This window comes from Pinus tabuliformis, chromosome Q (genome assembly GCF_031772625.1).
Source record: "Pinus tabuliformis cultivar Carrire ecotype Pingquan chromosome Q, CPIR1, whole genome shotgun sequence".
Classification (NCBI taxonomy): Eukaryota; Viridiplantae; Streptophyta; class Pinopsida; order Pinales; family Pinaceae; genus Pinus; species Pinus tabuliformis.
Window position 1 is genome coordinate 524962030 of NC_142296.1, and position 63731 is coordinate 525025760.

At 38.0% G+C, this 63731-nt stretch overlaps 1 protein-coding gene across 1 annotated transcript; it reads right to left on the reverse strand.

Annotated features, from left to right (window-relative positions):
- Positions 1-49069: 49069 nt before the first annotated feature.
- LOC149220518 (uncharacterized) lies at positions 49070-49909 on the reverse strand. The gene has a single exon (XM_089387128.1). It carries the CDS (start codon positions 49907-49909, stop codon positions 49070-49072), a length of 840 nt encoding a protein of 279 aa, XP_089243254.1.
- Between the last annotated feature and the right edge of the window lie 13822 nt (positions 49910-63731).

Genomic DNA, 63731 nt, shown 5'->3' on the forward strand with positions numbered 1-63731 from the left:
TGACATTTTTAAAAAGAGAATTTTTTCAATGATAAAGATCAAAATGTGATTTTGACATCTCTGAATATTATTGAACCAATTTATAACATTCATGAAACCACCAAATATTTAAACTGTCAAAATGTGATTTTGACATCTCTGAATATTATTGAACCAATTTATAACATTCATGAAACCACCAAATATTTGAACTGAATCAATCCCCAAATAAATGAATTTTTATAATCATTTATTTATTATTTATTATAAACTTAAATATAGTTTCAATTTATTCTAAAAATTTATTAAACCATTAAAAAATATATAAACTGAAATAAACTTACACCAATTCATTGTATTAATTTTATTTTTATAATTTAAGTTACTTATCTAAATTTTCATTTATACATATATAAATTCTTGCTATTAACTATACAGAGTTTACACATCTACTTACTAAAATGCAATACCTGCTATAGGTACAATGAATAACTCAAGCTTATACAGCTTAACGATCTGCATATAAGAATTGAACTATCTGGCAATCTTGTGGAATTGTTATTCCTGAACACTTAACTGCCTCCGGATTCCTATGGTATTGTATATCTCATCTTCTCCGGATGGATGAATCATTGAATTAGGAGATCTGAGATATCACGGCCTGTAAATACTAAGGAAATGCTTGTTCCGGATGAATGAATTCGCAGATATGACATACCACAGCCTCTAAATACTAAGGAAATGCCTGGTCCGGATGGATGAATTACCAGATATGAGATACTACAACCTGTAAATACTCAGGAAATGCCTGCTCCGGAGGGATGCATTATCATATCTGAGATACCAAGCCTGTAAATACTAAGGAAATTATTTTAGGAAAATAGAAATTTCAACCAAAATCCCAAACAAGAGTATATTTCTGGATGGTTAGAAAAGCCTTGTTAGGACGTGTAAATGACCCTGGCTAGTCAATGTATTTTTCAAATTCCAAATGAGGGTATTTTTCTGATGGGTAGAATAGCTTTATCTTTTATAAATGGATTTTGTGTTTTTCAAAATTTTAAATTTTATTGGTGTGTTTTCAAAATTATAAACTTTATTGGGTATTAAGGGTTAGCATAAAATCCGAGAGAAAATAAATTATTTTATATTGTGTTCTCATTGAGATTTTAGTGATGGATAATTTTTTTTTTAAATATTTAAAATAATTAAAATTAAAATTTTATCAAAATAGCAAAAAAAATATGTTTTTTTTTATATGATTAATAAATTAAACTCATCCTTATCAAATTTAACATATTTTTCTTTAACATATAACACATTTGGCTCAAGGTGTATTGTTGCATTTTTCTTTTTCGATGGCTTCCCATCCCCCCTGTTTCACCTTATGTTCCCCTTATCCCTCTTTTAGGACTTACTTCAGCGATTCCCCAGCCCCCTTTCGGCCCCCCCGCTCCCTTCTTTTCTCTCATCCGCCCCCTTCTTTTCTCTCATCCCTCCCTGGTGCCTTCCATCCCTTCTACCTCTCTATATCTTTGTCCCATTCCCCTAGTTTTTGGTCCCCCCTTCATCCTTTCCTCTCTCCCCTCCTCGATACAATGTCCATTCCTCGAGCTACCGCTCCTCGCTCACCCCTGTTGATTCTTTTCTTCCCCCTTTGGATCCAAGTGGAGGGCTTGGTCTCTATGCAAATCTAACTATCCACACCTCTGTCAGGGACTGAAAATCTTTCCTCTCCAAAGCTTAGCAAAACGCACATCTCGAAATTCAAACCAGAAAATTGCCATTCATCAAAAGGGCACTTATAGCATTTGGCCCTCCAACCGTTCCCTCATGAAAATTCTTTCTTTAAACTATAAGGGCTTGATCAGCCCCCCCAAAAATATGGCCTTGAAGAACTTTTCTATCACTACTCTCCTCAAGTCATTTTCCTTTAGGAAATGATGCTAGAAGGTGGAAAATCATCAAATGTTCTGCATTTTATTCTTCCAAGTTGGGATGTTTTGACTATTGATGCTATGGGGAGATTTGGTGGTCTCATCACATGATAGAATCCAGAATTATTGTATCCAAACTCAGCCTGATCCTCAAGGTATTTACTAGCAGTAGACCTTCTTTCTACAATCCTAAATTCCTCATTTCATTTCATAAATGTCTACGGTCAATATATTGACTGATAAGAATTTTGGACAGTTGTTGCTCGTCTTTGTGTTTTCAACTTTCATCAAGTTATTCTAGGCGGGGATCTAAATTTTACACTAGGCAATTCTAAATTCTGAGGGTCTTCTTCCAAACCTGATCCCCTATATGATTTCATGGTCTTCCTCTTTGAAGACCTTAATCATTGTGGCATACTCCCGTCTAATCTCTCACCCTCCTGGTCAAACAATTGGTCAAGATCGAATGGAATAGTGAAAATACTAGATATATTTCTTATATTAAAGAAATTGTTGGATTCAGGACTAAAAATCAAACAATGGTTGGTTACTACGGGAAGTTCGAATTGCATACCTATCTTCTTGTATTTGGACTCTCTTCCTGAAAAACCTCCCAAACCATTCAAACTAAACGCTTGCTCGTTGGAGGATCTTTCTTTGTTAACCCTACTAAAATCTGCTTGGTCCCCTCTCTGCCCCAATTCTCTTGAATCCCCTTCCCTCTAATTCCATAGGAATCTCAAAAAAGCCAAGGAGATCATTGGGGATTGGGCTAGAAAAATAAGTGAGGAATCCTCAAAATCCCTTTCTGATATCGAATCAAACATTCAATCCCTACGGAATCTACTTCCCTCCCATGATGCCCCAGATGACCTTCATGGTCAAATCTCAGCTCTAGAGAAATCTAAGAGCGTGATCCTTCTTGAAAGGGAGAAGGAATGTAGTTTAAAGAATCGAGCTCTCTAGCTCTCAGCAAGGGACGATAATACCAAGTTCTTCCACAGAGTAGCAAACCACATGAAAATTATAAATACTATATGGGATATCACGGGACCTTCCGGTGGTTTTTCCACCTCTTTCTTTGATATTGCCTTTGAACAAATTTCCTACTTTAAAATTATTTTCCATTAGGAAAATCAAGTCACTATTGGGAAAGTCATCTAAGTAGCCAAACACTTTCCCCGTTTTGTGGAGTAGGAGGATGATATGCTTATGGAGGAGATCTCTAATAAGGAGATGGAAGATGCCCTACACAGTTTCCAAAAGGACACGAGTCTAGGACCAAATGGTCCTCCAATTGAATTTTATATCAACTGTTGGGACTTCATAGGTGATGATATACTCTTTATAGTTGAATTCTCTTTCTTCTGGTTAAATGCTAGGACCTTTCAACGCTACTTTTTGTCCCTTATTCCTAAATCAGACAACCCTCCTTCATTTGATCACATTCGACCTATCTCTCTTTGTAATTCCATTTATAATATTATCACAAAAATCTTTGCTAAGCATCTGAAGCATATTCTCTCTTGCAATATCTCTTCTAAAAAAATTGGTTTTCTCGCAAAGAGGTAGATTTACGAGGCCATTGGATTGGCCCAGGAAGCTCTCCATTCCATTCACCTCTCTAAACAAAAATCCCTTGTTTTGAAAGTTGATCTCTCAAAAGCATTTGATCCAACAAATTGGCTCTCTATTTGTCTCCTCTTAATTCACCTAGGGTTTTCGTTTTCCTTTTTCTCTTGAGCCCTTAACTGTATCACTGCACCCTCTTTTGCAATTCTAATCAATGGGGCTACCCGCCCTTTCTTTAATGTTAAATGGGATCTGTGCTAGGGATGTCCTCTCTTTCTCCTGCATTTTCTCCTTGTTTTGGAAGATCTTAGCAAGATGATCCCACAGTGGTTTGCTTTGGACACTTCAAAGGTATCTTCATTTCTCTGAATTGTTTTCTGAACCAACTTTTCTTTTTGGATGATATCCTTATTTTCTTAAATGCGGACTTGCATCATGTTATCCACGTCCAATCTCTCCTAGAGTTGTTCAGTCAAGCCATCAATATCCAAATCAACAAACAAATGTCCTCCCTCTACAGTTGGGTTATCTCAGAATATGCCTTGTCCTCTTTTGAAAACATCCTCTAAGTTTAAAAAAAAAAAACATTGAACAAGGGATTAAATACCTAGGGTTCATTCTCAAACCCTGCAATTTTCAGGTTCAAGATTGGGCATGGCTATTGGAAAATTTTGAAAGAGAAAAAGAATTTGGAGAAATTGTTGGTTTTCCCGAGATGGCTGCCATGTGCTTTGTAAATCAGTGATTGGCAATTCTTGTTTTCTGGGCTTCCTTGGTTTGGATTCCTAGGGGAATTTTAGGAAAAAACCAACAACTTTTTGTTAAATTCCTATGGTTTCAATAGGCTCTTCTTGGTTTCACCCTAAATTAGGTTTCAACAGGCTCTTTCTAGTTGTCAGTGTTTGATCTTAGTTTAGAGGGAGAGGATGCAATAGGCTGTGAAAATTATACCAAGGCCCTAAAATTCTCAAACATTCGCTTGATTAAAAAATGAGGACCAATTTATCTGGACAAAGAGCCTACAGAAGAGATATGTGTTGAAATATGAATATTTATCTCAAATCCCATGAATGGAAAATCCCCCATGCCGGGGGGAATTTATTTGGAAACTAAGTTGTTCCCCAAAATATATTCTATTTATGCAGTTTATGTTAAAAGAAAAAGTTCCAACTTCGGACACTCTTTAAAAACGCTCATTTCAACGCCCAAACATTTGAATGCTCTGTAAATCTGAAGCGTAATCGATCTCCCACTTGTTTATCACTTGTCCCTTCTTAAAACAAGTTCATAATGAAGTAAAATGATCATGCCCTCAAGAAAGGGAATGGAAGAAAGACAACATATCAAGTTGTTTAAAACGTTGGATCTTTAGTTCTCTCTCTGATAACTTAAAGCACTTGTCATTGTGTGTTAGCTGGGGAATTTGGCTCAAGCACACTTCTGCAATCTTTGAAGACTCCTGCCCAAATCCTCTCAAAGTCTTGCCATCTCCTCTTCTTTCCCCTCCTCCTCTTCTCTTGATTCTTCATCCCCCCTAGCGACGTTGAAATCCTCATTGATTTCCCTTGGGATTTTTTCGACAATGCTGCCCAAGGCTCCCAATCTCTTGGTGGTGTTAGGGGGATTTTACATCTATATCACTCTTATACTCTCTCTTTCTCCTCCAATATTGGCCCTGCTACAAATAATATAACAAAGCTTTTCTCCCTTTACATCATTATCCTTTTAGCCATCTCAAAAAAATCCATTCCCTTTACATATATGGAGACTTATAGGTGGTCATCCACTAGATGAAGAAAAAAACAATGCTACAATCATATACTCCACAACCTCTTATGGATAATATACAAAGTAAAATAACTTATTTCTCTCTTATATATTTTGATCACATTTACAAGCACAGGAACAAGGAAGCAAACATGTTATCTAGAAATGGCCTGGCATTGGTCTGAGGCACATGCAAAATCTATGAAGATAAAAAAAGGCAACAAAATAGAATATGGTTTTGACCCTTAGGCCTGATGAGGCCGTAGGCACATCTATTTGGTTTATGCCACTATAGATCATAATTTTTTTTAATTTCTTTCTAGTTGATTGGGAAGTGACTGTTTATGTTTGATATATCACCTAATTTTGGGGCATACATCTGAAAGATCCTAAAATATGCCTTTTATTGTATTATCAATACATGTAAACGTTGGATCGTAGCTCCATAGGGGGTTGGAAATTTTTGGGACTCACTATATAGACAATGTTCTTTTACTATTACGTTAGCATTGTCTATAGGCTAAATTGTAGCTCCATGGGGGGCTCACTATGTGGGAAGTTATCTGTTTCAAATGATTTTTATGTGACTTGGATGCTGGTTATACAACATTGATAATTTTTTATCATGCAACTAGTAGGTTTGATATAATTTTTGGGCTCCAGCCATAGGAATGCTCGACATATACAAATGTAATCTTTATCCTTAATAGAAGTTACATACGTTTTTCCCAAGGAAAAAAACATATAACACCTTTCTCTTTAGTATTTTAATCACTAGTAAACTTGAAAAAATATATTTTACATGGAGACCCTTCTTCCTCTTGGTGTTTTCCACTTTGAATAATGAAGAAAAAAGGTAAGGACCTTTTTATAATTATGAGGAAGGTATTTTTAAGAGATGTGTGACAACTCTTTTGACTTGTTAGTGAATCTTGTTATCTGGAGCAACTTTTTAAGAGATATTTCATAGTTTTAGCTATTTATATTTTTTCTTTTCCCAAGAAAAGAAATCAATTTTCCTACGAGCAAGAGGGCTAGAGTGAGGTTGCTGGTACCAAGCTAACCCATAAGTATACTCAAGAGTTCACAAGGCATGAAATCAATACAACAATATTCATATGCACATAACCATTACAACAATGCTCATCATGTCACCAATGGGGATTTAAACCTCCATAAGTATACTCACTTAAGAGTTCACAAGGCATGGAGCCAATACAACAATATTCATAGGCACATAGCCATTACAACAATGCTCATCATGTCACCAATGGGGATTTAAACCTAGGTGGGAACTCTGCTGAAGGAAAGAGAGAGGTTGGTGGTACTAGGCCAACCCTCAGTATAGACTTACTTAAGATCACAACGAAGTTAGTCTATTCCAAGTATACTCACTTAAGAGTTCAGAAGGCATGGAGCCAATACAACAATATTCATAGGCACATAGCCATTACAACAATGCTCATCATGTCACCAATGGGGATTTAAACCTAGGTGGGAACTCTGCTTGAAGGAAAGAGAGAGGTTGGTGGTACTAGGCCAACCCTCAGTATAGACTTACTTAAGATCACAACAAAGTTAGTCTACTCCAGAGTGTTAACATGTCAACTTACGAGGCTTGAACCTGGATGGGGAGGATACCAACTATTCCCTCCAAACACTCAAGCTAAACTCAATTGACTTTTAGCTATCTACCTTATATTACTCTTTAAGATATTTTTAGGTGAATTATCATGGGAATGGGATTTTAAATTCTATTTTTAATTTCTCCATATCATAATGATATTTTATTATTATTTTAAATTTATAGATTAAAGTTTGTCAATATTTTTTAATTATATTTACACATATAATTAATATTTACACATATAATTATTCATATTCATAGATAAAAGATATGGATGTTTCTAAAAAATAATGTTTGTTGTGAGGTTAGTGAAGTTGGATGTAAGTAATTACATAGTTTTGTCATACTTTGACCAATGCAAGGTATGGGAAAGCTTTTGATAAAGAGTATAAAGAAGATTAAGTAGGATGTCAAGAAAATTTAATGGCATTAAGCTTTATATGTAAACTTTGCAAATCTTACTTGAGATACTAAGAGAAATTTCAACAAAAATCTTTAGGTGTTTGAGTGAAAATAAAATTTTTGAGAAACCTCTATAAAAATAAGAGGAGGAAATAAAAGAGAAAGATTAGAATCATTTAGGTAATGGAAATATGTGTCTTACTATTGGTTATAAAACTTGACTCCAAGCAAAATAGCAAATTTATTGGTAAATGGATTGATAAAAGAAAATCAAATTATGGTTATGCTTTATAATACATAAATCGAAAATATTAAAAATGTATAAAGATTAAAAAAGTTTGGAAAAAATATTTTCAAGTAAAATATTGAAAAAAATATTTAAACCTTAAAATTTTTATAATACAAAATATTTAAATTAAAAAAAATAAAATAATTTAACTAAAATACTTAAATTTTAAAAAATTAAAAATCAATTTAACTAAAATGCTTAAATTTTAAAGAATTAAAAATCAATTTAACTAAAATGCTTAAATTTTAAGGAATTAAAAATCAATTTAACTAAATAATTCCAAATCATAAAATATTTAAATAAAAATGATTTAAACCTAAAAAGCTCCGTGATACAAATTGTTTAAACAGATTATTCGTACTTTTACTCCATTATTATCTGTCACTGCTTTAATCCAAAAATATGCAAATTCCGTACGGCCTTAATAAAGGATTTTGAAGTAGGCGTTCACAGATTTTAAGATGTTTGTATGCATTTCGTTGTGTTATGTAAACTGAAGTGTAATGAAGGTACCCGCTTTCTTTGGTCATTTGCCCATGTGGAAACGGAGAAGTTGCAGGCTTAGCCGGGCGGGGCTGAGTGGGACCTTGTAATTTATTATGTTTCGAACATTAGACCTACTGTGTTTCGTCTCACTTCCGATCCGCACCTAGACCACGTAATTCATATTTCACATGATTAATATGTCGTGTTGCCAACAACGTGTTTGAAGTCAAGTATAATGACGTTTCCTATCTGATTTCCCGACAGCTTGAGCCCACTCGGTCAGGAATTGGAGGGATGTTTGGGAGTCGGGCCCGGCCAACAGGGTTGGAATTTCAAAAGCAGTTGTCTATAAAGCGATTTTTTGAAAGGTTTTTCGGCGGGTTTTTCTGGTCGGAATCCTGCAAAATTCGGCAGGAATTTATTGGAATCGCAAGTTTGATAGCTAGTTTCTGCAAAATGAAAGCGTCCCAGGGGTTTTCCAGGGTGCTAAATCCAAATATGCAGTTAAAAAACCATTTTAACTGCAACAAATCAAGATTTAACCTCAATTTCTTCAATTTCTTCCACCGGATTCCGTCACCGGAATCTCCAAAAAGTCCCATTAGACAACTCCATTTCAAAATAGACTCTCTCAGTTTCTACAATATCAACAAATTTTTTTTGACGATCTTGTAAAATTTCAAGCTAAGCAAATAACCCCATGACAGGTAATCTGCCCGTCAAATTCCATCCCTGCTGAATCACCCATCACCCATGACAGGCAATTTGCCTGTCAAATTCCATCCCTGCTGGCCAAGACGGTATTTTACACGCCTCGCTTCTGGACTCGACGAACTATCCGCGGTTTCCCTGGTCAATTTTGGTTTGTGGTTTGAACTAGGGACCTCACGGCCAGTGAACCTTGCTATAAGTGTCTCCATCTTCGCTTCTACCTAAAAAAGAATAAGTCTGATTCTCGGCGGGACCCTGCCAGGAATGTTTGTGCATATACCGAGGTCGGGGTCTAAAATCTCCATAAGCTAATGTGCATGGATTTTGTCATGGACGTTGTTCGGCCATTTAAAGAGTTCACCGTTCGCCGTAAGAAAAATGCGAGAGGAAAGGACTTCAGTACAGATTTCAATTGCTTCGGCCCATCGATTTCTTTTTTCGAGGGAATGAGTTATGAAAAAAATATCCCACGGCAATCAGTGAAGCATTGCTCGCAAGCAAGCGTTTTAATTGCAGTTTCAGTCATGTGATATGGTTGTCATTTCTTTAAAGGATTCCTGCGAGACCGATCCTTATGTTTGGAAAACAAATTTAAATCGCTCACAATTGTTTAAGATAGTTCAGTTCGAGAGGTAGAGAACAAATGCTCGAGTTGATTTCTTTGAAAATTGTGTAATACCTTTGGCTGGAGCAGAAGTTTACCATGAGGAGTATCAATTAGCATTTGTTTTGAACTAGGCGCAGTAGAATTTTAATGGTCTAAAGGAAACGTCTGGTGGAGAACTGATCCTTGTATCTCCTTTATATTTTTTCAGTTCTTTATCCAGAAGCTAACCGTGTCTCTGCAACTGTGCCTTCTGTTAAAAAAAGGTGAGCATGGAAACTGAATTCGATTCTATTTCTGTTGAATCTGACGAGCAATCTGCTGATGCTCTGATTCGAAGGAGTTCTAAGGCTACTTCCGGGAGAGATCTAAAAGACATAAATCAGAGCAAAACATTGAAGATGGAAGCAGAAGCAGACGGAATTTCAAGCTTGACTAGCAATGTTGAAGTTGCAGAAAATACTGTGGAAAATAGTGAAGAGAATTGCCGCCACGGAGAAGTGACTGAAAGGACGCGTTTCGAAGAAACCGTATGTCGTGAAAAGGAAGAGCTTCCGGGACCTGAAGTATCCAATAACCATTTTCTCTTCACGATTTCTTCTAATAGCGCCGCAGTGACGACCACGTTAACAGACAGCACCGACGCGGATAAGACGCAGCCAAAGGCTATGTCACAATGCAGCGAGTCTTTTGTGAAAGAGGAAGGTAACATCCTCAATCCAAGTCCCAAAGTTTAATTTTACATCAGTTTTCCTCCCTAAGCAGATATTACAATCAATAGAAGATCAAGATGTTGAACCTGTCACCGTCACAATTGCCAGCCTGCAAATAAGGTGAAGGGTTTGCTTAGCCATAGCAGCACACATAGTACGAGCCTATCAAATCTTTCACGAAACTCCCTTTTACTGAATAACTTCCAGTTCTAGTAGACGTGAGGCTCATGCCCGCACTGCTTAACATTCTGCTTATAAGAGTCGAAGTATCTGCGAGCCTTGAGGAGTTGCTATCCCTGACATTCACAGTTAAGTAGATCCCTAGGTGTTGCATATCTCAGCTGTTCTAGAAGCGTGCATTAGCAGGCCTGATATATCGGTGGCTGTAGATTTAGAGAAAATTCCAAGATTTTTGCTATAAAGAATTTCAATATAGAGAATTTCAATCTATGAGACAGACTCAGAGCATTTTTCTAATTGTCAAAAGAGCCTAAAAAGTCTTTGTTGCCCCTTCGAGGGCAATAATTTCAGGACTGCCCTTTCTGGGGTACGATGCTAAATGGATGAGCTCTCATGCTCATATCTACCAATTAAGACTCGATCTTCCAGTTTTTCCAGCCTTACATCATTCATGAGATCTTCAGATTTGCTCTACCTAGTACCATGATATATCGGCTCCTGTGCCCTTCAGATGTTACACAGATGAAACTTCATGATTATTTTAGTGGATACGGCGATCTTCCAGTTTTTCCAGCCTTACATCATTCATGAGATCTTCAGATTTGCTCTACCTAGTACCATGATATATCGGCTCCTGTGCCCTTCAGATGTTACACAGATGAAACTTCATGATTATTTTAGTGGATACGCCTTGGTTCTATGTGATTGGTTTTTATTTACAAGCAGTGTGATAGTTTCTAACCTGGTCATGTGAGTGATAAATGTTGATAAGATTTTATAACACTTCTTAATTGTAATAGTTTTATTATTTTGCCTGGTGTACCATGGGGGCATAATTGTTCTTATAAAAGGGTGTCATAACTTAGGACTAATTGTATCAGTGGTGTTCTGGTTCAATAGTGCATATATATATATCTTAACCATATCTAGACAATTTCTACCTATTCCCTTTCACTACCATCTCATCCATACAAAAAATAGAATCCCTGCTTATGTTGGACTTACCAAAAGTCATCCAACAAGGTCTAAACGAAGAAATTAAAGAAAAATGTAATCCAAAATAAACATAAAGCCAAAAAAACTAAAGGTGAAGGGCATGTAATGTTAAAAATTGAGAAAAACAATGAAGCCACCTCATTAAATAGGCTCAGACCCGAGGTCCTATGCTCAAATTGCATATGTAAAGAAAATGACTAAGAAAAATCAAAGTAATTCTAGGGTGATAAAACTGAGTAAAAGCTCCCTCTTAAAGGCTTACAAGTACAAAAAATGAAGATTACTAGTTCAAAATGTTAGTTGGACCAGCAAAAGCTATGTTAAATTCTTGTTAGAGAATATTACTTGATGTTTGTTGCCTAATGACTCGTTTTGAAGCTTGATGCATCATTATAGGTGGGTGCCTTCACATTGGGATTTGTGCATCATGTCCCGAGGTTTGTGTCATTGCCTTAGGATATATTTACTTGCATTGGGATCACTGAACCTTGATTCAACCATATTTACCTACTTTGAGATCCATGCCACTTTCTTTGGGATGCATGTCACTTCATTGGGATAGATGTTGGTACAATGGATGGTGACAAGGATGCTGCATCATCACTATGGTGTCCACATTAGCACATTGTATACTTATTAGCACATTGAGCATTGTCTTAGCCACATAAGCATGGATTACTTGGCACATGTGAAAATTATTCTAGAAGGGGCAAATTTTCGCTCTCCTCCCTCATACATGTGGCCTCTAGAAGCTTCTAGAAGGGGAGGGTAACACCTCATGTTGATTTATTCTCAAACATGTGAATATGTTTGTTGTATAAAAAATGAGTTAGTGGATATGGTGCTTATGTTTTGACCCTCATTTGACCTCGTATGTGCAACAAGAATGTTGGTAGCTCAATTAAAGGAAGGGAAAACTTATTCTCTTTCCTCTTTGGACCACATATGTACTTCTAAGAAAGTTAGTTGCACAACTTAATGAGGATGCACTTGTCTCTTTCCTCTTTGACCTCACTTGTGTGGAGTTACTTAGTCACTTGCCCATTGTAAGGAGGATGCACCACTTGTCCCTCATGCTTGTCCACATGTATGAGAGTGAGTTATTTTCTTTCACCTAGAGGAGGGTCTCTTATCTTTTGGACTTGGTCATTATAGCACATGGTATGAGCCCACCGTTTTCATCTAGCATATCGTTTGGGAGCCTCTCTTTTTATAAAAGGTGGGTGTTCCTCTCATTTTTACTCGTTGGGAAAAAAGTGGAGTATTCTCTTGTCATTTGAGCATAAGGTTCTCTCTATTCTCGATAAGCATTCTAGGGTTTTAAAAACGAGATTATGTAGTTGCATTCTTGATGTGGTAAACTGTAAGAGCCATAACAAGTGGGTGATAATGCAAGGAGGTATAATTTATATGTTTATTTCCTTTCTTTATTAAATCTGAATTAGATTTCTATTTGTATTAGATGCAAATATCCTAAGGATTTCCTCTTTACATTAGATCTAGTGGATATTTACTTTGTGATGCTTAGATTGATTTCAAATTTTAATTGACCTCCCTTTAAGTGAGTACTTTTATAATCTCTAGCTTAATATTCTTCTAGCAACTTAAGTGTTGAAAGACCTTAACAAGCTAGGTGAAAGGAACATTACCAAAGATTTTCGAGACTCCAAAACACAATGGTAAGAGCATATTTCATGTCAAATTTCTAACAACCCTTTTAAATTTTATTCCTTTATTTTTGTTATGTAAACAACTTAGGGTTTGTAAAGCATGTTTTTTAAATTGAGTTGTTCATTCCAAGTTTCCATGTAAACTTTGTTCCATTCTATTAAGTGAAATTGGGTTTTGTTGCAAGTTGACTTCATATAACATCTATATTCTAAATTGACCCACTCAATGGGGGCTATTATTTCTTTTTTTGTAGGTTGTACTCTTCCGTTGGCTATATTTTCGCACTCTATTTGCAAAAAATTGGATCTAACCCTTGTTGATAAGTGGATTTACATAGCTCTAAATCTTGATTTTGTTTTCATTCAAATCTATGTAGAATACACTAATGATCAAGTATAGCAGTGAGGGTATGTTATTTACTTGCCTTCTTCCATGTCCTAGATTGGATCATTATATTGTTTGTCATCCATCTCAATGCATTCGGAGTAGAAAAACTGGAAGAATCAGCTCATGAGTCCGTTTTTACTGGAGGGGCCCAGCTTGGCAAAACAGGGTCTGAAACCTTCCGGGAGCATTTTGAGGCATCAAACAACGTTTTTGGGGTAAAACTTGGCACTTTAGCGCTACACCATTTCATGTTGTTCTACACACATAGATCTTTTCAAAAGCGTAAGAATCACATCAATTAGAGTCCGTATGCAAAAGTTATGCCACTCAAAAGTTGACCTTCTTGTTTTCACACCTACAGGGCGGGAGGATGCTGCATCATCCCCCATTATTCATGGAAAAGGGACTAGCCACGTGTTTGTGATGTAAAAGACTCTAGAAGAGTCTATATTGCAACTCTAATTAAGAGTTAATGTAGTCAAACTTAAACCACTAGTAGGCTATCGAGCTATGTTATAACTACGCCACTAGGAGGAAGAGGCATTCCATTCTTTCGAGAACATTTTGTTCCATAGTTGAGCAAATATAGCCAAGAGAGATAGGAGTTAGAGCACACAGAGAGGATCTGTGCACTGTAGCGGCCCACAAGCCACATGCATTACTTCTTTGTACCTAGAGCCTTATTTTCCAGACAGAGAAAGAGAGCGAAACGACCTCACCTTCTAGTTGGGTTTTCTCCCGAAAGGGTTTCCTAGAGCATATCTTGTGTCTTATGTGTGTGTGCGCTTATTTTGTCATTCTCTATTTTTCTACATAATTTTCATTCACGTGCATGCACTAATTACAGTTAAATCTATAGATCTTAAAGTTTAATAAAATTGTAATAGTGCAAATCTTAGATTTTTTATATAATATTATCAGATTTGTTGTGACGAACTGTCCAGTGGAATATCCACGACAATTTACGGATCATATTGGTATTAGAGTGGGTTTCTTTGGGTATTTTGTGGAGTTTGTAGGGGATCTAGGTCGATGGGGTCGAAAATCTTAAAACCCTAATCATGGTCGATGATTCTATAAATGACCCTCGTGATCCTACATAGGTGAGGTTTTCACGGCTGGAACAACAAGTCACGGATATAAACTGCAATGTAAACCTCCTCACAACGTCCCTAAGCAATAAGCTGGGGATATTTGGAGAAGATGCGGGTTTGAATGTAGAGGACAAATCAGAACGAGATCAGAAGATTGGGGAGAAACGAAGAACCAATCGAAGAAAGAACTCAAAAAAGATTAACCCAGTTCGAGTGTCGTGAATCAATCCCTGTTTAAAATGGAAGGAAAAGTCGATATCAAGTTGTACCACGACGAGATTGACGCTCTGAAGCCGAACCACTAGTTGTAGCAACTAGAAGTTTATTTCAACGTTCATTAGATTGGGGAAGGACAGAGAATCTCATTTGCGCGGTTGAAATTAGAGGGCCATGCATTGACGTGGTGGGAATCCACACGAAAACCCTAAGGTTGGAGAGAGAACCTCCAATGACTAAGTGGGAAGATTTCAAAACCCTCATTAAGTCACAGTTTTATCCCAATGGGTACGTGGAGGACCAGTGGATCTGGTGGCATTACTTCAGGCAAAAGCCTAGCCAAAGCATGCAGGCGTACACCACAAAATTAAGAAAGATGGCTTTAATGCTAAGCATCTCTCCAAAGAACCCAAATGTACTCCTCAAGTATCTGGGGGGTCTACACCGCCATCTGCGTGAGGAAGTGATGTTATTCAAGCTCAAATTGGTGGACGAGGATTGTGTACAGGCACAATACCTGGAGAACATAGGCCTGAAGAGAGCACAGTCAAGTGGATCGAAGCAGAAGGATCAACAAGACGCTTCTAAGGAGGGGAAGAAGAAGTAAAAAGGGAGAAAAGATAAGAAGATGGCAGCCATAGTACACTAGTGCAAAGATCCTAGCAACCACTGCAACATCGATGGCCATATAGAGGAGAAATGTTGGAAGTTGCATCCAAAGATAAACCCAAAGAACAAGAAGAAAGATAACAAGAAGAAGAATCTCATGGCCACAGATTCTAGCAACCAAGTTGAAAGTAGCTCGAACGTGGATGAGAAGATCATCTATACATCAGTGCAGAAGGAGGTGAATCTGAGTATCCTTTAGCAATAGGAAGAGAAAGAAATGACCAAACTCTTTCATATAAATATACAAGTCAAGAAGACGAAGATTGATGCTCTATTTGACTTAGCATCGTAGGCGAATCTCATTGCAGCAAAGCTAGTCAAGAAGTTGGGGCTAGAAGTTTGTGATCATCCAAACCCATATCCACTGGGATGGGTAAATAAGGATGCAAAGCTGAAGGTAACAAAACATTGCAGTATTAGATTTGCTCTCAGTGTTGATTTTATTGATGAAGTAGATCTAGATGTGGTTACCCATGATGTATGTGGAGTCGTGTTTGAGAGTCCATACATGCAAATGCGTGATGCAATATTCGTGAGGAGAGCCAACCATTATCGTGTCGTCAAGGATGGAAAATTGTTCATCATTAACACGCACAAAGGCAAGTCCAAAATTTCATTGGTAAGTGCCAACCAAGCCAAGAAATTGATTAGTTCCAGCAAGAACTATGTTTTATTATTTTAACGAGAAAGACAGTCTGAAGAGGAGTCAATAAGAGGCAAGGCATCCTTGGAGGGGTGTACTAAGAAACATAAACAACAATTGGAGGAGTTGTTACAGGCATACAAGGATGTGTTCTGAGAGCCTAAAGGACTACCACCTAAGAGGGAAGTGGAGCACGAGATACAACTATTACCGGACTCCGCTTGCCAAATATTGGGCTGTACAGGAAGTTTGTTATAGAAGCAAGTGAGGTGAAGAAACAGTTGCAACAACTGTTGGAAGATGGTGTGATTCGACCGAGTACATCACCATGTGGGTCACCCATCATCATTGTGCCGAAGAAGGATGGGACTTGGCGGATGTGTATAGATTACAGGGCGTTGAAAAAAATCACGCTCAAGAACAAATACCCCTTGCCTAGGATAGATGATTTGTTGGATCAGTTGCAACAAGAAAAATACTTCACCAAGTTGGACTTGAAGTCTGAATATCACCAGGTTCGAGTCAAAGAAGAAGATACATGGAAGATCACCTTCAAAACCAAGCAAGGTTTGTATGAGTGGTTAGTTATGCCATTTGGCCTATGTAATGCACCAACTATGTTTATGAGATTAATGAATGATGTATTGCGCCCTTTTATAGATTCATTTGTTATTGTCTATTTGGATGATATACTCGTATGTAGTGCTACCTGGGAGGAGTGTATTTCACTTCTAAAGAAGGTGCTGGAAACATTGAAGAAGCACCAGCTGCTAGCAAATCTCAAGAAGTGTGAGTTTGCATAGCAGTCTTTGGTGTATTTGGGGTATGTGATCGATGGAGAAGAACTGAAGATAGATCCTTCCAAGATGGAGACCATCATGAAATGGTTGATGCCTACTAATGTTTCTGAGGCCAAGAGTTTCATCGGGGCATCATAGTATCTGCAGAAATTCATAGCCTCATTTTCAGCGGTAGCAACACCGCTCCACACCATAACAAGTGGCAAGAATATCCAGTGAGGAAAAGGTCAACAGAGGGCTTTCGAGGAGTTAAAGAAGAAGATCAGTTAAGCACCAGTTTTGGTATTACCAAACTTGCAACAACCCTTTGGGAGCTGTCTTGATGCAGAGAGGAAGGCTTGCATGCTACCATTCTGAAGTATTTCATGGGGCAATTCTCAACTACCCTACCTACGACAAGGAGATCTATGCCATGGTGCAAGCTGTGAAGAAGTGGAAATATTATTTGATGGGAAAGGAGACAGTGATCCACACAGATCACAATTCGTTACAGTACTTGCAGGCCCAAAGTAAGCTAAACAACCAGACATTACAAGTGGATGTGGTTTTTACAATAGTTTCATTTGGTGATCAACTATAGGGGCAACACAAACAAGCTGGCCGACATGCTTTCAAGGTCATCCACATCGAATATTACAACTTTGGGGACTCTTATGCGCATGGAGCCATTCACCCATGATGCATACAAAGAGGCATATTCATTGGATGAGGACTTCAAGGAGGTGTGTCGACAATTGCAGAGTCAGAGACGTGCACGATGGCAATAGCACCATTGACTACCATCTCCAGGATGGGTTACTCTACAAGCTGGATAAGCTATGTGTTCCTAAAGGTGAGCGATTGCAGCTAATTAGAGAGTCTCACACCTCCAAGGTTGCAGGGCACTTTGGTGTAGGGAAGATTGTGGCTAACTTGCAAAAGTATGTGTATTGGCCCAAGATGCAAGAGCGGGTAGCTAGGTTCATAAGAGGATGCATGCTTTGTTGTACCAACAAGTCTAGCAACAAGAAATAGGGCTTATATCATCCCTTACCTGTACCTATTCGTCCTTGGGAAAGAATTTCCATGGACTTTGTGGGAGGTTTATCGACAACCAGGAAGGGACATGACTACCTGTTTGTGGTAGTTGACAAGTTCAGCAAGATGTGTGTTTTGATGCCCTGTAAAAAGACCATTAGCGGACAAGAAGCAACAAAATTGTTCTTTGGACAGATCTGGGTGCACTTTGGGATACCAAGGAGCATCATTTCAGACAGGGATACAAGATTTCTCAGTGCATTCTGGACTACATTGTGAGAAACTATGGACACAAAGTTGAAGAAATCTACAACATTTCATCCATTGACAGATGGGAAAACATAAGTAGTCAACAGGACTTTGGTGCAACTTTTGAGGGGATACAACCAAAAGCATATGAAGACTTGGGATGAAAATCTGGTATATATACAACATTCTTACAACAGAGTAGTCCACACTTCTACAGGAAAGTCCCCATTTGAGACTTTTGGATATTTTCCACCTTCACCTTTGGATATTTCATATGGGCAACAAGGAGTGAGGGAAGATCTTACAGGAGATGGTTTGAGGGTTGAAAAATTTATAGAGAAGATCAAGTAGATCCATCTATAGGTACAAGAAACACTGCAGAAGTCGTAGGTCAAGTATAAGGCCAGGCATGATCAACATAGAACAGAGAAATCAGTCAAGGTGGGATACATAACATGGTTATATTTGAACAAGGAGAGGTTGTAGGGGCTTGGTAAGAAAATCAAGGCTTTGAGGTATGGTCCCTTTGAGATACTGGAAAAGGTGGATGATAATGCCTATCGACTCAGTTTACCACCATATATGTGCATTTACTCAGTTCGTGAATGTAGAAAATTTGAAACTCTACGAGCCTTACAGGCTAGATCAGGAAGAGGAACAATTCCTACCTTCTGTGGAGGATTTCGCACTAGATGCTCATGCAAAGTTGACAAAAGATACAACTTGGAGAAGAGGTCCATAAATACAAGATAGGGGTAGTACGACCTTTGGCAGATTGGGTTGAAGGGACAACTTCCAGACAAAGCTAAATGGTACACCAGAGAGAAGGCAGAGGTATACTTCTACTAGAACTGTGATATCTCTTGCAGCGCAGATGGGGTGGGAGATTCATTAGATGGATGTCAAGATGGAATTCTTGAATGGGGTAATAGAAGAGGAAGTATACATTGAACAACGAGAGGGTTTTGAGACACATGAGAATAAATCTCATGTATGCAGATTAAAGAAAGCCTTGTATGGGCTTAAACAGTCACCTAGAGCATGGTAGGGTCAAATTGATGGCTACTTGCAGAAGATGGGGTTCGTCAAGAGTGACGCAGACCCTAATCTCTACTATCTTGTCGTAGAGAATGAGCCTCTAATCCTAGTGTTATATGTGGATGATCTTTTCCTGACAGGATCATCTAGGCTCATCATAGACTATAAGAAGAACCTAGCCACAAAATTCGACATGAAGGATTTGGGACAGATGCATTATTTCCTGGGGTTGTAAGTTTGGCAGTAGAAGGGTAAGATCTTCCTTGGACAAGGGAGATATGCTACAGAGATCTTGAAGGGATTCAAGATGCATAACTGTAGACATATGGCTACTCCAATGATCACCAACTGGAAGGAGATTGATGCATCAGAAGATAAAGACGTTGATCCCACCTTGTATAGGCAGTTTATAGGGTCCCCGATATATCTGGTCAATACCAGGCCATACATTTGTTACGCTGTCAACACCCTCAGTCAATTCATGGTGGAACCAAAGAGGGCGCACTGGGCAGCAACCAAACATGTTCTCAGGTATATACAAGGAACAGTCGAGCATGGACTATTGTACACCTAAGGCAATGGCATTAGGTTGAGTGGATTCATTGATGCAGATTGGGCTGGAAGTTCAGTAGATTGGAAAAGTACAACTGGGTACTGTTTCAACATTGGATCAGGAATGACCTCCTGGTGTAGTAGGAAACATAAATTCATGGCTCTGATCTTAGCTGAAGCAGAATATATGGCAGCTAGCGCAGCTTCGTGTGAAGCCATATGGCTTAGGAAACAACTTGTGAATCTATTGAGGAGAAGGATGGAAGCGACCAAGGTCTTGTGTGATAATTAGAGTTCCATCAAGCTCTCTGAGAATCTAGTATTTCATGATCAGTTGAAGCACATTGATATTAGGTGTCACTTTGTCAGAGTCTGTGTTCAACAAGGAACAATACAGTTGAGGTACACTCCTACAAGAGAACAGGTGGTAGACATCCTCACCAAGGCTTTAGGAAGAATAAAGTTTGTTTATTTCAGAGAGAAGACAGGAATGGCGAGGAATCCATTTCAATAGCAGAAATGGATAATTGTTGGGAGTTGTGGTGCAGCAGTTAGCAATGGCAGAGCTCTGGGCAGCATGATGCAGCATGTTGAGAGGGAGCTGCAGTACAAATGTGGCAGTGGCAGTGGAAGTGTCATGGACAGTAGTACAGGATGCAACATTGCAAGGGATGTGAGGCAGCAAGCCAAGCATTAGCATAGGTACCGATGCGGAAGATCAGTGTGATGTTTCTATGGTGAAGCATTACTAGAGCACATTCCTCGCTAAGAGGGAGTGTTGATTTTTGGTAGCATCGGATGTGCTCTAGCCATGAAAATTGGTAGAGAGGCTAAAGCACATGAGATCTCCAAGGCCTAGAAATCGTTTTGATAAATTCCACTCGGATGAAGAGTTATTAAAATAATTAATATTTTTAATGGGTTCTTAAGTCTAAACTTAGGAAAATAAAAATATTAATGGGCATTAATAAAGATAAGGGTGAGAAGCTTCTACGAGATGAGGATTAAGTCTGTTTTAATCTTAGCTGTTGATTAGAGACTTAATATCGGTCGTTGATTCATCAACTGGAAAAGTATAAGAGAAGACTTGAGGATCATTTGGAGACACATCGACAGATACTCAGTATCTCAAGGAAAATCGATTCTCAAGAGAGGAGATCGATTTCAGAGGGAGAGTTGCAGGGTGGAGGAAGAGGAGGGCATCAGTAGCAGGCTGTGTTTGAGGAGGAGGTGACGCAGGGACAGTGAGAGACGCAGTCCAAAGGAGAGACGTAGCCCTCACGCAGGTTGACGCAGAGGAACGCAGAGCTACTCAGAGCCACGCAGAGTGACGCAGAGGTGATGCAGGAGTGGGAGAAGGGTCTCCAAAGTGTCAGAAAGTTGCAGAGGGAAAGTCTCAGGTGTTTTCTTTCAGTTTCTCTGTAAAATCATTCCTTGTAAAAGCAATTGTTGCTGAAGATTAATAAAACCCTCATCTATTGCACCGGTTTCCCCCATTGGGTTTTTCCGGGGACAATTGTCCAAAAACAACTGCATTGATGTGATTGGTTCTTGTTCATGTATTTTCTCTGTGTATTTATGTGATAACTACAGTAGAATTTATTTTAATATTTGCTGAAGTGATTTCATAAATAACTGATTGTGCAGAATAAGTAGGTAAAATAAATCAGTTGCTGAAGTAGAATTTCAGTTTAGAAAGTTTCACATGTTGCAACAAAGGGGCAGGGATAGTTGAGGATGGAGGATCTTCTTTGGGACCTCGAATACACAGCAGAGAGAGGCATAGAGACACCAGAGGAGGCAATGCAGACCCAGGGAGGCTGATGTTAGGCCAGGAGTGCCCACACATTGCTTGACGCAGTGCCAGCGCAGGGGTAGAACCACCCTCCAGCAGAAGTCTGAATTCAGCCGGAGAGCAGCAAAATCAGCCGAGAAGGCTGACGTTAGAGTTCCAGGAGGTAGAGGAGGCAACACAGTGCTAATGTAGTGTCCCAATGTGCTCCACGCAAGCCCACGCAACTACTGCGAAGGGGCAGTGCAATTGTAGCCGGGGACAGTTAGTCCAGTTGCCGGAAGGAAAGATTTTTCTAGGTGAAGTTAGGTAATCTCACTTAAGTTTCTGCCAGTATATTTTTACCTCTATAACTGGATAACCGAGAGGGCATCCAAATTTTTATTCAGAACTACTGCTTAATAATAGAAAACCCTCAGAGTTGTTGCATCGATTTTCCCGCAATGGGCTTTTCTGGGGACATTTATCCAAAAATAACGACGTCCCTTGTGTATTTGTCTCGTTCTATTTTTAGTTCATGATCTGTATGTATGTGTAGTCTGAAATAGTGTTTTCATTGTTGTTTAAATAGTTAAATAACTTGTTGAATTTAAAAACAAGTAGGAGATGATAAACTAGTGATTGCAGTAGGATTTTTGATGTGTAGATTCATAAATTTTCACACTGTCCTTGTAAGACTTTTGCACCATAAAATATAGGGGCAATCCTAGGGAACATGAACATGAATCACAAAACTATGATCTTTTGAAAAAGGAAAAAAATAATTGTACCCATTTTTTATGGGACATCTAGTTGTACGACCTGGGCATGGGTTCAGAAGTTGGATACATACTTCCAACTCAACCCTATGACCAAGATAAAGGCCATCTAGTATGTTACTCTCATCTGGAAGGAGAAGCACATGAGTGGTGGTACCAGGGGCTCACTACCTTGGGCCATTCCAGCATCACATCCTACCTAGAGTTCACACAAAGGCTGATTGATTGGTTCAAAAAGAAGAACCTGGAGCTTCATTCTGAGAACTTGCTCAGCTCAAGCAGACAAACACTGCAGATGCATATATGTCCGAGTTCCAGCAGATAACAGTCATGATAAATGACATGTCAGAATGCAGGTTGTTCATGCTCCTCATAGAGGGATTATCTGAACCTTTATGGGGGTGGGTTAAGGCCTTCAAGCCAGGGCCATTATAGGATGCCATTATTAGGACGAAAGATATGGAGGATGCAATGCCTAAAAATAAAGCACCTTCAAAACCATCACTTCCTCAACGGATTAAAGATAAGAAACCCTTTCATAAAGAGGAAGCTAGGAGAAGTATATTAGATGGAGAAATTTGAGATGCATTAAGGAGGAAGAAGCTTTGTTTTAGTTACAGGGAACCTTGGGAGCCAGGACGCAAATGCAAGGGAAAGGGTAAGGTGCACTAAATTGAGGTTCTTTCCAGGAATGATGATGACTAAGAGGCAAGGCCGGTACAAGGTGACAAGCTTAGCAATTCTGAATACGAGCAACCACAGTTGGAAACTGGAGGTGGCAACATAGCCACAATTTCAAGAGTTCTAAGCTACAACATTTTCAGAGTAAGGGGGATCATATGGGGCCAACTGATTGTTGTCCTAATTGATAGTGGATCAACCCAAAATTTCATCGGCTCATCATTTGTAGCCAAGAGAGGCATCCCTATAAGGGACTATGGACGTTTTAATGTGGAGATGGCTTAGATTCAATAGGAGATGCAACCGGAAGGTCCTAAGATCAAATCTGAAGATAGGAAACTACATCATTAATGATGATTTCTATGTGGTGAAGTTGTGAGACACTGACGTGATTTTGGGTGTCCAATGGCTTATCCCTATAGGGAGGCACTAGTACAATTATCAGACCATTGAGATGGGGTTCACTGTGAAGAATGGTCGAAGGGTACTATTGAGAGGCATGAACGAGGGTGCCCCAGAAATTGCTACAACCAAATAAATGAAGTGCCTGAGCAGAGATGAACACATATATGGGCTAGCAAGAAACATGGTGATATCCCAAGATAACCAACATAACAACATTTAACTTTGCCAGGAAATGGGAGCAACTCACAACCTAGCCTGAGAACAATGGCTCAACTTGGTTTCAACCTTGCTGAGAAACCATGAGTAGAGGATATATGCTCAAAGAAGTTGTGTGAAATAGAGAAAGGTAGCTACCTATAGTTTGGAGGACTTATTCAACAACATGTGTTGGGTGAGAAAAGATGGATATTGAGGATTGAGCTAATAAAACCCAAGATTATGGAACAACTGATTCCATGGAGAGAACTTTGGGTGGCAGGAAAAGCATGTAGTTATCTTGTCTTTGTCTACATCATGAGCGGGCTTTTCAGGTGGATGATGTCTTATCCTATGATTTTACCCCCTAATCACCACCTCAGTTCAGTTACGCAACAACAAAGAAGTTAGCAGGATTGCATCACTAGTGGCAAAAGGGAGGAATTTATGGGCCATGTTAACACTATAAGAGGGTCAAAGGACACTATAGAAGTCCTCTTCAGATTGGGATCAATGGAGCATGCGATAGCATGCAACAACAAGTTCCTTGGATGGTAATCTGGCTAGTACCTTGTGCTCCCAAGACTTCACACTTGCTAATAGTTCATTATGGAGTAGCATGATATGGTTCCTCACAGGAGGTCTTCCAGTTGCAGCTGAGGTCATGAAGCATCCATGTCTAATTCTTCTTGAAGGATGCATGAAGTACACCAGAGGAGGTAATCATGAGGAGCTATGCTCTTTAATTTTATTAGGGATTTTTTATGGAATATGGCCTACAACTTTGTGATATGGCAGAGGATGGCAGTGATGTGGAGTTTAGCAGCACGGAGATCATATAGTAGATTTTCATTAAATCCTTCCACATACTTGTTTGGGATCTTGGTATTGGTATGTGAATTGCTCGAGGATAAGCAATTTTGGGAAGGAAGGACTGTAATGTCCCTTTTCCTGGACATGGACAACAAAGACCATCTCAGTAGCCTAACTATTCCCATAGGCCATAGATTAAGATAAAGTGGGGAATCTCAAGGGAGGAATTAATTAATTAAGGTGACTAAGGAAAATAATATTAAAAAGTCACTCTATTTAATAAAGGAAAAGGTGACACATGGTATTTGGATGACCCATGATATTCCGATAAGCCATCGTAATATAGGAGAAGCAGGAGCTCATTCGTGGACATGATTGGATCATTTGGTTAATTAATTTGTGGGCAAGTTGAGCTTTGTGTGAGGGTTTGTAACCTTGAGTGTGGATCTTCTTTGGGGGTGAAACTATCCTCATTGGGGATCAAAACTAGTTTTGGTGTTGCAACATACACCCTAGCTAGTCATTTGGAGGGATCAACCAGATTCCTCATAGGCACTTAGCGAGAAAGGATGAGATTTTGGAGTGTTTGTTAGAGGGTTGAAGCAATGCACATTTGCAGACATGGGAGTCCAGCTAGAGAAGGTTTCTGAAGAGGACAAGATTACTCCAACTTGTCTATTTGTTAAGTTTCCTTTCAAAATAAATTTGATGTAATTTTCCTCTTAGTAATTTAAATAAAGTAGTTGGGGTTTTGCAATTAAATTGCCCACAAGCTCTGTGTTAATTGACTTAATAAATTTATTTTTAAATTTCTTGGCAAAAATTATGGAGTGTATTTTATGAAGAAATATCATCAAAAATTTCTAGAAAGTTTATTAAATAAATAAAGAGAATATTACAACGTTGCTAAGAAGCTAGCTTAGTAAATACATACCATGGAAAAAATCAACACTAACATTTTCTTTGACTACAAGGTAACCATTACTAACCTTCATTTACTCAGTTCCACTAATTATTTTTCATACTTGCTTAATGAGCTCTTTTATATGCATTGCTAAGAAGCTAACTCAGTGAATATAATCGATGAGTTGAAGAAAATTGTAGTAATAAGGTGCTAAGCGTTTTCCCTACTAATGATCCACTTAAGGTTTCTTATTTTTCTAGATTAGAGAGTAATTATTTTTTTCTAGACCATGTCAATTTTAGCTCAATTGAGGTGCTTAAGCCATAATTCCTTACTTTCGACTTTTTGTTGGTGTCTTGCTAAGCTAGATTTTTGTTGACTATGTTGTTGATTTTGTACTCGAATTTTGCTAACAAATTTCTAATAGCTTGTGTTTCATTGATTTTCAGTTATAGTTGATGGCTTGTTGATTTTCACACTGTCTTCCATCGTCACTATTTATTCCTAAGTTGATTTTATTGTGAAATTCACATCTAGCCAGTTGGCTTCTTTGATTGTGTATAAGCGATCGCACTTGAAATTGATCTAAATCCACAAAGGGTTTGTTATGATCCTTTTAGTCTTGAAGATGAATTACAAACAATATATACAAGAGTATGATAGAAATGGCCTTTACTTCACCAAATCCAATTTCATTAAATTCATTACCTTTAAGGTAGGGTAACACCATACAATAACAATCCTTGACATATCCCATAAGGAGGTTTTTGTCCTTATTTATAGTTACCTAGGAACCCTCCTGTGCTTATTCTGTCCATGATCTTTCTATATACGTTGTCATCACAGGGATCCTTACGCATCATTTTAAGGATCAGATACCTATATTAATTGATTTTCTATTGCAGCACTATTTAACCAAGTTGATTACCAATTTGACTTCCTTGGGTTCAACTAACCAAGTTCACTATGAAGTCTATTTAATAGTGTTAGTGGGTTACTATTTGGTGTTAGATTTTGGAGATGGAGTTTGGAGTAGCATTGAAAAGGAGTTCTAGTCTCTGAAGTGTTTAAGAGGCTAAGGAACACGAAATTTATAATACCCATAAATGGTTTCGTGAGATATGACTCTGACACACCTTAATTAAAATAATTGACATGATAATTAAATATTTCCTAAGTCTAACTTAGGAAAATTGTTTAATTAAAGTGTATTAAATTAAGGAAATCAACTTTTGCTCTAGAGATTTATCAAAAGTGATTTGACAGAGTCTAAGATGATGTGAGCCATCAATCATGATTAGATCTTGGTCGTTGGTGCTCCAGTGAGACAACTGTAAGAACAAGTCAATGGGGCTTGGAGAAGACACATCGAATGAGCAAGGGATCGAGATAGTGTGAAATTCCTAGTGTGAAATATTTAGCGAGGGAAGCGTTCAAACCAACAGAGCATTAGTAAGAGGGTTCAATAGAAATTGGAGAGAGATTTCCAGGGGAGATTTCCAAATATTTCCAAAGTTAGAGTGAAGTCTGATTTCTTCTTAAGGAAGGCCATACTAGTGGGTGCGAGTTATCCAGTGCACAGATTTGGGTGAGAGATCATATTTCCAGTTGCCAAAAATCAATTCCGAAGGATAGAGCGAGTTGCCTAGTGTGAGTGTAGGATCACCAAAGGAGTGCAGGATTAGTAGAATCCCAGTTTCCATCTTGTGCATATTTCCTGCAACAACATTTTTTCTATGCATTTATTGGAGGAGGTCGAGTTTGATTTTGCAAGGGAAACATAGTGTTTCCATGTCAATCTGCCATTTGGAGTGGTGGAGAAAATTTTCCAGAGCTTTGGCAGTGTTTGGCAAGATCATTGTACTCTCTAATTTGTTGAAGATAATAAAATATAAACCCTCACCTATTGCACCGATTTTCCCTTCAAGGTTTTTTTGGGGACGTTAGTCCAAAAACATTGGTGTCATTTTGTGTGTGCATCCATTTCTTAGTTCCTGATTTATTTCCACAACGTTTATCTTTAATTTTGAAGATTGCAGTAGTGAGCTATTTGTTATTTGTTGTTAATTAAATAACATAAGACAAATAAACTGCATCAGTTAGAAGAATAGTTTCCAGTTTATTGCAATCGTGGATTTTTCACATGGTATCAGAGAATAGTCGATCAAATATGAAGCTTAGAGGCAAAGGAAGTGAGATCGTGTAGTTTCAAAGGGAGATTTGAAGCATACACTCCATATCTGTGCAGGCCATGCCAGGGTTCGATTTGCAGAGTACAAAATCAATTTCCAAATCCAGGTGGAGGAGAAATCCGATTTTGCTTCAGATTTGCGGTAGCAGGCAATATTATTGTCGGGAAGCAATTATGGTGATCATATTAGACAAGTCACAGAATAGATCTGGGTGTAGAAGATTAGTAGTAGGGGTTTGCAGACGCATATCTATGCAGGGAAGGAAGAGAAAGCACACAGAGGGAATTTCCAACAATTTTTAAGAGGGTTTCAAGTTTTTCTAGCTAGGGAAAGGAGATTGACATTCTAGCAGCAAAAGGCTTCATAGACTTGCTAGTCTAGAAGGAAATTGCAGGTAGTGCGAGTTCCTGGAAGGACACCGGAGGCTAGTGCAGAAACAGTTCTGCCAGCGAAGGATTAGATCTGCGCATTCCAGGAGGAGTTGTGAAAATTTCTACAAGATTTCTATTGCGGCAACTGGAATTAATTCTTATAGCTGTAAATTAATTATGTTATTTATTGCTACGACAACAACAAATTAATCACATTGCAGCCTTCACAAATAAAATATTGCTGAAATGAAAAGCGCTGGAAACTGAGAAATGCTAGCACACACACATAAAAGTGACACCGTTATTTTTGGACAAAAGTCCCTGGAAAAACCCAATGTGGGAAAATCGGTTGCAGCAGTTGAGGGTTTATAGTATTATTATACAGCAGAAATTTTGGGTAATAAAATGTCACCAAACTGGCGATTCTACCCAAGAGAAATACAGGCAAAAATATACTAAGGGTTTTTACCCTCTCCGAACAATCCCGACACTTGATTGCCTCTGAAAAGCTATCCGTCCACCTGCTCTACGCAAGCCCTGCGTCACCCTAGCACAAACCTCACATGCTTGCCCTGGAACTGCTGCCAATCTAGCCGTTCTGCTTGCTGCTGACTGGGAAAATGCTTCTCCAACCTTATGGAAAATATTCCCGATCTCTGGAACTAAAAATGTCCACCCCTTCAGCCAAATCGAACTGCTCACTTGAGGCTCTGTGCTGCCTCTGTGCAGCCTCCTAGAGAATAATTTCGGCCTCCTCTTTCTGACTCTCCGGAACTGGAAAATTTCCTCTGGATCACTGCTAACCTCTCCTGCCACTTGCTAATCGCCTCTTGGCTCGATCTTTGTTGCAGAATCACTCCTACACTTAGGAATTCGAAATCCCTGGGCAACTGAGTATCTACATTGGTGTGTTCTCCATCTCCCCATCGACCTCTTCTTATAATCTCCAATTGGGACTCCAATGACCACGATTGAAACTTAATCAATGGTTGAGATAATTTCCAAGTTGATTCGTGTGAGTTTCTAGATGATTCACACCTTTCTCAATTAATTCTTATTAATTAACCATTTTTCCTAAGTTAGACTTAGGAAATTTTTAATTATGTTCAATTAATTTAATTGAGCCATCTCTTTGTGGAATTTCAAAAATGATTTCTGGGTTTTGGAGAACTCCTGTGTTTTAGCCTCTCCACAAAGTTTCGAGACTAGAACACCATCGGATGCTACAAAAACTAACACTTCCTCTTAGCAAAGAAGGTGTTCTCTCCAACTAGTGCTGCACAACTGCCACAATACTTTGTCTCTGCAACATCCTCCAACCACGTTGTTGATGTCTAACAACTATAGCTACCTTCCACTGTCCACCAACCACTACACTAACTCTTATTCATTTGCCACTGCCTATAGCTAAACCAAACTGTTGCATTTGTGGTGTTGTTGACAATGCACTGTACATCTTGTACTACTTCCAACTCTGCATCTACACTGCAACTCCTTCTCAACTATTGTTGTTGCTACTTGCATCTACTGCAACTGAAAACCATCCAAAATACTGAACCAACTGTGTCTCTGTGTTGCAACTATCTCCTAAGCATCTGACTGCTACTAGCCTCTGCACTGTCCACTGAGAAGTTTGCGCTGCTACTGACTCTGCTATCAACACTGCTCTGTGCTCCTCAACATATGACTGCAACTAGTTTGTAGCTGTCACGCTGGAACTGATTGCATCATCTGACATTGATCCTCGTGCTACTGAATATTGTGGGCCCCCTTAGCAAAGTGATGATCCATGAGGAAACACCATCTGATTCTCACCTTAGTGGACCTTGCGCAAATCTCTGCGCTACTCACACCACGAAGTTGAAGAAGGACATAGGAAAGTGGTGTGAGTTCCACAAGAGCCCCACTCACAACACAAGTGAGTGTCGGACCAAGCAGTCGTTGGTGGCCAAGTTGAAGGCTTCAGAATCAGATGCATGTTCCGACCCTGAGTCAAAACCCAACAAGGGGAAGCAGATCATTGATGTGGAGCCAACGTCACTATTGCCACCGCCAAGATCCAAAAGAATGAGCCTGAAGATCCAGAGGAGGGGGAACATCTTTTCCACTCACAGATGTGGGTGAAGGGCTCGCCGCTGCAATTCATTGTTGACAGTGGAAGCCAAAAGAACCTCATTTCAGCAGAGGTCGTGAAGCGGTTGGGCCGACTGACTACACCACAGCCGCAGCTGTACAGTATCGGGTGGCTTCACCAAGGACGAGATCTCCAAGTCCGCTAGCAGTGCCGCCTTCCCTACAACATCAAACCCTTCACAGACGAGGTATTGTGTGATGTTGCACCTCTGGACGTTTGTGATGTATTATTAGGCCAACCATACTTGTGGAGGCGACATGCAGTGTATGAGTCAAGGCCTCGTGTTGTCATTATTTCCTTGGGTAATTCATTATACAGGATACCGGAGGTAGCCCCACCTACCGCCACCTCTTTGATCTATGCTAAGAAATGTAGCAAGATCATCTCCCAGACTAGGAAATTCATTTTCTGTTTGGTTCGCTCCCAAAGTAAGGGGAAGATTATCGCCACATCCATGACCCCCGCGAAGGGTTCCTCCACGCAGCAGCAGCAGAGGGATACGGTCATGAAAGAACACAGGAACAACTTCTCCTCACCCACAGGGGTACCACACAAGTTTTAGGTGGGCAACAAAGTCTGGTTGCATCGGTAGAAAGAACGCCTTACAAGAGCCCATCAGAAGCTCCGACCACTCCGACATGGTCCTTACACCATTACCAAGGTTGTGGGAAACAATGCTTTGGAGCACAACATTCCCCCATTCCTTCACTTGCACCGAGTGTTCAATGTGGACTGTCGTCGACCATGCTTCCCACCATTACTGGACACATCAGAGATTGCAAAACAGCTCACCAGGGACCAAGTTCAGCAGATGGAGGAACTCAACGCAATGGGTACCATTTCTTCCTAAGGGGGGTGGAATGATCCAGGTGGATGTTGGTGGCCACCCACCTATCCCACTTGGACTCCCACAATTGTATCTTTCAGTTTTTCAGTTTACGTAATTGTAGCACAATTTACTATTTTTAGCAGTTTTTTCGGGTCCTGAACTTCAGGAGTCCTCGGATAGATCTTTCTAACGAGCTATTGTACGTGTCAAACAGAGATCTGATGCCAAATTTACAACCTCGGGAAGTTGATGTACCAATTTACCCAATCGTGGCCCACAGTTTGGCGTTTCATCTTCTAGGGTTAGGTTTATGGATGTTTAGGGTTTTCCATTGTTTCTCAACAATAAATAGGCCTTCGAGCTTCATTGTAACACAGTTCAGAGGCATGTAGCCGCCACATCGCTTCTTAGAGATAAGCTACCATCGCCCTGGCTGGTTTATTTCCATTTCTGTTTGTAAGCATATTTCAGTATTTTACATTAATGAAATGAAGTATTATTTCCACTGCATCTCTGTGTTTATGGTTATCACCGTAATTTGTTGCATTCCTGCTTAAATCCGGATCAGGGAGCAAGGTTACTTGGGAGTGAGAGCGGGGGCAGGAGCGGGAGTGACATTTTCAGAAGCTCTCGGTTCAGGAGCGAATTTTTATAATATATATATATATATTTAATATTTTGATGAATATATGTCAACAAAAGCATGTAGAATGATGAATTAGATATAAAAAGCATAAAAACATAGATTGAACCATATAACATCAATCATCTAGAAGTTATAATCTTCATCAACCACATCCACAAGTTAGTAACATACAACATATTGAGTCTCATGATTCATCAATCTTAAAGTTTCAAGCTTTCAAAATTCAATATATAACATTTATCATCATTGATCACCAAAGTTGTACTTGTAAGCTAAGTGTAACCATTACAACAAATAATATATAACATGAAATGAAATGTTATAAAATGAAATGAAATGAAACAACTTTCACGAAGTATCATATTCATAATTCATTACCAATGAGTTATAATTGCCAACTTCAAACCTCAAACTTAAATTGTCATATATTGTTTACAAAAAATATTATAATAAATATGAAAGAGTCAACAGTTATAAAATCTACTGGAAACTAGAAAAGACAAGTAAATCTACTATATATTGCTAATGCTTGGGCCTCTTGCCGCCGCAAAAAATGTCTACTTTTTGAGTCTTGTTGGAAAATCAGGATCTTTGTCATTAATATCACCCCCTAAGCATTAATATCCAGAGGTATCATGTTCATTACCTCTAGGTCTGTATAGGTATCTTTGTCATTAATGTCACCCTCTAAGCATTAACATAAGATAGAAAAAACATAGCATGTCAAGTCAAGATTTTGTTTGAGTAAAGGGTAAATTTTTAGTAGGGTCATGATAGAGGAGTTTGAGTCACTAACATCAAGGTACATAGAGGGATTGGTGCCTCATCCTTGTGCTTCAAATAATACATCCATGTCTTCCTTGAGAAATCGTCGATGAGGGTGAAGTAATAAGGATGGCCAACAAGTGAATGTATAGGCATTGGACCACATATATCAGAATGAATGAGATGAAGGATGTATTTCGTCTTGTTTTCGCTAGAGGGGAATGGTCCCCTTGTCTTCTTTCCACTGGCACGCCCAAGGGATACTCCGTCATGTTGAACTTGAACATTGGGGATCCTGGAGACCAACTTCTTCAATTTTGGAAGAGCATCATAATGTAGATGGGTCAACCTTCAGTGCCACAACTCACTTTGATGATTTGTATTATGGACCATGGCTAGAAGAGGTCTACCAATGACTCTATAGAGTGCTTAAAATATAGATACCAATGTGAAAGCATCTCTCATAGGGGATCCAATAGGACAAGTAAGCATTTTTCCTTTGATGAATGCAACCCTCATTCCTTTGTCTTCCAAAGTAGATATGGAAACTAAATTCTTCTTCAATCCTGACACATACATCAGATCATGAAGCAAAACGGATTCCCCAAAGTCCAAATAAAATTTGACAGAACCAAAGCCCTTTACGAGATGAGTGGTGTTGTTACCAAGAATAATCTTCAAATTGGTCTCCTTCTCAACCAAATTAGAGAGAACCTCCTTATATCTAGAGAAGAGATGAGAGGCCCCACTATCAACCAACGAACTATGCTAAGTATCCGGAGGAGATAAACTAGATAATGTGGAAATAAGAATATATTCAAATTGATTAGTAGCATTACTTTCATACCTAGAGTTCCTTGACCTCTTTGGTGGACGATAGTTATCTTCACGATCATCAGGAGATTCTCTTCTTCTTCTTTCATTTCTCCTTCCATCTCTTCTATCATTTCTTCGTTCATACGACGTGTTGTTGTTGAAGCCACAATTATTGTTGCAGGGTCTTGAGGAGTTTCTTCTTGGAGCATCTCTCTTTTCGAGACAATCTCGAGCATAGTGACCCTTAAGATGACAATTTTAGCATTCTACATCTTTATCTTGCCTTCTCGAATCCTTGGAATCTCGATTGGATTGAGGAGTTCTTCTTTATTTTGATGGATTTCTCTTTCCTTTCTTCACATTCTTCTTCTTCCCTTGAGCAATGAAGGCAATGGGCTCTCCTTCATTTGACCTTTGAATTCTCCCTCTAGATATCATCAATATTTCCTCTTGATTGCATAGAACAAGTAGCACATCCAAAGAAAGGATCATTTCCCTATTGTTTATAGAAGTAATGAACATGTCCCATGAATAAGGAAGGCCATTAAGTGCACTCATCACCAATTCCCTGCCAGGTATAATTTCTTAAGCAGTTCGGAGTTGGTCCCTGAACTCAGTGATTCTTATGAAGAATGATTGCATAGTTTCTCCCTTATGCAACTTAGACTCCTTGAGTTGATTTTTCAATACCATTATGTGGCTCAAGTTGCTTAACTCATACATGCCAGCAATATTATCGTACATTTCTTTGGAAGTCTTCAAGGATGAAATATAAACAAGTAGATGATCTCTTAAAGAATCAATAATAATCTTCTTAGCTTTAATCTCACCTTTCTTATACTTGGATTTGGCAACTTGAGGAGCATTTTCTGGTGGTGGTGAGATATTTCCTTCCACGTATTCCAAGACATCATACTCATCTAAAGTGACATTGATCTTGGTCTTCCATGCTGCAAAGCCAGATGAGTCAGCTAGCTTTTCATTGTCCTTGAAATAAGAGGTAGACATTTTTACTAAAAGATTTTCCCCTTTCAATCAGTTGCTTAGAAGATGGATGCTCTTGCTCTATGTCTCTTGGGCTTGTCTTCACCTCAGCTCTAATACCATGTTAATTTTTCATCAATTGTTCTATGTTGCAACTATTACTTCAATAATATCCAATAGCATCTAATTTAACAATTTCCACTTCTTCAATTTAACCAATGACAATAGAGCAATAATAGATAGAACAATTATTCAAATGCACAATGAAAGACAACCAAGAGACAAGAGACATAATATTTGGTCAATGAGTAGGGAAAATCCCCACAAGGTGGAAAATCCTTTGCAAATCTTCATCTATTATATTTTCTTCAAATGTTCAGTAGAGAGAGCACAACATCCAAGAGTCAAAGTCAAACTTTGACTAGCCAATATCCAAAACCAATATCCAATATCTAGTCAAGTCAAAATGTCATGTTATTTGTCAAATTAGAGACAAAAGAGAGAATCAACAAAAATCAATTGTAATTTTTTCCAAGTCAACCCTAATGTTATTGAATAAAATATATATATAAATAATATAAATATAAATAATGATGATAATTGTAATAATGATTAGTTTATTAGTAATTAGTATTAAATAGGTATGTCTAAATGGGACATGGCCTTCTATGAAGAGGTACCTGCCTAGGGTATATAAGCATGCCCTCACTCTCATTTGTATCATCATTCTCATTCATATCTTTTAATATATATTCTTGTATCTTCAATTGAGATATTTATATTCCAAGCCTTCTAGAATGTTTAACCTGTTATAACGGACCTTGTTCATTACTTTGGTATCAAATTCGTTCGATCCTCTCATCGCTCAACTGTTGCATAGAGTGCATTCTCTAATCCAGCTCTTTGGCCATAAAAATCGCCAACCTTATTGTAGTTGCAACTGAAGCATTCATTGCACAAGTTGGAGTTTCTCCATTTTAGCCAATATGCCCTTGGCCATAAAAATAAATAAATAAATAAAGATTATAAATTTATTAAAAAAAATACAAAATACAAAAAAAAGAGTTTAAAAAATTATTAGAAAAAAACAAAATATTAAAAAAATATATTATAAAAAAAATAAAAGAAGTCCAAGATTTAAAAAGAGGAGTTATTTATATTTAAAAAACAAAAAATCATATAAAAAAATTAATAATAAAAAAGCATGTTTGTATATAAAAACAAATACAAAAAAAATTGTTATAGCAGTTGTCCACTGCCCGAAACAACATTGTTGACCCTACCAAGATACCACCGACCTCTAATTGTCACCATTGCCTCTGCGGGCCATTTCCAACAATTCCCCGCCCCATCGCTGCCCTCATGTTAACCCTCACCATCATACCCTGGCGACGAGCATGATCGCAACTGCCATATGTCGCTGGAGCCCCATCCACACAAACTCCAGGGGCTGACAGGAACCCCCGCTATTCGCGCTCTGCCTTTGATCGTGCCCCTGCTAACATTCCTGTCTTCTGTAACACAACATGTTGTCACTGCATGACACCCTCGTTGCACCCAAATCTTGCAATTTACAAGCTGTTGCCAGTTAATTACCACTGCTTAGGCAATGAACATAACCACTTAGTCTGCGCTAAAAAAATATTTCTTTTGTATATTACCCAGCTTTGCAAATTTGTGTACTAAGTCTTAGCTGAAATCAAACCCGAAGAGGAACACTGAGGAAGGACAAAACATTACGACCTGTGATAATATACGCTCATTTAATGAATTTAAACCAAATAGTCAAAGTATGGAGTTTAGTAAAAATGATCATTGTCATGAAAAAAACGAGGTTATTAAAATCAAGTAAAAAAGAACAAAAAAAAAATTGATTAGGGAAGTTCAATAAAGTATTCAATATTGAAAAGGTGTGATAACTTTTATAAAAACTTTATAAGACAAAAACAGGAATATATAAAAATAAAAGATGATTAAAAAGTATTTAAATTTAAAAATAATAATAATAATATAATATTGAGGAAAAAGGTCAACTTAAAGTATAAAGTATAAAAAAATATCAAATTATATTAAAAGGAAAAATTTATAAAAGAAATTTTATTCAAGGTACATTTTTTTAAAGAAAAAAAGTATAATTGGATGACGAATGTAGAATAGAGTCAATCTCTAAAGAAAGAATAAATGGATATCGGTGATGAAATAATTCCTAAAAATTTTAGTATATGTGTCGGTGCGTTATTTAAAATCAAAGGATCACTTGCAGGAAAGGATGTTATCATCTTTATCAATCCTACTCAAAATAATAATGTTGTTAGTATTTTATGTGCTAACTAATTAGTGATCTCTGAATCGAATATAATTAAAACGAATTTTGTTGACACAAGTGACAAACAATACGATATAGGCAATCTACAACTAAATATTAGGGACTATATTTTTGTCTCGCAATTTACAATTAAAACCTTATTTTGTGACAATAGTGATATAATTCTAGGTTCGCCTTGGATGGAATCACTAGGGTCATTCATCCTAAATATGAAGAAGAAATTTTTGACATTTTCTTACAAAAACAAATAACACTACAAGATGTTACAGTGAAACCAAATTCAATAACACTAGAAGACATACTAGATATCTCAAAAGTAATTTCTCAAGAAAGTAAAAAAGCAATACAAAATATGCAAAGGGGAATTGACAAAATCACCACTGACAAAAATGACGAAGTTACTCGCCTCAATGACAACAATGAGAAATTATTGACGCAAATTAAGAAACTTTAAAAAGACAAGAAATCTGTGAAAAACAAACTAGAAGAAATCAACATGAAAGACGTATCGAAGTCTTCAGACTTAACCGTCCAAGTTGAAGAAAAAGGAACGAATACAGAGCTAGTCAATATTAGAACTCAAGAAGATGACCACCCTGTTGAAAGGAAAATGTATTCAAAAGTTGCAGTTCGAATGATGAAAACCCAAGTGAAGATTCTGTAACCAACTCGACGACATCAGAATCTGAAGTAATTCAAAATCTTTCCACACAAATGATAAGGAAAAGAAAAACCAAAAGAATTGTTTATCTACATTTGAATCACAAGAATAAACATCTCAATCAATCTACGAATCTGTATCACTCATAACATAAACAACAAACTTATATTCTGAAGGATATTGAAGTGCACACAACTTAGTCTGTTGAAAATAGCAACAAGAAATGATAAAAATAGAATCCAGAAATTCCAATTTTAATTTGTCCTTGAATTAAAATTGTGAATTAAAATCAAATTTCGTCTCACCAGCTGCTTGGAAATAATTAATTAATTCATTATGGATTAATTAGTTGGAGAAATTCAAGTTAGAAATCTTTCTGAAGTCTATCCCTTAAATTAAGGAGATAAGATTGAGTTATATTTGGGTTGTAATTAGTTAGCTCAGTTTACTGAGTTAAGTTCAGTTAAATTAGTTCCAAACTGTTTGAGGAACTAATTGTGAGTTATCAGTCAGTTGATGCATGCATGCACTCAACTAGTGTGCTCTAGATAACTGAAGATTCTCTCATCAAGAACTCATGCATGTCTATTCAGAGAAAGACCCAGTTGAGAGTAAAGTCAAGGACAATGTACTATCAGTTGCATGTGTTTTCCTATAAAGGAAACTCATGCATGTAGTCAAGGGAAGTTTCCTTTGAGGATTACGCAATTCTGACAGTGTGTTAGAGCAGTGTTCCACTTGGTGAGGTGAGAATCATCCACTAGGAACAGCGCAAGGAAATAGGAGCTTGGAGGGTAGAGAGGAAGGCTTGTGAGAAGCCAGGATTGCCTGTGAGCATCTGTGAGGATTGTACTGAGAGATGGCTAGCTGTGAGAGCTAAGGCTTTGTATAATTCCTATGTATTTCCACCTTGTATGATAATACATATAGTGGGGTTTTTGGCTAAGGCTTTCCCCAAAATATTTTCATGTGTATTGATTCTTTTTCTTCTGGTTATATGTGTTCAACTCGATCTTTCTCAATCCTTAAGCTTCCGCAAATTGATAGTAGAAGTAGATTATAGTATTTTGATTTGGTATATTGCATTATCGAGTTAATCTACAACCAGATTTTCTATAGAGGTCTCGGAGCAAGATTTGTAGAGAATTTTCATAATTTCTACATGGTATCAAAGGTAGCCGATCTATAGAGAAATTTCTTCATGGTATCGGAGCCAAGTTTATCAGAGCTGTGAACAGTATACGGAGCAGAGAATTCGAAGTTTGAAGTTCGGGGTTGCAGGTGCAAATCGAATTCATATCATACTTCAAGGTTGGCCAATGGCATTTTATGGCTTGAGATTCGAGTATGCCTTGGAAGGTAGCTTGAATTACATAACATGGAAAGATCGCATGGAGGCTGTATTAGAAGACAACGGCTTGAAGGATTTCATTGATCAAAAAATCCCAAAGCCAGGTTCAACTAATGCACAAGAGTTGGTTGAGTGGAAGAAGTGTGTGGCGAGGGCGAGACGGATCATCCTTGAGGGATTTCGAGACCATATTGTCTCGAGTCTCCATGGGAAGGATACTCCATATTCAATGTGGAAGACATTGAAGGACCTCTACCAGAACAATAGCGACCAGAGGAAATTGGCGCTCAAGGATAAGCTTCAAAGAATCAAGATGGAGAAGGGCAATACTATTTCCACATATCTGAAGAAGCTCACCACCTGTAGAGATGAGCTTAGTAGTGTGGGAATAACTACTGCGGATGATGATATGGTGAGCCTTGCTCTCCTTAGCCTTCCAAAGAGCTGGAATAGCTACCAGGACTCTGTGAATGGAAGAGAGAAACTTCTAGATTGGGAATGATTATGGTTCGATCTCATGCAAGAGGAGATCAAGAGGAGCACTCGAGATGGTTCTTCATTCAAGGATGATGATGAAGAAAATCTGCCCTTAGCAAGGCAAGGAAAGGGAAGGGGAAGGATTCCCATTCCAAATCGAATTCTTCTCATGGAGGGAAGAAGGGTGACAAGTCTAAAGTGGTGATGCTTTAATTGTCACGAGATGGGACATTATGTGACTAATTGCCCATCGAGGAAGTCCAAGAAGGGATCCTCGGAAGGATCAGAAGGTGAGTTCAAAATGGACTTTACCCTTATCGCATGCATGGTGTCATTGATGATGGGTTATGTCTGGTATCTTGACAATGGAGCCTCATTCCACATGACCGGCGATAAAAGTTTATTCAGTACCTTGGAGGAGAAAGACCTCAAGATGTGCATAGAGATGGGTGACGACGAAAGGTATAGTGTTTCAGGAGTGGGCATGGTTGCTTTTCAGAGGGAGCATGGAGCTCCTATCACCTTCACAGATCTGAAATATGTGTCTGGACTGAAGAAGAACTTGGTATCAGTCGCGATGTTGGAGGACAAAGGCTACGACGTTGTCTTCAGTAAAGGAAAGGCGTTCCTTAGACACATCACCACGAGACAGGTGAAACAAATCAGTTCATGAGTTAAGAACCTGTATGCTCTTGAGGTTCAAGATGCATGTAAAGCCTTGAGTAGCAAGGCAAATGTTAGAGACTTGGTGGTTGAGAGGGAGAGTAAATTACCTCTCAACATGTAGTCCCAGAAGAAGTCTCAGACAATTGTGGAGAAGCCACAATTGGAGAAGTGGGTAGAGGGATCACATGCAGCCATACCTCCAGGTGTGAGGTGGGGCGATGTGGAGTGATAGTCTCAAGAAGACTGAAATTGGGCAGAGTCCATTGAGAGGTTTTATCTCATGGATCATACCTTGCTACGGGAGCCCAAAGTTCATAATAGCGGGAGGAATCAGTGAGATTGATGCAGTCAGAGATCAAAGTGATAGAGGCTAGAGCAGTCAAATACTGAAGAGCGCAGAGAAGGATTGACAACAGTGCAGAAAGGTAGAGTCAACCAAAGCGCAAAGTTTTCAATTGACAGAGGCAATAGCAGTCAGAGACTTTGATGACAGATGCATCAAACTGATTCAGGTTGGATGTTTTTTTTTTGTTTCTGGAGTTGTTGGAGCAACAACACTAGAGAGAAGTGTTTCATGCATAACATTCTAAAGGTTCACGATTGGGATGGAGTTGTATTCCTTTCTTGTTGAGAGGGAGCGTTGAAAATAGCAACAAGAAATGATAAAAATATAATCCAAAAATTCCAATTTTAATTTGTCCTTGAATTAAAATTGTCAATTAAAATCGAATTTAGTCTCACTAGCTACTTGGAAATAATTAATTAATTCATTATGGATTAATTAGTTGGACAAATTCAAGTTAGAAGCCTTTCTGAAGTCATGCAATAGTTATCCCTTAAATTAAGGAGATTATCCCTTAAATTAAGAAGATACGATTGAGTTATATTTGAGCTGTAATTAGTTAGCTTAGTTTACTGAGTTAAGTCCAGTTAAATTAGTTCCAAACTGCTTGAGGAACTAATTGTGAGTTATCAGTCAGTTGATGCATGCATGTACTCAACTAGTGTACTCTAGTTAACTGAAGATTCCCTCATCAGGGACTCATGCATGTCTATTCAGAGAAAGACCTAGTTGAGAGTAAAGTCAAGGACCATGTACTATCAATTGCATGTGTTTTCCTATAAAGGAAACTCATGCATGCAGTCAAGGGAAGGTTCCTTGGAGGATTGCACAATTCTGATAGTGTGTTAGAGCAGTGTTCCACTTGGTGAGGTGAGAATCATCCATTAGGAACAATGCAAGGAAATAGGAGCTTGGAGGGCAGAGAGGAAGGCTTGTGAGAAGCTAGGATTGCCTGTGAGCATCTGTGAGGATTGTACTGAGAGCTGGCTAGCTGTGAGAGCTAAGGCTTTGTATAATTCCTATGTATTTCCACCTTGTATGATAATACAAATAGTGGGGTTTTTAGCTGAGGCTTTCCCCAAAGTATTTTCATGTGTATTGTGCATTGATTCTTCTTCGTTTGGTTATATGTGTTCAACTCGATCTTGCTCGATCTTTAAGCTTCTGCAAATTGATAGTAGAAGTAGATTATAGTATTTTGCTTTGGTATATTGCATTATTGGGTTAATCTACAGTCAGATTTTCTACAGAGGTCTCAAAGCAAGATTTGTAGAGAATTTGCATAATTTCTACATGGTATCAGATGTAGCTGATCTATAGAGAAATTTCTACATAGTCCATTGATAACAATTCATCCCAAGTTTCTAGTAATCGAAAGATTCCATAGAAGATTAATTTAGGATGGTCAGATCCTTTCGCGTGACAATTTGATTTATCACTCCAATGATCATATTAACTTGTATCAACGAAGATGACAGTTCCGAGACGAGAAAACATTCAAAACAAAAAAATAGGTCAAGCCTTTTCATCAACAAGCTTTGAGGACAAAGCTTTTGAGGAGGAAGGCAATGTTATGAATACAATATATATAAAAATAATATAAATATAAATAATGATGATAATTGTAATAATGATTAGTTTATTAGTAATTAGTACTAAAGAGACATGTCTAAATGGGACATGACCTTCCATGAAGAGGTACCTGCCTAGGGTATATAAGCAGGCCCTCACTCTCATTTGTATCATCATTCTCATTCATACATTTTAATATATATTCTTGTATCTTCAATGGAGATATTTATATTCCAAGTCTTCTGGAATGTTTAACTTGTTATAACGAACCTTGTTCGTTACACCTAACCAATCCACAAAGTCAATGGTCAACCTTTGAAAAGAGCTTGGTCAAGGTAGCAATAAATTTTGCCTAGAATTATGGTCAAAGTCATCCCAAAATAGTCCCAAAACAGCCAGTCAAACTCGGTCAAAGTCTGCAGTTGACCCTGAAGTTAATGCTAGTTAAATTGCTTAGATTGCCTCGGTTTGTGAGCCTAAAAACTCAGCCTATCCAAATAGAAATTCTCCAAGATAAATTGCAGTCAATGATGGTCAAAACACCCTTGGTCAATGCCCTAAAACAATCTTGAAATTTGGCCAACTTGAAAGTGACACTTGACCTTCGCACGTATGAAAGATTCCCTACAATTCTGAGTTGTACGAACTAATCAAATGAGAAGAGAGAAGAGATGTGTTGATTTGATGCGATGTCAATGGAAGTTTAGGTCACTTGTATTTATATGCAACTTGAGGGGTGTCATATTATCCTTGAGAGGTGCTATTTGACCCAAGGCCGACCTTGAAAATTTTGTACTTGTGGGCTTGACTTCAAAAATCCACTTTCCCTTATCCGAATTGGTGCTTCAAAAGTTAATTTTGGTCCTCTCGAAAAGAGAAATGTAATGCAATGGTTGGAATTTGTCACTGAGCTAGCAAATTAATAAGAGAGATAGAGAGAGATAATGGTTGGAGATAAATATGCAGAGAGAGGGAAGAAGGGTGAGAGAGAGAAACATGGAGAGGGAATAACGGTGAAAGAGAGTAAGAAAGAGGGAGGGAGGAAGAGAGAGGGAGGGAGGGATGGAGGATGGGAGTAGTAATGAAGGAGGAAGTGAGATAGTGAGGGAGATGATGGTTTAGAGAGAGAGAGAGAGAGAGAGAGGAGTTGGGGGTAGAGAGGAGGGAGAAGAGAGAGAGGGGAAGATGGAGAGAGAGGGAATGAGCGGGGGGAGAGGAGGGAGGGAAGGAGAGAGGGGAATATAGAGAGGGAGAGGAAGTGAGGGGGAGAGAGAGAGAAAGAGAGGGAGATATGGAGCAAAGGGGAAAAGGGTAGAAGTGTGTGTGTGTGTGTGTGTGAGAGAGACTAGGAGGGAGGGATGGAGATGGGGGAGAGTGTGTTTGGGGGGGGGGAGTGGGGGAAGATAGAGTACTGTGAGAGAAAGGTTTAAAGGTGGGGGAAATGTAGTAGAAAGGAAGAGATGGGAAGAAGCATGTGAGAGAGAGGCGAGGGGGAGAGAGAGAGAGGGAAGGAGGGCGTGAGGCAAAGAGAGATAGGGAAGGAAATATATGAATTTTGGGAGGGGGAAGGGTAAGGAGGGACAAAAAGGGAGAGAAAAAAGGGGTTGTGTAGAGAGAGGGAGGTGGGGAGAGAGAGACGAAAGGAGGAAAAGAGAGAGAGGGAGGGGGACCTTATCACCTTTTCCCCTAGACCCTCTTCCCCGGTGTCCTATTCCTTCCCTATCCCCTCTACCCTAAATTTGTATCCCCTCTACCCTAAATGGTCCAGGTTGCTTAGCTAATTGAGATAGTATTGACTTCTTAACAAGGTTCAACCTTTCAATCCTCTTAATCACATCTTCTAATCAACCCTCCTATTTTAATGAGGTGGTGGGATCTTCTTCATGAGGGAGGATAAATTACTTTAAAAGTAGATTCTATAGATTAATCTAAGATAGGGATCATACCTTCAAGATGTGGAATCCCATTATCAAGCTCACGATATTTCATTACATGAGTGGATCTATCCGAAAAATCAAACTATTGCTTTATAGTTTTGTCATTCTTGGTGGATTCAAGAAAAACACCTCTCAAAAGAATGAACTTCTTATTTGCCTCATTGTAAATATGACATGCCTTGGTGGTATTTGAGTACCCCAAGAGGATGCACTTTTGACTCCTTGTGTCAAGTTTTCTTTTTGCTCCTTGGAAAATAAGGCATAACAAGTGGAGCCAAATACCCTAAGATGTCTCATTAAAGGAATGTGGTCATACCACATTCCATAACGAGTTTTGTTCCCAAGAGCATGAGATGGAAATCTGCTTTTCACATAAACTACACAGAGTCAAAACATCAACTTTACATTCTTTCAAAATACCATTGAATTTAACATGCTCGAAAGTGTCACGTGCATTCTTTTTTCCACGCCAGTTTGTTGAGGATTACATGACACATTGGTTTGATGCTTAATCCCATGTTGGTGAAGATATCATTCAAACTCATTTGAAGTGCACTCCCCTCCATTATCAATATGAAGAGCGCTAATAATAAATTGAGCTTCATTTTCAATCCAAATCTGATTTTTTTTTAATGTTTCAAATGTTTGAGATTTATTTTTTAACAAATAAAACCAACACATCTTGTTATGGTCATCAATAAAAGTCATATATATTGCTATTAGCAGATGGAAAAAGCATGGGGTCACACAAATCATAGTGTATCAACTCTAATTTTCTACATATTCTCAAAGTAGAATCATAAAATGATTGTTCGTTGTGTTTTCCACAGAAACATGTGTCTCATTGCTTCAAGTTCCTTGGAATGGTGGGCAAACAAGACACAAAATTTTTCTTCAACACACATGAAAACTATCATAACTAATGCCTCATTGCTTCAAGTTCCTTGGAATGGTGGGCAAACAAGACACAAAATTTTTCTTCAACACACATGATTATTATCATAACTAATGCGTGCAAATATAGCATGCCACAATATATTAGAAGATAATGTACCTTCAGCATGGTGTACAAGGTAGAAATTCTATGCTCAAGCACTTGTGCTTTTCAACATCAATAATTTCTTATCCTCTGGTCTTATCATGACAACTGTGTTGCAAAGGCTTACTTCAATTTTCCATTTTCCATTAAACAAGTAAAAATAGAATGACCTTGCTATCAATAGCATAAATTAAATAACAACTTTCTCTACAACTCACAAGATATAGAACATTATAAAAAAATAGTTAAAAATCTAAACAATTTAAATTTTGATAGTACTAATTCCAATTTACCATAATCCCACTCATTAGATATTTAACCTTTTTATAGTAAATTTATAAAGTCAAAATAATTTGTCACTAAATTAAATTAAACTCACTCAATTCATTCCTCTATCAAAATTTATAGATTCATTCCTATGATATTTATGTAATAATTTGTAAAAAAAAAATTAACAACATAAATCTACCATCTACCAACAATATTGGTCCAATGTGCACAAAAATACTAAATACACCTTTAAATATAAATTGAAAAATAAGTGGACAAACAATACTAAATACACCTTTAAATATACGTTGAAACACAATTGGACAAAGAATATGCACAGGAATACTAAATACACTTTAAACTATACGCCATTTGAATTTAAAGTTATATATTTCAAACATATACAATAATACACTACACCCAACCATACATTTTTTTTTTTTACAAAGTCGGGTGTTATATCAAGGTCTGAAATAAAATAGAGGAGTCAGCGCTCCGAAGATACAATAAATGCCGGAAACAGCTTGGGTCAATAGAGTTACAAAATGAGACTCTCTCTATTACCCTTTTTCTACTTGTTCTAATTCTAAAACTACTATAGCTGCTATAGATTCTTACGAACTGAGATAACCAAAATTTACATTTAAAGACCATTTTAGTCGATTTCAATATGGCTAATTTGTCTTGCAGTAGATTCCTCTGGCTGCGGGTCCGCTTCAGGTTGTTTGGCACTTGAGGAGCTGGGTGCCGCTTTGTTTCGTTTATCCATCATCCATTGTAGAATTGAAATTGATTCTTCTGCATGGCTGTAGCGATTTGCTAAATGACGAAACTGTTCATGCAATGAAGACACCCTGTGCAAAAACAGATCTATTTCAGCTCTGTATTTTTCATTCAGAATGCGGTTCTGGTCTTCCAGCCTTGTTTTGAGAATCTTTTGCTAATTCTCCAAATTGCGTTGCTGGTCTCTAACTTCTTCGAGTTCAACTTGCAAGTCTGAACAATGCAGACAGTCTTCACTTCGGTCCATTGGGATTGATAAGGGGGTAAAGAAACAGGAAGGAGAGAGAAGAATGATAAAAACGCGGCAGTCAAACAGAGCGGGGGTGATAAAAAGGGCAGCGGGAGTTAAGATTATAAGAGACCAGAGAGCACATAAAGCAGGGGAAGTATACAGAAAAGCGGACTTTGGGGCGCTATGGATGAGGAGCGCAACATAGATCCAGAGCAGCTGAGAGGAGCACCTGCTTGCTAAACTCCAGACATTCAAACCCAGGCAATCACTGAGATTAAGACAGAGTAGAAGGAGTTTTCTGCAAGAACCAGGGGACAAGAGAGGCTTACAGCGGGAAAGAGAGGGATTCACGAAAGAGAGTAAGATAGTGCCAGAGAAGGGAAGAGGGATGATAATTATATAGCAGAGCTGGGGATAAATTAGGCGGGAGCTGGAATGACTAGTCACGGGAAGCTGAAGGGGAGTCTGCTGGCGAATCTAAAAAGAGTCCAAGAGTCTCAGATATACAAATCTGGGGAAAGATATGCCGGCGGGCATGATGAAGTTAACATGATTGCTGTGTCTTCTGCAGTCGTCGCGTCCATGTATTACCCCCATGCTGATGACAGTCCCGGCCCAATAAAAAGGACAATTATCAGGCCTGACACCGGATTTAATCTTGTAGCGGGAGATATCCATTGAGATCATGGCAGATATTGGATCGATTCCCTGGAGTTTCATCTGAAGGTGCCGGCGGGTCTTCCACACGCGTTGTTGGCGTGTTCATCTGCCTTTTTGTTGAGATTTCGAAGGATATGGAAATATTTGATGTCATCCATCATATGATGAAGGATATGGTTTCGCTTATTTACTTGTTGAAGCAGAATGTTGGGGGAGTTTTGCTGCTACGCCATTAATCGGATTACGATTGAGGAATCCCCAAATACCTGAGCTTTTTTAATTCCCATTTTGCCTAACTGGGTTAGACCTTGAAACAAAGCCAGAGCTTCGGCTTTGTTGTTCGAGACCTCCCCAAGACTCCACTCGTAGTGAAGGATGCATTCCCCTTTGGGTTTTGTGATCAATCCCCCTGCTCCAGCTATCTTAGGATTCGATTTGGAAGCCCCATCAAAAAACAGGGAATAGCAGTTACTCTTTTGAATCCAATTGGCGAAGTCCTGCTCTTTTAGTCTGATTTTCCAAGACTTGATTTCTTCTTTGTTCTGAACTTCTCTCCTATTGCCTTCTGGTACTTTGCACTGCCTGTGCAAGATGTAACTAATTATGTCTCGCTCCTCAACACTGTACTGTGTAGCATCAATTTTGCCTTTGGTGTTGTTTGAGATAGTTTCCAAGGCAAGAGTTTTGGCTTTGTTGCATGTGGTTCGAGTATTTGTACTCTTAGCTTGAAAAAAAAATTGTTCCTGGCAAGCCAGATTCGCCACAGCAAGGTGTGGGGAAGAGCATTCCATACTCTTTTCACCAAGTGATTTCTTTTTTCTTTCCAAGGACAACTTTTCCTCCACTTGTATATTGTCTCTGCTATGGTGTTCTGAGGGTCCCAGTTTATAGCTCCAATGAGAGACATCTTTCTCCAACAATCAGCAGCAAATGGACATTCTATGAATAGATGATACATCGTCTCTTCAGCTTGGCAACAGTTGGGACATCTGGAGGGTCCATTGATACCCCTTCTTTTTAAATTTTCTGTTGTTAAAATTTTGCCTCTCAGAAGAAGCCATATGAAGAATTTTATTTTTGGGATAGATTCTGCGCTCCAAGCTAATTTCCAGTGAGGCCATATATTGAATTGGAAGGTGTTGTTGCAAATTTGTTGATGGCCTTCTTTGACTGTGTATTCGGTCCTAGAAGAGTCCCAACGAAAGCCATCTGCTTCATTTTCTTTAATGGGGGCTTTGTTGTGAAGGAGGTTCTTTAGGCAGCGGAGGCTGGGCTCTAAAGCGTTAGGAATTTCAGGGAAGGTCCAGCCTATCCAGGTACGGGAGTGAGGATCCCAACTGGAGATTTGCGCTAGATTGTAAATACCTTCCTCGTTAAGAAACTTAATGATTGGCTTGGCTTCTTTGTGCGTATTCAGAGGCTGGTGTCCCAATATTTTATCAGCCCCAAAGTTTATGATATCTCCTCCCCCTGGGACTTTCGATATATTCTGGATCATCATGGGCAGAGATTGTTTACATAGCCTCCAGATTTTGGTTGAGTCTCTATTTGGAATATTGGAGTCAAGAAGCTGCTGCCTGGGAAAGCTTAGATATTTGACCTCCAATACTCTTTTCCACCACATTGGAGGCCCTGTTATTAGCCTCCAAACAATTTTCGCACCAAAAGCCAAATTCAAGAATTTTGGTGCTCTTATGCCAAGTCCTCCTCTTTCTTGAGTTTGTATAACCTGCTTCCATTTGACTAAACTGAACTTGCTTTTGTCGCTCTTACCCCCTTGCCATAGGAATTGGCGAAGGGCAGCTTCCAATTTATGATGAAAGATGGTAGGAGCCTGATATAAAGAGAAACGATAAAGAGGTAAGGAGGTGATACCTGACTTAAGGAGAATGAGTCTGCCCGCATGATTGAGCCATATTGTTCCCCATTGCTGCACTTTCCTTTTTACTTTGTCTATGATCCCATTCCAGGTATCAGCTTTCAAAGGTCCTAGACTAACTGGCATGCCCAAGTATGAGAAATGGGTCCAATTGATTTTACAAGGAACCCCGAAAATGTTGGCAATGCTGTGGATAGTTTGATTTGTCGTATTCCATCCATAGATACAACTTTTGAACTGATTTACCTGTCCTCCCGAGTAATCCATAAACTGATCTAGTAATTTCTTGAACCTTTTTGCAATTGTGATGGAGGCGCCTCCTATTAGCAGGGTGTCATCAGCGAATTGGGAGTGGTTAATATTTTTAACTCCAGTCCCATAATTGATGCCAGTTATGAGTCCAACTCTTCTGTTGTGATCCAGAGCTTGACTGAAAGATTCTGCCATAAGAATGAAAAGGTAGGGGGAGAGAGGACATCCCTGTCTTAGACCCCGGGAGGATTGGAAAGCTTCACATGGTCTACCATTGATCAAGGGGGATATCCAGGGACCGAATATGCATGCTGCAATGAGATTAATGAAGGAGGTTCCGAAGCCCATCTTTGTAAGGACAACAAATAAGAAGGAATTCCTGACTCTGTCGAAGGCATTCGCTAGGTCAAGCTTTAAGACAAATCCTTTTTCTTTTCTGGATAGACTTGAATGGATGGCTTCTTGGACGAGAAGGATGGAGTCAGTGATATGTCTGTTCGGCAAAAAGCCTCCTTGGTTTTCAGATATCAAGGTGGGAAGGAGGGATTTTAATCTTGTGGCTAAAATTTTGGTTAGGATTTTGTATGAAGAATTGCAAAGGGATATGGGTCTGAATCTGGAGAAGGAAGAAGGACGGTTTTCTTTGGGGATGAGGGCTAAGAATGTAGAGTTGGTGAATCCTCCAATCTTCTTTTTTCTTTGGACCCATCGGATCATCTTAGATAGGTCTTTTTTGATCACATTCCAGTATTCCCTGTGGAAACAAATAGGGAAACGTCAGGTCCTGACGATTTATCAGGATGCAAAGACCATATTGCTCTTTTGATTTCTTCTTCTTCGATATCTTTATTGATGCTATCGTTCATTTCCTTTGCAACTCCTTTGGGCATGTGCTTAAGCAGGTCGACATAGTCTTCTATTCCTTTATCCTCGGTCAGCAGGTCCTTATAGTGTTTAGAAGCTACCTTCTTTATAGCCTCTTGAGTATTATGTTGATTTCCTTCACTGTCCAGGATTGTATTGACATTGTTTCTAAGCTTCCGGGTTGTGGCCTGTTTGTGAAAGTAAGCAGTGTTTTTATCTCCCTCTTGAAGCCATAACTGTCTGGATTTTATGCGCCATTTGATTTCTTCTTCCCTATTTATTCTGCTCAGCTGTTCGTATAATTCACTTTCTTGCTCTTTGCTTTGTTGTGTTAATCCATGTTCTTCAATTCTTGCCTGCACTTCTTCTAGCTCATTTTTAACTCTCTTTTTGTTCTCCTCTGGTTCTTGGTATCTCTCTTTGGCCCAATCTTTTAAAGCCTTCTTGGTTCTTTTTAATTTCGTTTCCCAAATGAAACTTGGCAAGCCTTCCACATGCTGGATCCACGTTTCCTTAACAATTTCTTTGACCGCAGGTATCTGACTCCAAAGAGGGCTGAATTTGAATGGAATGGGCCCAAGAGGGCGGTGGTTTTCCAGAGTTAAGGTGATTGGGTAATGATCAGAGGCAGATGTGCTGAGGACATTAGAGTATCCTACAGAGAAGTTTGAGAGGAGCGATATATTAACTAAAAACCTGTCTAATCTTTCCATTATATTGCCACTGCCAATTCTGCGATTGCTCCAAGTATATCTGCGATTTTTGGGAATGATATCCACTAAATCATTGTCCTAGATGATGTCCTCCAGGCGCTCTCTAAACGGATCTGGAGTAAAAGTGCCTCCCCTTTTTTCATTTGCATGCAGTATTAGGTTAAGATCACTTGCAACTATAATATTTGGATTGCTTTCTCCATCAATGCTATTTTTCAAGTCATCCCAGCAAGTTTCCTTTTCTCTATAGTGGTTGGGAACATAAACATTGTAAATGGTCACTGTCTGGCTACCTGTGTCGCTGTCGAGAGTAGTTCTAATCCAATTCTAATGAGAGTTTGCTGCAGTGCAAGTCCATTTGCTGTTGTCCCAAATGGTAGCAATGCCTCCCGAGGCTCCTCTAGATTCGCTGATGTTGCTCGAGAATCTCTTCTGTTGTTCTATAATTTTTTTCATTTCATGTTGATCTTGTTTTGTTTCTTGTATCAGCATTATTTCTGGCTTCTCATTGTGAATCAGATCTCTCAGGGCTGCAATTTTAGAGGGGTGCCCTAAACCCCTGCTATTCCATGAAAGGATTTTCAACATGGTGCATTGGGCGTGCGGAGAGGTGCTCGCCTCTCTTGGTCTTTACCACTTATTTATTTCTCTTGATGTCCATGGATAAAGGATTCTATTGGAGTTTGCGTTCCCAATGCTATGTCCTTTTGGGCATTCTCCTCCTTATGTTGTTGAGCGGTTTTCTGCCTGGACCTATTTTTTTGAATGAATCACTGGGTGCTCCATGCTCTTTAGAGGAGCTTCTGGTAATCCTTGAAGAAAGGGACTCGAAGGGGGGTTGAGAAGAGGTGGTCTGAGGTTGAAGGGAAGGAGGGGGCTCGGAAGAAGGAATATCAGGGGCGGAGTCATCTGTGGAAAGGATCAAAAAAGGATTGGAAGAGAGGGGAAGGGGAGGATTAGGTGTAAGGGTTTCAGAGGGATTGGAGGGCGGGGAGAAGGGGCGTTGTATAGATGGCCCAGGATTGCCAGAGTCCTTGGATGGCTTAAGAGGAGGGGCTGATTTCTTTTTTTTGACAGGTTCCCATTGTCCATCTTGCTCTTCCGTCTCTGCATTTACAGTTTTAGTACATCTATTAGCAAAATGCCCGTACTCGTGACATACCTTGCATTTAAACGGTATCTGTTCGTAATCCAGCTGCTGAATATGGCTCCAGTCGTCCACTTTTAACATTATTGCTTCCGGCAGTCCTCGACCAAGGTCCACTTCAACGCATATCCTAGCACAGGCTTGCATGTTGTCCTTGGGCTCGCTACGATCGATGTATTTGCCGACAGCGTTTCCTATGGCTCGCACCGACTCATCTCCCCAGCAGTGAAGAGGCAAGTGAGGGAGACGGACCCAGACTGGCACAGCATTGGGGATATCCAGTTCCGGGTCGAAGTCCGGGGTCCATTTGTTGAGGTAGAGACCCCTGGAATCCATGAAGTATGGTCCATTTCTAAATATCAGATCCTTGTCTGCTTTGGTTTCGAAATGGAATGTATAATACCCTCTTCCGCAAAATTTGATCGAAATCTTCCCTGAGATCTTAACCATCCAATTTCGTTCGACCCATTTCTGAATTGTTCTTGGGGAAAGCCAGAGGCCTGTAAACTGTCCTATAAGACCTTTCTCTGCAAGAGAAATTGTTGCCATGCGAGGGAGGGTTGGAGGCAGCAGAACTTCCTGGAGAATGTCAAGCTTTTTCACAAATTTCGAAGTTGTTGGCTTGGGTTGCTGAGGAGGGAGTGATTTGATCAGATCCGAGAAAGCTCTTTGAGGATCGAGGTCCTCCTGTGGCTGATCCGGAGGGGCCATGGCAGGGGCCAAGGCCCAGGACACGTTGATGCGCAGCAGAAATCGTCCTAGGGCCGGCGCGCGCTACCAGCAGAGCGCACTCGCAGCAAAAAAAGACCTTTACACCCAACCATACATATTATTCACCACATCGCTAATTTGTTTACCCTAAAATATGTTTTATGAAACCATATCAGTCGATGTCAGAGTCATTTAACAAAATCACCATTGGTGATTCATGCTTACCTAAAATGATATTTAATATTTATAATGTTACTTGTGTGGAAATTTATGTACTCTCCAGGAATGGGGGTGTCTTTTCACCCTCTTTTCAAAAAAAAGAAGCAAACAAGCCAATAGTGACTTTGTGTCAGAGTGCACCAGATCTTGGCAAGGCATTGAACACGCTTTGCATAATTTCCGCCTTCAAAGAAACCATATTTGAAAGTTATTTTATATATTTGTGTTAATAAATAAAACCAGAGCACTATACATGAAGGTAATTGGTTCACTGTTTTTTCATTTAATTGGATAAGAATATAATATTATTAAATAAAAAAAAAAATAATAAATCAATTATTAATTTAATCTGTCAATATGTGTTAATTTTAATTGTATTCTAAATATTAAAAGTTTTTTTTTTACAATTTTTCTAATCAAATATATTAGAAAATTACAAATTTGATTTACAAACTTTATATTTCAAATAAGCTTTTTATTAGATTTATTAAAAAATTACAAATTTGATTAAAAAACTCTATCATAAAAATCAAAATTGTTTCACTAAATTTCAGCTGGAACATAAAATAATTAAATAATAGATGGCCAAAAGTGATTCGAATTTGGGGTAGTGTTTGAATCATGTATGTTTTTGATGGTGGAAATGGATTCAGCACCATCAAAAATGTCTAGTACACCCAAAATTTTGAAATTCCAAAATTTTGAAATTCACAAAAATCCTTGTTAAATTTTCTCTAAATATAATCGAAATTTCCATAACTTTCTGAGCAATTCCTCTAGGAGTTGTCTATAATGCGACTTTTTGGAGATTCCGGTGACGGAATCCGGTGGAAGAAATTGAGGTTAAATCTTGATTTGTTGCAGTTAAAATGGTTTTTTAACTTCATATTTGGATTCAGCACCCTGAAAACCCCTGGAGGCTTTGATTGTGCAGAAACTAGCTATCAAACTTGCGATTCCAATAAATTGCTGCCGGATTTTAACCGGAAAAACCCACAGGAAAGGCTTCCAAAAAGTCTCATTATAGACAACTGCATTCCTCCGTCTAGTTAGAATACGACGCCCTTTTAACTCCCCACATAAAATAATTAAGCTACCACCACTAAATTGACATTTATCATCGTCAGATCTGCGGCAGCGGCTAACCAGCCTGCCATAGGGCATTAAATGCCCAGGGAGATGCAGGCTGGATAACCCGATAACACGCGAATTCTCATTTCTTATTTAATGCCCAGTTTTGACGTGTTATCGGGTTATCCAGCCTGCATCTCCCAGACATTTAATACCCTATAACAAGCTGGTTAGCCGCTGACCAGATCTGCCGGACATGCCGACAGCGGACGGGATGCGAAGATTTCGGTATCTCCTCTGTTTTGAACTGTGAATAAACCTTTTTAAATATATAATAAGGTTTTAATTGTATACGTTTAATTTGTTGACCGGATTGTTTTTTATATCATAAAAGTAGAATAATTTTCTTCCACTAACAAGGATGAATCATTTTGCATTTTTTCTACGCCTTGCGGGAACTTGCGAAGGAAAGTTTATGTATATGCGAGGACATTGGTTTCCGTATTTATGGATGTCGCTTTACCATTTCACGCGTTCGGCGTGTGCATTCCACGGTTGGAAGCGACTTCGCAGTTCAGGACAGATTTCGTTTTCGATTTGCCATGTGATTTTCATTTCCGAAAGAAATGTACACAAATACATCTAATTGGAGTCAGCAGAGCCTTAATTGCAAGCAAGCGATTTTATGTCACTTCTAGGGTAGCTTCTCACGATAACTATATCTCTGCGGAAGAGTATGGACCATTAATGGACAGTTATTTAAGAAGAATTTAGGCATGTGGGTAAATTAAATGATTAAATGTAGTAGTCGATTTCTTGCGCGATTATTTCGGAAAATTTAGGTGAGCATGAAGGTGAGATGATTAAATGCAGTACTCGATTTCTCTGAAAATTGTTTAAATGCAGTAGTCTTACCTTTCACTGGGCCAAATTTCCACCGCTACAAAAACAGGCATTGTCATGTTCAAGGCTTTGGACCATCTCTTCATCTCCTTATTTTTGTTTCAATTCTGAAATTGGAAACTTAATGCAACTGTACCTTCTGTTCAAACTTCAAAGAAGGTTAACATGGAAACTGAAATCGATGCCTTTTCGGGTGAATGGGAGGAGGAAACCTCTGGTGCTCTGATTCGAAGGAGCTCGAAGGTTAAAACTGAGAGAAATTTAAAAGAAATCATTAAAGACGAATCATTTAAAATGGAAACAGAAGCAGACGAGGTTCCAAGCCCGATTAGCAAATTTGAAGCTGTAGAAAATGATAAAGAGATTTGCACCGACGGAGAAGCGAAGGCTGGGATGACGAAAGAAGCGGAGCTCTCTGAAAGAATGTGTGTCAAAGAAACCGTGTGTCGCGAAAATGAAGAGCTGCTGGAGCCTGGAGAAGCCAGTGAACATTTGTTCAGCACGATTTCTTCAAATGACTCCAAGCCCAAAGTGACGACCATGCCGGATAAGACGCAGCTAAAGGCTCAGTCAGATGGGAGCGTATACGTTGAGGAAGAGGAAGGTAACCTCCTCATCTCAAGTCCCAAGGTTTTACATTATTTTTCTCCTGTGAAGTAGAAGTTACGGTCAATATTACAGTCGATAGAAGATTGGGATTCTGAAACCAGTCAATTATACGGACACCAACGACCCTGAAACTAAGGTTAAGAATTTGCTTAGCCAAAGAATCATACATATTGACAGCCTCTTTTTTACAAGTGGAACTTTTAGTTTTTGGTCTTTTGGAAAAGGTTTGAAATTTTACGAGGAAAAACTGATGTCACAGTATTAAATTGATTCAAAAGGATCATTACATTATATTTAATTGTTTTGGAAGTGTATTTTTTTAAGTCTTTTTATAATTTATTTTAGATATTTAAATGTGATTTTTATTAAATAATTTAATTTGACTTGTTTTGACGATGAACTATATTGGTTGGTTCGAAACCCGTCGATAAATTTTCTCATGTGATTTTCGAAAAAATCATCATAATTTATATGGATCAAGAACTCTACAATTTAATTCAAAAATTATTCATAAATAAACACCATATTATTTCATGATGATTCTAAATATGGATAAAATCATCATTACATTCCATGATTATCTTCATTTGAATCCAAGATCTATGAAGACTTCAGCAGATCAAAATAAATGTTACTTTTTTTAACAGGTTTTAAATTAGTAATTATAACATTTTAATTGATATATTGATTATTTTATTTGAATAAATTTTACTTTAAATGTTATTATTATTATTATTATATATATAATTTATTTAGTTTTACTAGAAAAAATAATTTATAGTTATTAGAGAAATTAAATTTTTTATAAAAAAACTATGTTGGCATTCGTGAAATCACTAAGTCTAAAACAACTTGTACAAAAGTATGCCACAGTCTCGCTGCAAAAAAAGTATGTTTGCCCAGTAAAAAATGTCTTCCTAATTTGGAGAAAAATACCCATAATAATCACAGTAAACTGCCTCCAAATAACTTATACAAAAGATACAAAATATACCCAAGTCACCCAGAACCAGATAAGGGTGACACACACCATAGACTGTCTCAGTGATGCGCCATATGGCCAGATCCAGCTGATTGCCCTCCTTAAATAGGAGGTCCACAAACAGTAATAAGATCAAATGACATTTTAAAAAAGAGAATTTCTTCAATGATAAAGATCAAAATGTAATTTTGACATCTCTGAATATTATTGAACGAGTTTATAACATTCATGAAGCCACCAAATATTTAAACTAAATCAATCTCCAAATAAATGAATTTTTATAGTTTTAATTTATTCTAAAAATTTATTAAACCATTAATATATATATAAATTGAAATAAACTTATACCAATTCATTGTATTATTTTTATTTTTATAATTTAAGTTACTTATCTAAATTTTCATTTATACATATATAAATTCTTGCTGTTAACTATACAGAGTTTACACATCTACTTACTAAAATGCAATACCTGCTATAGGTACAATGAATAACTCAAGCTTATACAGCTTAACGATCTGCATATAAGAATTGAACTATCTGGCAGTCTTGTGGAATTGTTATTCCTGAACACTTGAACTGCCTCCGGATTCCTATGGTATTGTATATCTCATCTTCTCTGGATGGATGAATCATTGAATTAGGAGATCTGAGATATCACGGCCTGTAAATACTAAGGAAATGCTTGTTCCGGATGAATGAATTCGCAGATATGACATACCACGGCCTCTAAATACTAAGGAAATGCCTGGTCCGGATGGATGAATTAGCAGATATGAGATACTACAACCTGTAAATACTCAGGAAATGCCTGCTCCGGATGGATGCAATATCAGATCTGAGATACCAAGCCTGTAAATACTAAGGAAATTATTTTAGGAAAATAGAAATTTCAACCAAAATGCCAAACAAGAGTATATTTCTGGATGGTTAGAAAAGCCTTGTTAGGACGTGTAAATGACCCTGGCTAGTCAATGTATTTTTCAAATTCCAAATGAGGGTATTTTTCTGATGGGTAGAATAGCTTTATCTTTTATAAATGGATTTTGTGTTTTTCAAAATTTTAAATTTTATTTGTGTGTTTTCAAAATTTTAAATTTTATTGGGTATTAAGGGTTAGCATAAAATCCTAGAGAAAATAAATTATTTTATATTGTGTTCTCATTGAGATTTTAGTGATGGATAATTTTTTTTTAAATATTTAAAAACAAATAATTAAAATTAAAATTTTATCAAAATAACAAAAAAAAAATGTTTGTTTGTTTGTTTTGTTTTTTTTTTTTTTTTTTTTATGATTAAAAAAAATAAATTAAACTCATCCTTATCAAATTTAACATATTTTTCTTTAACATATAACACATTTGGCTCAAGGTGTATTGTTGCATTTTTCTTTTTCGATGGCTTCCCATCCCCCCTGTTTCACCTTATGTTCCCCTTATCCCTCTTTTAGGACTTACTTCAGCGATTCCCCAGCCCCCTTTCAGCCCCCCGCTCCCTTCTTTTCTCTCATCCCTCCCTGGTGCCTTCCATCCCTTCTACCTCTCTATATCTTTGTCCCATTCCCCTAGTTTTTGGTCCCCCCTTCATCCTTTCCTCTCTCCCCTCCTCGATACAATGTCCATTCCTCGAGCTACCGCTCCTCGCTCACCCCTGTTGATTCTTTTCTTCCCCCTTTAGATCCAAGTGGAGGGCTTGGTCTCTATGCAAATCTAACTATCCACACCTCTGTCAGGGACTGAAAATCTTTCCTCTCCAAAGCTTATCAAAAGGCACATCTCGAAATTCAAATCAGAAAATTGCCATTCATCAAAAGGGCACTTATAGCATTTGGCCCTCCAACCGTTCCCTCATGAAAATTCTTTCTTTAAACTATAAGGGCTTGATCAGCCCCCCCAAAAATATGGCCTTGAAGAACTTTTCTATCACTACTCTCTTCAAGTCATTTTCCTCTAGGAAATGATGCTAGAAGGTGGAAAAGCATCAGATGTTCTACATTTTATTCTTCCAAGTTGGGATGTTTTGACTATTGACGCTATGGGGAGATTTGGTGGTCTTATCACATGATAGAATCCAGAATTATTGTATCTAAACTCAGCCTGATCCTCAAGGTATTAACTAGCAGTAGACCTTCTTTCTACAATCCTAAATTCCTTATTTCATTTCATAAATGTATACAGTCAATATATTGACTAATAAGAATTTTGGACAGTTGTTGCTCGTCTTTGTGTTTTCAACTTTCATCAAGTTATTCTAGGCGGGGATCTAAATTTTACACTAGGCAATTCTAAATTCTGAGGGTCTTCTTCCAAACCTGATCCCCTATATGATTTCATGGTCTCCCTCTTTGAAGACCTTAATCATTGTGGCATACTCCCGTCTAATCTCTCACCCTCCTGGTCAAACAATTGGTCAAGATCAAATGGAATAGTGAAAAGACTAGATATATTTCTTATATTAAAGAAATTGTTGGATTCAGGACTAAAAATCAAACAATGGTTGGTTATTACGGGAAGTTCGAATTGCATGCCTATCTTCTTGTATTTGGAATCTCTTCCTGAAAAACCTCCCAAACCATTCAAACTAAACGCTTGCTTGTTGGAGGATCTTTCTTTGTTAACCCTGCTAAAATCTGCTTGGTCCCCTCTCTCCCCCAATTATCTTGAATCCTTTCCCTCTAATTCCAGAGGAATCTCAAAAAAGCCAAGGAGATCATTGGGGATTGGGCTAGAAAAATAAGTGAGGAATCCTCAAAATCCCTTTCTGATATCGAATCAAACATTCAATCCCTACGGAATCTACTTCCCTCCCATGATGCCCCAGATGACCTTCATGGTCAAATCTCAGCTTTAGAGAAATCTAAGAGCGTGATCCTTCTTGAAAGGGGGAAGGAATGTAGTTTAAAGAGTCGAGCTCTCTAGCTCTCAGCAAGGGACGATAATACCAAGTTCTTCCACAGAGTAGCAAACCACAGGAAAATTATAAATACTATATGGGATATCACGAGACCTTCCGGTGGTTTTTCCACCTCTTTCTTTGATATTTCCTTTGAACAAATTTCCTACTTTAAAATTATTTTACATTAGGAAAATCAAGTCACTATTGGGAAAGTCATCTAAGTAGCCAAACACTTTCCCCGTTTTGTGGAGTAGGAGGATGATATGCTTATGGAGGATATCTCTAATAAGGAGATGGAAGATGCCCTACACAGTTTCCAAAAGGACACGAGTCCAGGACCAAATGGTCCTCCAATTGAATTTTATATCAACTGTTGGGACTTCATAGGTGATGATATACTCTTTATAGTTGAATATTCTCTTTCTTCTGGTTAAATGCTAGGACCTTTCAATGCTACTTTTTGTCCCTTATTCCTAAATCAGACAACCCTCCTTCATTTGATCACGTTCGACCTATCTCTCTTTGTAATTCCATTTATAATATTATCACAAAAATATTTGCTAAGCATCTGAAGCATATTCTCTCTTGCAATATCTCTTCTAAAAAAATTGGTTTTCTCGCAAAGAGGTAGATTTACGAGGCCATTGGATTGGCCCAGGAAGCTCTTCATTCCATTCACCTCTCCAAACAAAAATCCCTTGTTTTGAAAGTTGATCTCTCAAAAGCATTTGATCCAAATAATTGGCTCTCTATTTGTCTCCTCTTAATTCACCTAGGGTTTTCGTTTTCCTTTTTCTCTTGAGCCCTTAACTGTATCACTTCACCCTCTTTTGCAATTCTAATCAATGGGGCTACCCGCCCTTTCTTTAATGTTAAATGGGATTTGTGCTAGGGATGTCCTCTCTTGCTCCTGCGTTTTCTCCTTGTTTTGGAAGATCTTAGCAAGATGATCCCACAGTGGTTTGCTTTGGACACTTCAAAGATATCTTCATTTCTCTGAATTTTTTTCTGAACCAGCTTTTCTTTTTGGATGATATCCTCATTTTCTTAAATGGGGACTTGCATCATGTTATCCATGTCCAATCTCTCCTAGAGTTGTTCAGTCAAGCCATCAATATGCAAATCAACAAACAAATGTCCTCCCTCTACAGTTGGGTTATCTCGGAATATGCCTTGTCCTCTTTTGAAAACATCCTCTAAGTTTCAAAAAAAAAAATTGAACAAGGGATTAAATACCTAGGGTTCATTCTCAAACCCTGCAATTATCAGATTCAAGATTGGGCATGGCTATTGGAAAATTTTGAAAAGAGAAAAAGAATCTGGAGAAATTGTTGGTTTTCCCGGGATGGCTGTCGTGTGCTTTGTAAATCAGTGATTGGCAATTCTTGTTTTCTGGGCTTCCTTGGTTTGGATTCCTAGGGGAATTTTAGGAAAAAACCAACAACTTTTTGTTAAATTCCTATGGTTTCAATAGGCTCTTCTTGGTTTCACCCTAAATTAGGTTTCAACAGGCTCTTTCTAGTTGTCTGTGTTTGATCTTAGTTTAGAGGGAGAGGATGCAATAGGCTGTGAAAATTATACCAAGGCCCTAAAATTCTCAAAACATTCGCTTGATTAAAAAATGAGGACCAATTTATCTGGACAAAGAGCCTACATAAGAGATATGTGTTGAAATATGAATATTTATCTCAAATCCCATGAATGGAAAATCCCCCATGTCGGGGGGAAATTATTTGGAAACTCAGTTGTTCCCCAAAATATATTCTATTTATGCAGTTTATGTTAAAAGAAAAAGTTCCAACTTCGGACACTCTTTAAAAATGCTCATTTCAACGCCCAAACATTTGAATGCTCTGTAAATCTGAAGCATAATCGATCTCCCACTTGTTTATCACTTGTCCCTTCTTAAAACAGGTTCATAATGAAGTAAAATGATCATGCCCTCAAGAAAGGGAATGGAAGAAAGACAACATATCAAGTTGTTTAAAACGTTGGATCTTTAGTTCTCTCTCTGATAACTTAAAGCACTTGTCATTGTGTGTTAGCTGGGGAATTTGGCTCAAGCACACTTCTGCAATCTTTGAAGACTCCTGCCCAAATCCTCTCAAAGTCTTGCCATCTCCTCTTCTTTCCCCTCCTCCTCTTCTCTTGATTCTTCATCCCCCCTAGCGACGTTGAAATCCTCATTGATTTCCCTTGGGATTTTTTCGACAATGCTGCCCAAGGCTCCCAATCTCTTGGTGGTGTTAGGAGGATTTTACATCTATATCACTCTCATACTCTCTCTTTCTCCTCCAATATTGGCCCTGCTACAAAAAATATAACAAAGCTTTTCTCCCTTTACATCATCATCCTTTTAGCCATCTCAAAAAAATCCATTCCCTTTACATATATGGAGACTTATTGGTGGTCATCCACTAGATGAAGAAAAAAACAATGTTACAATCATATACTCCACAACCTCTTATGGATAATATACAAAGTAAAATAACTTATTTCTCTCTTATATATTTTAATCACATTTACAAGCACAAGAACAAGGAAGCAAACATGTTATCTAGAAATGGCCTGGCATTGGTCTGAGGCACATGCAAAATCTATGAAGATAAAAAAAGGCAACAAAATAGAATATGGTTTTGACCCTTAGGCCTGATGAGGCCGTAGGCACATCTATTTGGTTTCATGCCACTACAGATCATAGTTTTTTTTTAATTTCTTTCTAGTTGATTGGGAAGTGACTGTTTATGTTTGATATATCACCTAATTTTGGGGCATACATCTGAAAGATCCTAAAATATGTCTTTTATTGTTCTATCAATACATGTAAACATTGGATCGTGGCTCCATAGGGGGTTGGAAATTTTTGGGACTCACTATATAGGCAATGTTCTTTTACTATTACGTTAGCATTGTCTATAGGCTAAATTGTAGCTCCATGGGGGGCTCACTATGTGGGAAGTTATCTGTTTCAAATGATTTTTGTGTGACTTGGATGCTGGTTATACAACATTGACAATTTTTTATCATGCAACTAGTAGATTTGATATAATTTTTGGGCTCCAACCATAGGAACGCTCGACATATACAAATGTAATCTTTATCCTTAATAGAAGTTACATACGTTTTTCCCAAGGAAAAGAACATACAACACCTTTCTCTTTAGTATTTTAATCACTATTAAACTTGAAAACATATATTTTACATGGAGACCCTTCTTCCTCTTGGTGTTTTCCACTTTGAATAATGAAGAAAAAAGGTAAGGACCTTTTTATAATTATGAGGAAGGTATTTTTAAGAGATGTGTGATAACTCTTTTGACTTGTTAGTGAATCTTGTTATCTGGAACAACTTTTTAAGAGATATTTCATAGTTTTAGCTATTTATATTTTTCTTTTCCCAAGAAAAGAAATCAATTTTCCTACGAGCTAGAGGGCTAGACTGAGGTTGCTGGTACCAAGCTAACCCATAAGTATACTCAAGAGTTCACAAGGCATGAAATCAATACAACAATATTCATAGGCATATAACCATTACAACAATGCTCATCATGTCACCAATGGGGATTTAAACCTCCATAAGTATACTCACTTAAGAGTTCACAAGGCATGGAGCCAATACAACAATATTCATAGGCACATAGTCATTACAACAATGCTCATCATGTCACCAATGGGGATTAAACCTAGGTGGGAACTCTGCTGAAGGAAAGAGAGAGGTTGGTGGTACTAGGCCAACCCTCAGTATAGACTTACTTAAGATCACAACGAAGTTAGTCTATTGCAAGTATACTCACTTAAGAGTTCACAAGGCATGGAGCCAATACAACAATATTCATAGGCACATAGCCATTACAACAATGCTCATCATGTCACCAATGGGGATTTAAACCTAGGTGGGAACTCTGCTCAAAGGAAAGAGAGAGGTTGGTGGTACTAGGCCAACCCTCAGTATAGACTTACTTAAGATCACAACAAATTTAATCTACTCCAGAGTGTTAACATGTCAACTTACGAGGCTTGAACCTGGATGGGGAGGATACCAACTATTCCCTCCAAACACTCAAGCTAAACTCAATTGACTTTTAGCTATCTACCTTATATTACTCTTTAAGATATTTTTAGATGAATTACCATGGGAATGGGATTTTAAATTCTATTTTTAATTTCTCCATATCATAATGATATTTTTATTATTATTTTAAATTTATAGATTAAAGTTTGTCAATATTTTTTAATTATATTTACACATATAATTAATATTTACACTTATAATTATTCATATTCATAGATAAAAGATATGGATGTTTCTAAAAAATAATGTTTGTTGTGAGGTTAGTGAAGTTGGATGTAAGTAATTACATAGTTTTGTCATACTTTGACCAATGCAAGGTATGGGAAAGCTTTTGATAAAGAGTATAAAGAAGATTAAGTAGGATGTCAAGAAAATTTAATGGCATTAAGCTTTATATGTAAACTTTGCAAATCTTACTTGAGATACTAAGAGAAATTTCAACAAAAATCTTTAGGTGTTTGAGTGAAAATAAAATTTTTGAGAAACCTCTATAAAAATAAGAGGAGGAAATAAAAGAGAAAGATTAGAATCATTTAGGTAATGGAAATATGTGTCTTACTATTGGTTATAAAACTTGACTCCAAGCAAAATAGCAAATTTATTGGTAAATGGATTGATAAAAGAAAATCAAATTATGGTTATGCTTTATAATACATAAATCGAAAATATTAAAAATGTATAAAGATTAAAAAAGTTTGGAAAAAATATTTTCAAGTAAAATATTGAAAAAAATATTTAAACCTTAAAATTTTTATAATACAAAATATTTAAATTAAAAAAAATAAAATAATTTAACTAAAATACTTAAATTTTAAAAAATTAAAAATCAATTTAACTAAAATGCTTAAATTTTAAAGAATTAAAAATCAATTTAACTAAAATGCTTAAATTTTAAGGAATTAAAAATCAATTTAACTAAATAATTCCAAATCATAAAATATTTAAATAAAAATGATTTAAACCTAAAAAGCTCCGTGATACAAATTGTTTAAACAGATTATTCGTACTTTTACTCCATTATTATCTGTCACTGCTTTAATCCAAAAATATGTAAATTCCGTACGGCCTTAATAAAGGATTTTGAAGTAGGCGTTCACAGATTTTAAGATGTTTGTATGCATTTCGTTGTGTTATGTAAACTGAAGTGTAATGAAGGTACCCGCTTTCTTTGGTCATTTGCCCATGTGGAAACGGAGAAGTTGCAGGCTTAGCCG

Excerpts from the sequence above, each read along its gene's own strand:
- LOC149220518 (XM_089387128.1), bottom strand. The coding sequence starts at position 49,909 with ATGGAAAGATTAGACAGGTTTTTAGTTAATATATCGCTCCTCTCAAAC.